We start from the raw sequence: 72,089 nt of genomic DNA on the forward strand, positions 1-72,089 counted from the left end.
TCTGGTTAATTTAAAATCCAAATTATTAATTTAAAAATTTAGGTGGAGAGACAAATTTTGTGTGACTAGGACAGCCACACATGTAATCAGACAGTATAGATACATGTTTGATCTGCTTCAACCTGATCAGGTACATTAATACTGAACCAAATTGAATTTTTTATACAAATTTTTATTGTATTTGTCTTTAATATTTTTCAATATAATATTTTGCGTTTCAGATTATTTGGGAGCCTTACAGAGTTGTTATGTATACTTTGCCCAATTTTTGTACAAGCGATCGAAAAATCTGATGGACGATAAGTTCTCTCATATGTTTTCACATTGATGAGTGGCATCTTCCTAACAGGGTAATGAGACAATTCGAATTTCAGCAGGATGTCCGATCCCCTTGTAATACTGAACCCCTACTGCATGACATCGACTTAAAACTAGAGATTGGTCCGAAAAAGTTGCACATTTGGTAGTGCGATGACACTGTCCTGCAAGATTTATTGGAGTGGGAGTTTCTATTGGGCAGTTTGATAGAGATGTCACTCAAAACTATATCAATATTACAATGAGCTATGTTACTCGTACGGGAGCAGTTGTGGGTCATCTGGTACATAAATATATATTATCTCATTATTTTTAATTTAAATTTATTTCAAATATTGTCTAATTGTTTTATAATTCACAAAGATAGAAGACCTATTCGAGAAGAAGAAGATGAGTTTGATGAGGTTGCTCACAATGTGGAATAATTGTCCCCTATGATACAGACGCATAACCAAACTGATTATGTTAGTCTGATGATGATGATGCCAACATTTGGGTTATGATATTATGATTCAGAGGCTGGTCCATCGTCTTCATACATGCATGGACATGGTCGCGGTCGTGGAGAGCATAATGAATATTTATATTATGAAGCGCTTGCAGAAGTACCAGAGCAACATCAAGAGGAACCAGAGCAACCTCAAGTTCGAAGTCGCCTAGTGGGACACATTAATTTTTTTACTTATTTTTAAATAAATAAAATAGTAGTTGTATTAGTATGAATGTTTTAGTTTACATTTATTATTTTTAAATTATGGAAGGAAACGTGAATGAGATATTATTTTCTATGATATTTTTTTAGAGGTTAAGAAAATGGTGGTTGAAAATAATAACAAAGTGGAGTCGAATATAATAAATAATAAAATTAAAAAAGGGTTAAAATAATAATAAAATAATAAAATGGGAAGAAGTTAAAATGGAAAGAGAGAAAATGAAAAAATAATAAAATGAGAAGAAGTCGAGTATTCAAAAATCGATTTACCTTTTTGAGTTTTGAACACTCCACTTCCTTTGTTGAGTTTTCAAAACTCGACATATTGAATTAAAAAAAAAACTACAATATTTTTCTAAATTCTTTTCAAACAACCATATGTTTCTAAATAATTTTAAGAACAATATTTTTCTAATTTTACTCATTACTTCCACCTCCAAATTTTTTCGGTAATTATCTATTTTTATCAATGGTTTAAAAAACCAAGCCAAAATTTGAAAACTAAAAAAAATAGCTTTTAAAAACTTGTTTTTGTTTTTTAAATTTTGCTAAGAATTCAACCACTGTACTTGATAAAGATGTAAATCATTATAAAAAATAGGAGAAAATTGACTTAATTTTCAAAAATCGAAAATAAAAAATGAAATAGTTACCAAACGAGACCTTATTTGTTGGTTTTACCCTTCCTCCAAGACAACTAACCATTCCTCCTCTTCCAATTGTATAAATATTGAATTAAGACTTCATTTCCTATTTTAAAATTTTCATTTAATTTGTTTTCATCGCCTTTTATATAGATAGACAAACCGTTTAGCTCTTTCTTCCCAAAGAAGTTCGTTGCCAGCTAAAAACACAATATCTTTTTCTTTTGTGCCAAATTGATCGATCCAAGATATTTCTCTTTTTTTCGCCTTTATTTTATTTCAAGATTTAAATTCTTCTATTGCTTTGTAAATTCTTTTTTTTTTTTTTCACATTTCTTTTTAAGACCAGAAGTAAAATTATAATAATTTGTCTTTTACCATTTTAAATTACAATAGTAATATATTATTATGAAATTGTGGTCATAATGAAAATGTATGGCCTATGGGATCAGAAACTCTCTCAAAATAATTGGAGTCTTAAAGCCAGTGTTATTAAAAACATTTGTTGGCTATGAATGATTTTACATTTGTATTTCTTTTAATATCAAGCCCACAATTATAATCATAACAAAATTTTAAATTCCATTTAAATTATTCATAGCAATATATTATTGTAAAAATGCAAACGATATAAAGAATATGCTAATACGTGATCTTAAATCCCACTATATATATTGAGATACATTATTGTTTTCCTTTTAAGAAAAAAAAAATGAGACTCGTTATGATTGAGGAGATCATTTCACATTCCTTGATTGTGAATAAAGTTTTTTTTAAAAAATAAATATTTAATAATATCAATAGTATTGTTTTGCACCTCATTAAAATTAATATTTATTATAGAAACAAATTGTTGAATGAGAAATTTTAACTAATCACACATTGTCACGTCATCACAACGAAAGCTCAAATCCATTGTGTAAATTAAATTGGCTTGGGACGAGTGATTAAAGTCACTCGAGTCCAAAGTTCCATCCAATTTAAGCCCATTGCAAACATTCAGACTAAAAAAGATATTGGGCCCAAGAGCAACCGGGGCCAAGCACATGTATGGCCCATTGAAACTCTATAAATAGTGATCTTACATCTTTATTTAGAGAGAGATTGAAAGAAGTGAAGGTTAAAGCTCTCTCAAGATTTGAAGTTGCAAAGATTGAACTCTAAAAAACTCTTCTCAAGCTCTAAAGATCAGCAAAATATAACTCCAAACTTTGAGGCTCCCAAGATCCAATGACTGGAGCTCCCAAGTTTTGAAGACCAAAGCTTTTAAGCTCTTAAGTGCTGAAGACTGAAACTTCTAAAGTTTCAAAGACTAGAGCACTCAAATTCGAAATAGTTGAAGATCGAAACTATTAAAAGCTTCAAAGATTAGAAGACTTCAACAAATTGATCATACCTTCACAACCTACAAGTTGATGATTCAATCTCCTTAAACGCAAGAAAAAAATTCACAAGTCGATCAACAAGCCAAAGTCGATCCAAGTCGATCAACAAGCCAAAGGCTAATCCAAGCATATCAACAAGTCCGAAGCAGATCCAAGCATATCAACAAACTAGAATTCGATCCAAGCTAATCAACAAGCCAGAGGCCAATCCATGTCGATCAACAAAACCAAAAGGCGATCCAAGCTGATCAACAAGTCAAAGACCAATGCAATTTGATCAACAAGTCCAAGGCCGGTCCAATAAGATCATCAAGCCCAAAGGTTGATTCTTCAAAAAGATCATCAAGCCTAAATGTCGATCCTCTAAGAAAATCATTAAGCCCAAAGGTCAATCCTCCACGAAGATCATCAAGCACAAACACCGATCATCCAAGAATATCAACAAGCCTAAAGATTAAAATTTATTGTTCGAGAGAAAGCATCAAATGATCGAATATTAGAAAATATACTCACTATACTTAAATTAATAAATACAAAGTTCAAATTCCACAAATTAAATTTCTTCGAAAATATCATCCAACGCTCATTAATGTTAATTTGTATATTTAATATAAGTACAAAACTTTGTGAGATAAAATAAGGCCATGTTTACGGAAGGTATATCGAAATAAATGAAAGGTAATTTGGAAAGTAGGACCCATTTTTTATGTTTGCTAGTGTTTATCAGCATTTATATTTGTACTGACAAGTAGACCCCAGTTGAAAATTTGTAATCAAGTAATGTAATCTAAATGATCAGTGTGAGGTGATCAGTTGTATTGCATCCAAAAATTACGTTATATCATTATCGCTACCGTTATGATTATGATTACCATTATTGTTATTATTTTAGAGAAAAACTATGAATATTAGCACAAACTATGAATATTAGCACATTTATTATTACTGTTATCGTTACCATTACGATTTGACTCTCAAAGGTAAAGGTAATCATAATAATAATAGTAAATTTGACAAAATTCTTAATTTTAAGTAGATACAATAAAAAATGATCTAATTACATTTGCGATGGATAATGAAATTTGATTAGATTACACCAATTTTCATTACGTATTGGTAAACATGACCTACAATTAAAGGTTTGTTTAATTTACCCTATATTTTTAGAGCAATATTATTACATGTTTTACTAGTTTAAATATTCTTGCATTGAAAAACTATATATATATATATATATCTTTTTTTCTTTTTTTTCTTTTTTTTTTCGCGTCTAACTTATGATAATTCTATACTTTGAAAATTTACAAACACTTTTCTATTTTTAAAATATTTTCCACATAAACAACTTTGCAAAATATAGAAATGGTAATATTTCATTAATTTTTACCCAAAATAAATCTCTATGCGACGAAGATAAATTAGTAATGTTAATTTATATATTAATATAAGCACAGAAATTAGGTAGAATTTTAAAAAATAAAAACAAATACAAAGATTTGTTTAAATCAACATTTCATTATGATAAATTATAATAAATATTCATACTTGCAACGCATACCAATACTTTCAAGTATCTTAAAAGGTTAAAATTCAATATATATTTTCAATAAATCTTAAAAATAGTCCATGTCATCAATATTGATATTTTCATCCATTCATGTGAATAGCTTTGGTTAGTATTCAAAACCTCAATTGGGGAACTTGCAGAAATAATCTTGAAATTGTCTTTAATCAACCGTCTATTTAATAATTATATACTTTTTATTGGTATTATCCCTTTTGAAAACAAGACTTCCTGACTAACAATTATTCAATATACTTTTGAACCCCATTTTAGAAATAGAATTGGATTTTGAAAACTAAGAAAAAGGTAATTCAATAATACAGATTTATATTTTTTTCACATAAAATAATAATAATAAAATCTTTTACAGAGTGGGAAAAAAAAAAGAGGAGAAAAAAAAAAGAAAGAGGCATGAAATAAACTATTAACCAACACAAGCATTGATTTTGAAAAGAGAACCAAACGAACTCCTCAACTCATGTGCCATTAGCTGTTTAAACACCCGCACACAGCCCAGCATCGTTAGAGTTCCAAGCAACAAGAACAAGGCCAACTTGGTAGCAAACCTGAATCAAAATTTAAAACAAAACCAAAAAAAAAAAAAAAAAAAAAAAAAAAAAAAAAAAAAAAAAAAAAATCAAGTGATACGACTAAGATTGAAAGCTGAGACTTGTGGAAATTAGAGTTTGAGCAAAATCCATGGAAACAAAGAAACTGTTCTTTTAACTTTACACCAATTATAATGTACAAAAGCAAAGCAGCAAAAATTACAGAAAGTAATCGACTTCTATGATACACCACAGGGACACCCACAAAGCTTCTAAGAAATTACATCTCACCGTGAAGGAAAGTTTCATTTCCCATGAAAAAGAAATAATAATAATAATAATAATAAAAATAACAATGGGGGCCATACCAAGGATTCTAAAGAATATATAGAGAAAAGGAAAAAGAACTGTGCGGGACGATTATATATCGCTAACTTCCACCTGCTTGTGGCTCAATATACAAGGGGACGATCAAAACTCACCATCAACTTGTAGCACAAGAGAAAAGAAACTAAATCTAACTCACCGCTAGCAACTTGGTTCTTTGAGAATATCTTGTAAGGCCTATCATTTGTGTTGAAAAATCAGAATTTCATCTGCTATTTTTGTGTTAAAGATCCAATTGGATATTTCTGTATGAGGCAGTAGTGCTATATACAGAGAGCATCAGAAGGACCAGGCTGCAGACGACCCGTAATTCAACAGAGAAATCATCAACTACATCCAAGCAAGAGAACCCCGATCATTGGCAACTTGTGGGCGACCTCTTGTAGGTGTCGGTGGCCTATTAGCATTCAGCTCCTGTTCTCAATAAAAACCAATAGAATTAATACAGACACAACTGGACAATAGAGTAAGAGCCATGGAAAAGTAGAAGTCACCTGCATCCATGTATCCTCCATATGGCGTTCTGGAGACGTCTCTGGTGATGATATTGCTGGTGGTATGGGATGAATGAGTTTTGGAACAACAACAAGATCTCTACCCAAAACTAATATCGCTCCAGCATTATTTGCAGTTCCTGTACAGAACAAGGTGTCTTAAAGATATAACAAGTAGGACGTGTAAGCAGTATAATTAGCACACATACCACAATAATTGGTAGCTGAGAAAAGTGTAATCAGATGTCCCTGAGCAAAACGTTCAAACCCATCCATTACACATTCATGAGCACGTACTATCAACTGAAGATCGTTATTGTTACAGAATTCCATGACACGATCGGGCTGCAGCCAAACAAGACATCCATTAAATAATTTCAAATTCCTAAAAACATCCAAAATTCTATTATTGAAGCAAGGCAATCACCAAACTTCGATTTCCAAACTGAGCACATCAAGGTTGAGACAAAATGAACAGTGCTTAAAGATCACGCCTTTCCATTCAGTAATGCTTCTAAAGCTCTTTGCACACTGCCACACTCCTTCCCAATTTAGCAAATTAATTGATGTACATTACATTACCAGATACCCACACCATCTAATAACCAAATAAATTATGCACCTGACCGCCTTTAAGTGAAGAAGAAAGGAAGTCGAGATAAACTGGACAATTGGCATGATTCCAATAACCAAAATTGAAGTATTTGTATGAGAAGGTTTCAACTTCAAATAAAGTTTTCACAAATCCTTCCCAACTAATTAACTTTTTCATGAAAATACATACAAACATTACCCAGCATTCCTCCCAACCTTAACAAAGAAGAATTGCTTAAAACTGTTCAAATTGAAGTGATAAAAGCCCGGTAATCAAAATTGTTAAGTGGTGATTGACTATTCTTTTAGGTAGAGATTTACTGAGAAATATAAAACTTGGACCTTAATGGATTAATATGCTTCAGTTTTGTATAGAATTCTGCTAATGTTTCAAGAATGTATAATCCTTATTCATCCAAAAAAGAACTTTTAGTCCTAAATGCTCCTTAATCCATTGCCAAAGGCATAATGTTGGAAACTTTGAAAGAAGTCATTTCCTCCAATATCTGAAAAACGCCTTTAGAGATATAGATTAGAAGTGCTTCCTTATTCATAAGCTGTATTTCTGGGAAGATCTATGGATGGTGGATAGCCCTCTCTGTTCTTTGTTTCCCCTCCCATATCTGATATCATTTTTCCTCTTTTAAAAATCATTTTGTTCTTGATTTGGTCAGGGCTCATTTTCCTTTTCCTTTGGGTTTAGTTCTTCTTTGACCAATGGGGAAGCGACTAATGTCACCTCTCTCGTTATTGTTGGGAGAGTTTAACTTTAGACAAGGGAGAAGTGATTTGTGTGTTTGGGATCTCGACCCTTTGGACGGTTTCTCCTATAACTCCATTTTTTTGTTGTTTGTTGGATCCCCCTCCATCTAGTGAGTTTGTCTTCTCCTTCTAGAAGTTTAGATTCCTAAGAAAGTGAGGTTCTTTATTTGGTATGTTTTACACGGATGTGTGAACATGTTAGACCGGCTCTTGAGGGGTGTCCTTCGCTGGTGGGCCTGTTTCGTAGTATTCTTATGTCAGAAGGAAAAAGGAAGGCTTGGATCACATTCTTTGGAGATGTGAGTTTGCGCTTGCTATTTGGAACTTATTTTTCCTGATGCTTGCCTCTTCTAGGAGCACCACATATATGATTGGGAAGTTCCATCTATATCCACTTTTTTGCAAGGGTCGTTTCTTGTGGTTGGTGGGAGTGTGCTATCACGTGGAATCTTTGGGATGAAAGGAACAATAGAACGTCTAGAGGGATGGACATGGAGCATAGCAATATTTGGGAGCTTAATAGGTTTCATGTTTTTTCTTTTTTTTTGTTGAGGGCTTCATTTTTTAAGTTTTTTTGCAATTACACCACAACTACTATCTTGCTTGATTGGTCACCTTTTCTTTAGTGAGGACCCATTTGTTTTTTATAGACTTGGTTTTTTTGTATGCCCTTGTATCAATTCCTCCCCTATGGGGTTGAAAATGTAGTTGCCATTTACACGGAAGAATAAAAGATGCAAATTTGGATTATAATTTTTATCATCCTCTTGCCTAAGTTTTTATCAATTCAAAATCAAATTCAACCTAAAACACGGGGACAAGTTGGCACAAGACAAGCCAAACCAAAGTTTTCTGGGAAGAAGTAATAGAAACATCTTAGGAAAGGAGAGGGAGAACAAGAAGACAACACCGAGAGGAGCATATTGAAGTGAGCAATAACTCCAATATGAGACATTTTTATATCTTAGACTAGAGATGAAACAGTTTTAACTTGTAAGCTAGTCTCAAATATACGCAATTTCTTCTTCAATCATATCTAATTGCAGTGGTGCAGCACTCAGTGTAAGGACAACATGCACAAATCGAGAATGGTGATGACCTAAATTTTAAAAATGAAAAGAACTATTGTCCTTGCCTCTACCTGAAATACTTGCCAGTGTTTGAGAACTAACAAGCATAAAGTACACAAGTTTGGTTTTATTATGGACTATATGAACAACAGAGTTTTTGAATAGAGAGAAATAGAATCTTGTTCCTTCTATCTTTTTTTTTTTTTTCCTTATAAGAGAATAGAGAGCATCTTGGATAGAGTCCCTATCCTATTTGGGATAGAACTGAAAATCCATTTAGAAAAATAAATAGAGGGGAAAAAAGAAAAGAGAGATGAAATATACACCACTCACCCCAAAAGTAACTAAACCAGGACCTCTAGCATTTGGTCGTAATCCTTCGACACTGTCGTTTTCTGTGGGGTCAGACCTAAAGAAAATAGAAGTATGAATACAAAAATACAAGTTACAAACATGGCTATCATGAAAAAGTAGGAGACCATCAAGATGTGCACTAACCACAACAAGTCCATTAGTACTATTGAGCCTGCTTCCATGGTTATAGGACGCTGAAGACTCTCAATCTGCTCCACATGGTTAATCGACCGACCAATACCACCATGCATGCAAATAATCTTTTTTTCAATCAAGGCTGCCAATGGGAGCCAGTTAAACAAACGATTTATCCGATGCCATGTCCAAATTCCATCTCTTTCACCCTGGTCATTGAGTTGTAAAGTTGAGTTGAAATGAACCAACACAAATACAGCAATGAGATGCAACTATTTTATACCATTCGTTCAATACACTCAATCCGAAAGCCAAAAAGGGCATTTATATCTGCTGCTTCATGGTTCCCACGAATCAAATGAACATTATTTGGATACTCAACCTGCAAAATTTGTAAGATAGGTACATTTTCCCATGAAAAAAAAAAATTGAATTAACATTCTAGTAACAATTAAATTACGATAAACACAAATATAGTATTTCAAAAAGAACCTTTAAAGCTAGCAGAAGAGTGATGGTTTCCAGGCTGTGTTGGCCCCGATCAACATAATCTCCCAAGAAAAGATAATCGATGTACCTAATAAGAAGTTATGGAAAATTAGGAAGTATGATAAAGCACAATAAAGAAACGGACTTACTAATGCACTCACTCCAAAATATTTATATTGGAAACGGTTAACCATCCTGCAGGCTAACCTAACAGTTACAACACCATAACAAGAAGCCTCAAATATTCGAGAAAAAACAAATTGTATTAATAAGCAATTAAAGTAGAGAGCCTTTTCATGATTCTTATCAAATGTTGATTACCTAACCACTAGTGAGCCCACCCACAAAAGTGGAGATTGTTATATTCTTTACTCATTTTTTGGCTGAAGTACAAGTCTAATCCCTACCATCAAGTTTGTATCTATTTAGTCCTTGAACTTTAAAAAATGTTTTTAAGTAAAATTTCCATGGCAGGCTTGCTTCGTTTTAGTTTGGAGATTTGTCTCAAGAGGAATAATAGAGTTTTGAGGGAGTGAGAGATGTCATTAGGTTAATACCTTGATTTGAGCCTTTGTGGCTATGCTCTACTGTAATGATCAATTAGGCCTCATCCTTTTGACGGGCTAATCTATCTCATCTCTTGTCCACTGTAACTCTTCCATTATGTTGGGTCTAATTCATTAGGTTATGTCTGCTTCTTCATTCTTTTGGAAGGAAGAGAGTTTCCAAGCTCCTTTTGAGCCACAATAAAGAATTAGGCCAAACATAATAGAAGAGTTTCAGGCTTTCAGCCATTAAGCCTATACCCAAACATAAGGGAAGCGTTTCTTGAAGTATGTGGAAATAGAGTAGAAAAAAACTAAGGCTATTAACCAAAATTCTAAGACCATGAGAGAACTCTGCCCTTGTTACCTGAAATCAACACTGAAATTGTTCAACTCAAACCTAGTTTCCTGCTCCCACTGTAACAAAATACCTTTTATTTGTAACTGTTTCAATGTTAACTGAATAACCTAACTAACTGAAGCACGACAGCACAAACACAACTTGCACAGAGAAAGCAACCTTCTCCTAGAGTGCAGCACGAGGCCAATCTGCCCTTAATCATTATCCCTTATCTCTCACATTTCTGATTTCTCTTTCTTCCAACAAAAAACAGGGGCCAACTAATATCATGGGTTTAAAATGAATATTCTCAGCAATGAAAAGGTGTTTGTGATCCCAAGGAAGTAATCATATTTTATGCTACAAAGTACATGTAAGCCAAAAACTTACGCAATGTCCCCTGCTGTAGAAGGTGCACCATACTCATCAAAAAGGCGCATGAGATCCCCAAACTGACCATGTAGATCGCCAAATATCTTGATTGGAGCCTTGAGCTCTAGAACACTTGGTTCAGATGAAAATATCTTTTCAGCACTCTCACAAAGGTCAGCTATTTCATTACAATCTAAAAAGAATTGTCGGCGAACAGGAGGCTTCCATCCACGAGGTTTTAAGAGATGGGCTATGACCTGATAAATTTTTGGGGAAAAGAGAGAAGAACTACATAAGGGGAAAAAAAGGAAAAAACATTATAAGCAAACAAAACAAAAATTTTCTCCAAGAAATAAGGTGCCATTGAAACCGGCTTTGTTTTGGATGTTAATGCCATCCCATTGTAGTAACTAAAAAATAATCGTAGCTAAGTACCCACAAGAAAATAGACCAGTCAAAAGGAGGAGTCACATCATGTTAAATGTTAGGAAGAGAGAGAGAGGCAATATTGCTGCGCTAGCACCATTCTCAAGTAAAAAGTTAAATGAGAAATATCCCAGAATATTAAAGCAAAATGAGAAACTCTAAGAAAACATATTGCTGCACCAGCATTGTTCTCAAGTACAAAGATAAAACAAAAATATCCCAGAAGATTAAAAAGTACTTCAAAACAAACAGTCAGACACAATACCAAATGAAGTCAGAAATTAACTTTAGGAGGTGACAACTACAGAAGTCAAGCATCATTGTAAGATCATATATCTTCAACTAAGAATTACAATCTACAGCAAAACATAAATTATGAAATTGGCACAATTCCAAAATCAACATTGAGCAGTATGAACAGTAAACCGGCTGAAGCAGAAAAGAGAAATAACTTAAGACCATCCAATACAAGCAACACTTGCTATGCTGAGGATGTAACAATCTACAAAAATATACATCAACCTAACTGCATGGCTATTCAACTTTTATCACTCACAATTCCACCCACTAGATAGGCATAATATTGCAAATTCTTTTCTCTATAGAGCTTAGAGAATATTCTGGATCAAATGTCAGTCAAAACATTGGGAGCATCAAATCTGGTGAGATTTGACCCCCACCCCCCACCATTATCGATAAGAAGATTTTCAATTCCCCTCGGTTTAACTAGTTACGTAATTTTAATATATGAGACACTGTTAATACCTTTTTTGGGACACTGTTAATAGACATCTGTCGATCTAGGAGCTTCCTTGCTGCGGTTGCACTCTCTGGGGTACCATAGCTCACACGACGACCTTCATTTTCAAACTGATCAATTGAAAGTTGCCTAACCATACCACCTAAAGCCCCACTAGTTTCAGCAGCTATAACCACCTGAAACAAATGGGACAAATTATCAGCCATCCAGTTTAATTAAAATTGAGGTTTGGTTACATAGTTATTGAGATCACGTTCAAAAGGGTAACCGAATCAAAGACTCAAAGACTGACAGCTCTATGATGCAATCGAACTCCAGAAGGAGCAATGTGATTCAATGCATCTGAGTCGGGCTTTATTAGGCTTTGTGTCCCACTAGGAGTAGCCTCTGCTCCTCGATCTCTGTCAGGCAGTTCAACTTCCCCATTGTCTTGTTCTTGTCGGGCCTTGGCAGCAGCCAATGTTGCACTTATAGCCTCAGCTTCTGCAGCTGATGCTTCAACCAAATACTCAACACCTTTGTTCGTTCTCCTGAAGAGCGACCAAATGCATTGGTCCAGCATGCAAGAAACAAGTATTTGAAAAAGAAAAAAAAAAAAAAAAACATTCAAATCAGGAAACTTTTGTTTTACCGAGGGCCCTGGAGCAGAGCATTTTCAGTGCTTATATCAGTATACATGTCACCATTTACAGGAGGAGCTACAGGGCTTCCCAGCACTACAGCACCATCAGGAGCTACAACATGAATGGCCTGTCTACTCCTTTCATCATTAAATCCATATTTTCCAGACAGCCGCCCAGACTGGATGCCGGATGCAGCAGCTGCAGCTGCAGCATGTGAAGCTGCAGTTGTTGTTTCAGCAGCCGCTAGATCTTCAGCAACAAGAAGGTCATCAAGCAACACCCCTAAACAATAATAGAACATGTTATTATACTGCAGGCTTGTGAAACAACAGAAAAGTAGCATTGAAAAATCACATCACCCAGAATTTGACATCAGAAACAAATAGAGCTTCCATAACCAATTTGATTAGGCAACAATGTAAGCTACAAAAAGGGGGAGGGGGGGTAAAGCGCTAAAAAGCATGATTTAACTCTTAGTCTATCTACAATGTCGTAACAGCTTGAGCATGCAACCAAAGCCAGCTGAACAAGCACAATCATGACACATATGAAACCTAAGTTCTACAAGCTTGCACTATATGAAAATTGCTTCAAACTGTAATCCACAACATTAACAAACTTGGACTTTCATTGATAAAATCACGAGACTTGGTTAAAAGTTAAAACACACTTCCACTACCTACAAAGTTCAAGTTCTAATAAGTTGTAGAAGAAATGAAGTTATCATTTGCTGCAGTAAACCAACACAGGAAAATTAATAATGGGAATCTCAAAGCCAGAAAATGTAGATACTTTCATTACTTACCACCACGCAAACCACCATAAATAAAGATTAAGTCACCCACAGCAGCAGCTGCATGCCTACAACGCCTTGTTAACTCAACTGCAGCATCCCCACCAGCAGCATCTGCACTGTATCTTCCTGTCCTAGGACTTGTCACAACTGATTTTGTATCACACCAGATGCCTGCTGCGGTATCCAACACTAAAAACAGTAGAAATATGGTAAGCATTTGATTGTGTAAGTTGAGAATAAAACACATAAAAGCCAAAAAGGTACAACCATATTGGCCATATTTCCAATGAGAGTAAAACCATGAAGTATAATTTAACATGTAGCTGGTCTCAAGAATTTTACATAAACTAAGTCATGAGTTTTTTTTCCTTTGGGTAAGAAACCGAGCTTCCATTTAGAAAATAGAAATATGAAGGCACGTACAAAAGCAAACAAAAGACAAGCACAAAAAGAATCCCACAACTAACTAGAAGTGATTCCAATCTAAAACAATAAATCAAGCTGATAATTACAAAATAAAATCTAAAAACCTCCCAAACCTCCTCTCAAAATCTCTCCACCCCTTTAAAAAAATTTGTTGTACCTCCCAGCCATATCCCTCACAAAACTGTAAGAGAAAGGCCTGCCACGGAGTTTTCCCTTACTGTGAAGGGGAGATTAGGGGATATAAGTCAAATTGATGCCGAAAAACTGAAAGTTGCTACATAAGGATATAGATCGTATTGATGTCAAACATCTGCTAGTAAAGTACCAACCAATTTTAAAGATAAGAACTGCTGCTGAAGCTTCAAATGAGTTTATAGCAAAGCATATCAGAAACAACTTTTAAATTGTTGATCTAGTCATACCACAACTTGTTTGTAAAATTCCTTTTTACCCCAACAATGTTTCTCTCCTTAGTGCAGTCTGTTGTACTGTCTATTCCTCTTAAGAAAGGATTATCTTAGATATTCTTTTTTTTTTTAGGATCAAACTTTTGGCTGAAGAGAATATATCAAAAGGAAAAAAACTAAGCAGCAAGTGTAAAGTAGATATCACATTAATTTGGATTTGTTTCAACCGAGTTAAACGCAAAGGTTGCATCCTATGCAAACATACTGAGAGGATGACCTGGTTTTTCCAATTTTTCAATATTATCAACTAATGCCCAAGCTGAAGCTCAAGGCGCAATAAAGCGCAATAATATTTTGGGGCTAAGCGCAATGCGCAAAAAAAAAGCGCAGAATTTTTCTGAGGCGCACTATATATATAAATACTACAGAAGAGAAAGTATAGTTGAAGTGGAAATGAAAAGAAACTCCTAAACCCAAAAAAGTTTTGATTTTTAAGCTTAGTAAATTTTGATTTTTTTAGTTAATAAAGAAGGAACCCCCGTAATTATTACTATTTTTAAAAATAATGAAAAAACCCCAAGACCCAGAAGTTTGAGCCTTGGGGCTTCACAAAAGGCCTTTTCAAGGTGAGACGCCAAACTTGCGCCTTGAGTCTAGGTGCGACTTGATGCACCCGCACGCCCACGAGGGCTTTTTAAACCACTGTGCCCAAAAGCTATAATAAAGGCCTCAAATAAGGCAAGACTTTGTTAACTATCTATCGAACTTGATTGCCACATACGCCATAGTAAAGCTTGGGTTGTTGAGATGCACCCGGGCGCTCGACTAAGGCAAGAGGCAAAGCAAGGCGAGGCCTTAACGCCTTGCAAGTACCCAAGGCGAGTACCTTTAAGAAGGCGCTCGCCTTTTGCACCTTTGATGTTCAAGGCGACCCACGCGCTCACCTTCTTCAATTATTAATTGTTTTCCCTTTTTCTTTTTTAATTTTCTTCTTCAATTTTTTGATTAAGAAGAAGTATCAAAGTCTGTAAAGGTAGATTTAAGGAAAAATCAAAGAAAGGAACAAGAATGGAAGAAAAAGAAGATTGGTCAAAGGCGTAAAAACAGAATTGAAAAGATGCATCTGTCCAATATTGTTCAGCCATTCATCAATTTATCAAAAAAGAAGAAAAGGAAGAAGGGTTGAAATTTAGAAGGGTAGAAGAAGAGCCCATGAAAAGCTCTCTTTTCTTTCATACATTCCTAGACGAATTGAACGGTTGGATACCAACATTAACGTAGTGGCGGGCAAGAATAAACAAATGCTAGATGCATGCTAGCCGAACTACCCGATAGCAATCTGTCCACTCTAATAAAGACTACTCAGAGCACTATATTTTTACCTATTTAAAAAGCATTTCTACTTATATTTCTATTTTTTTTCAATTATCATTTTTCTTCTTCAACACTAATTGAGTTAATTTCTTCCTTTTTTTTTTAACGGAAACGAGCCTCTTTATTATAATGAAATAAAAAAGAGACTAATGCTCAAAGTACAAGAGAATTATACAAGGAGCATGAAGAAAAACCAAATGAGAACTACAAGGTACAACTGAGAGAAAGGATTAGGATGCGCACCCATGCATCTCAACTAGGTTGACACCCCATTAGCGCCCTCATCATGTCCATACAACGGTACAACGTCCAAGTAAAAACAGGAAAAATGATAAAAGCAATAAACCAAAATTAAAACTTAGACAACAAGCCTAAAAAGCGGGGAAGATGAAGGCCTGCCAATTCAAATTTAAGTCTTGTATAGAGAAGTCTTCAAAGTCACTATTTAAAGAGCACCAAGCTGAAGCGTTTCTTTGAGTTGAGTCAAAACGAGCCCTCCAACAAGTTTCATTATCGTGGAAAATTCTCTGATTCCTTTCGAACCAAAGGTCAGCTAGAATGGCCTTGACCATATTGATCCATAGCAATCGTGGCCTCTTTCTGAGGGAGGGACCCAAAAGAAGTTGAAGTACATTACCTCTAAAACTATCTCCAAACACCCCAACGAAATTGAATAATTGGAAAAAAAACCACCAGCAATTTTCTGAATATAGAGAAATTGAGTTAATTTCTTCCTAATCCTAAGTATTAGTTAATTTCTTTCTAATCCTAAGTATTTTCTTATCTATAATAATATTATTTATCATTTCATTAGGTGCACCTCACTTCAATCAAGCAACGCCTTTTTGCCGTCTTAAAGTGCGCCTTGCACTTTGAAAACACAATATTTTTTCGATAAAGATTGGACATGTGACTGAACTTTATAGAGGTCGGCTGATCGTGCGATATGTGATAATAATAGATAGCATGTTCTACAAATCCGCTCCCTTTTGGACCAACGTACAAAGAGTTGGAGATTTTAGGCCAATGACCCTCACCACCGGATTGTACAAAATTCTTGTTAGAGCCCTTTCTGAATGTGGGTCCTTCCATCTATTATTTCAAAAACTTTTTTTTGAAAAGGAAATGATTCATTATATTAAGATAATAGTGAGCTAAAGCCCAAAGTACAAGAGGAATTATACAATGAGCAAAAGCAAAGGCTAAAGGATCAGCAAGCGCACCCGGGCATCTCAACTAGGTTAACACCCCCTTAGCGCCCTCATCACATCCACAAAAAGAGAACTAAAACTAATAATAAGAAGAAGCCAAAAACATGAAACAAATCATCGTGGAGGGTCAACAAATCATTGATGCCTCATTAATTGCAAACGAGCACATAAATGAATGGAAGAGGAAGGAAACGAGGGGCACAGTTGTCAAGTTAGACATTGAGGAAGCTTTCAACATTGTTGACATATTTCCTTGACATGTTTCTTATGATTAAAGGTTTTGGAAGCCTATGGAGGAAGTGGATCATGGAATGCATCTCTACAATGAACTATTCCATAGTCTTTTTTTTTTTTTTTTAATGAAAACAACAAATTTCATTGTGAAAAAATGGGAGAATACAAAGACATACAAAAAACTAAGCCCACAAACAAAGGAACCTCGTTAAAGAAATGTCAACTATATAAGATAGTTCTTATAGAATAGTTATAAAAGGTCTTTGAAATCGAAGCCTAGAGGAAAACATAGAATCTAACAAGGACCACACATCACTAGGATTTCTTTCCACCCTTCAAACACACTAACATTTCGCTCCTCCCAAAGAATCCATAAACTAGGACACCTCGACAAACCACAAAAAACAACCCCACTCATGGAAGGGTTAATGGAGAAGGAACAACTCCTTAATCATAACATGGTGTCCTTATGCCAAGCAAATGTAAAACCAAAGGCCTGAAAGAAGAAACCCCAGACGAAACTTATGAACTCACATCCCCAAAGAATATGGTCCAAGTCTTCCTACGTCTTCCAATCGATAATACAACAAAAAGGACCAACAAGAGAATACAACTTCCTGGCAAGCCGATCCAACGTGTTACAGGAACTATGTAATTCTTGCCAAGTAAAATACCTTACTTTCCTCGAGATCTTGATCCTCCGAAGAACAGAAAAGACAAACTCAAGTACAAGAGAAGGGTTCATCAAACCTCAAGATCCATCCAAAGGATTGGGACTCCACACTCTCCAATCTCTCCCCAACCTAAAGGAGTACCTCCCAAGCAAAGACGAGATAGCTCGCATTTGTCACTTCTCTATTCAATAAAGAATGGAAAAACCCAAACGGAAAAGAACAAAAGCTCCCCACCATTCTAAAAAGTCAAACACCAAGCGATTTCTAAGGGAAGAAAGATGTTAAAGACGAGCAAACAAGGAGCATAGGGGTATCTCCCACCCACTGATCTTTGCAAGAAAGGTAGCATTACTTAAATTTGATGGAGACAAAAATGCAAAACTGAATGGTTCCTTGAAGGGGATGAAAACACTACTATTTATCACAATTTCTCAATGCAAGAAATGTGAGTTTGCTACAAAACAGTGAGATAGAGACAGAAATTATTTCTTTCTGCAAGACACCTTGAATTGATTTCTTTGTACGAGACATTTCTTATAACAAAACTTGGTAGGAGATTCCTTCCACAGCCGATTGAATGGGACCCTATTAGGATTTATCAGCACAGCTCCCTTGAAGCACCTTTCACAGAAAATGAAGTTTCGCTGGCAGTAAAAGCAATGGGCTCCAACAAATCCTCTGGGCCAAATGGATTAGCTGCAGAATTGTTTACAAAGTCTTGAAAAATCCCTAGACCCAACGTAATGAGGGTGTTCCAAGAATTTTTTAACGGAATTATTGATGCAAACATGAATGAAACATATTTTTCTTTACCAAAGAAATTTAATGCTATAAAAGTTGGAGATTACAAGCCTATTGGCCTTACCACTTTTTTGAAAAGGGAACAAGACTCTATTGATGAAATGAAAAGAGACTAATGTAATGCTCAAAAAAGCAAAATAAAGCAATTATGACCAAATAAGTAAAGCAAATGCAATCAAATACAACTCATAACGGAACAATTTGACTCTTTGAACAAAACTCCAAAAACCATTGTATCTGAAACTATGAGAACAAGAAACCATGTGATGGGGACAACTATTAGGAGATAATCCAAGAGAGAGGAAGCCAGCTTCAACTTCGACAAAACTGATAATATAACCAACAATCCATAAAACCAAAGCCAAATGAGGAGATCAAGCCAACTAATGCAATTGGAGAACCACAATGCCTTAAAAACAGACTTCTCTAATTAGATAGAGGCAACCAAGAACTTGGAGAGAGGGGGCAAACAAAAACCAAGAAAACCCATCCTCCAACTTTGACAACTTGGTAACAACCACCCTAAAATCTGAAAAAAGAAGAAAAAAACATTCTTTCTTCAACTATCAGCAATCTATTTAAAGAGAGAAACTTGAAGTAGTTTATGCAAACAAAAGCTCTAAAGAAAAATTCCTTGATATTCTAGTTCTCGGGTCCAACCATATAAGCAAACAGAGAGACAACTTCACTACCAAGATACACTGGCCCATCCAAAGGCTACCCCAATAATCAGGCCACAAAATTCTGAAAAGGAAGGCCTCAAACAAAATTCCAGTCATCACACAAGATTAACATCCCAAGGTCTCAAATATTCCACAAAATACAAATCATACTAGATACTTCAAAAGGCAAACTAAACCGAATAATGCCAAGCTTTACAAAATTACAAACCACAAACTTCGACAATGGAGGAAAGATGGGATGGTATTTCAGAAAGAGATAAAGGATAGAGACATACAGATATGTCCTTTCTCTCTTCATTCTTTTGAAACAAATTTACAAGGGCTTCACTGTAATGTTCATCATAAACTAAAATCTCATCCTCGGGCTACATCAAAAGTATTGAACTCTTCACTACTCACGCTAACAACTAAGTCATCATCTGAATCATGGTGAATTAATGGACTTTCTGGAGAAGAACAAGGAATACCCCAAATAAACTGGGTTTTTGACTTAGGAAAAGAGAAACCTGATAGCTTAAACTTCTGGGAGGGATAAAGAGGCTTCAAAGAATTGTGAACTAACTTTAACGAAGCTAAAGTTGGCACTTGAGCTAGAGTACACCCAAATTCTATCAAATCAGCATTATCTCCTACAATCTCAGTTGAAAGAAAGGAAGCTCCTTTGCAAGAATAAAGCAAAGGAAGAGCTACTATAAGCCTTGTTCAAGTTGCAAACGAATCGATATAAGCCTTAGACCCTTCACCCTCCTTAAAATTTGCTTCCTTAAAAGTGGCTGGATAGGATAACTCTTCAAGTCTTTACAAATCCGAGAATGGTGAAGAGGAAAGGTTGAAGAATTATCAATACATTGAGCATTCTTAATTGAATCTGAAAAGAGGAAGCTTTTCAACTTCTAGTATTCACGAAAGGGTAGATAGAGGAAGATCTCCTCGATCATCACTGATATTCCTTTTCCAGACATATGCAAAGCCAAGAATCTAGAAGAACAAATTCCACACTAAGAGCACAAACTCGTATCGAGAAAAGGATGTGTTCCAGGTCTTCCTTCACCTTCCTACAGAGAATACAACAAAACTGACCCCATAACAATAGCTTCCTCCTCAATAGTCAATCCAAGGTGTTCACACGTTCATGTGAAACTTGCCAAATAAAGAACCTCACTTTCTTATGAATCTAAATCCTCCAAAGGGCAAAGAAAACAGACTCCCTAACTAGAGAAGGTCCAGCAGACAATGAAAAAAGGAGTTACGAGAGACCCTCCAAAGGGCCAAGATTCTAAATGTGCACGTCCCATCTTCCACCCTTAAAGCTAAACTCTCCCACGAACGACAACATAAAAATGGCATCAGTCTCTCACCTATCAGTTAAAAGAGCAACTAAACCCAAAAGAAAAAGGCACCGAGTTCCCCTAACAAGAAGGAAAAAAAAAAAAAAAAAAAGATTTCAAAGGAAGAAAGATGATAAAGACGGGGAACGCAAAACAAAGGGGACTATTCCCTACCACTAATCTACCCAGAAATACGCTTACCCTCTCCAACCACACAACAGACAAACTGGGAAAAGACGGGAGGCAAACTGGGGGGATGTTAGTGTTCAAATTGGCTTTAAATTCAGGCCAATATTCTCAACCCAATGAATTCCACCTACGAGTTTGCATCATTTTTATTTACATATCCCAATCCCTCCCACCATTAAGCATTAGCCCAGCAGCCCATTCCCTAGGCCCACACTAAAAGCAAACCTCCAAACCAAACCAACTAAACCGTTAATTAATCCGTTTGAGGAGGCCATTTATGTTTGACAGTTGAATCAAAGACAAACTGCCAAATATCTAAAGAATACTATATATGCACGTCCTTCCCAAATTCTCAGAGAAAAGTCAGTCTCTGAGTTATGGAAGGAGGGGGAGTGTTGGGATCTTAATCTTTTGGAAGGAATCTCAACAAGGTGAAGATCCTTGAGAGGGCTGCTCTATCCCATTTTTCATCTAATTTCCAGCCTCAACAAACAAAAAATTCATGAAAACAGAAACTTGAGCCATCTGGAATTTTTTCCACCAAATTTCTGCACGAAGACGGAAACAGTGTGTGCTCACAACCAGCCATGAGTCCTTCCAAAACCGTATGGACTGACCATTTCCCTAAGAAGATAAAGTTCTTTTTTGCCAAAGCTTGGTCACAGGGAAATTCAGAAAAATGAAAGGGTCCTAAGTCCTATACCAACTATGGCCTTATCCCCCAGTTGGCGCTCTCCATGCAAGATGGACAGCAAGACCCAAAATCATCCTTTTATCCTCTGGCCTTTTTCAAGCAGATTTTGGAGCCACATCCTCTCTATTTTCATGGTTTATAGTATTACCTATCATCATCCCTTGCTTATTGTCTCATATGGTCATATTCTTGAGGATTGTCCTTTCTAAGGAAGGAAGGAAGAAACTCTTATGGTTGCACTTGCACCTCATCAGAGGTTTTTTTGGGTCTGTCTGGATTGAGCGAAATAGTCATGTCTTCAACAATAAAACAAAGCCTTCTGATATTTTCTTTGATCATGTTATTTTCATTGTGAGTTCTTGGTGTAAATAGTCTAAGCTTCTCTCTTCTTATAGGTTCGATTCTCATTTGTCCAGTTAGATAAATTTTTTGTAACTCCTTTGGAATGGGGTTTCTTTACCCTCTTTAAAAAAACAGTAGTTGACTGGATTTCACCAACACCATTTCGGAGTAAAAATAACAATAATAAAATTGTAACGCCATTTAGAATTTGATTTGGTACTCAACAGTCCTGACATTTCCTTGCATCCATTGCAGCTTGAATACACCACCATAACATCCCAAATTACTTTCAAAATTGAAGACTAGCCCACAAAGAAAAACTTTTCATCAGGTCACTCAACATATGAAAGGGGACTCAAACAGAAGGGAGTCAAGAACACATTTTGATGTAATCATAAATTCATACCTAGTTGGTTAGAGCTTGTGAGTGCATTAACTTTTTCTTTTACTAAATGGACTCAAGAAGCAAAAGCATCTTAGTTGGTCGAGCTTGGTTAGAGCTTTCTTTTTGGTTGTTTGAAAGGAACAAAATCACAGGCTTTTCATGGGCAAGGGGCAGTCATATGATAGACTTTTCGACAATAATACTTAGCTTTTTCTAGGTGTATATTGTCTCCTCATTCAATCTTATAGTTTTGTTCCTCTTTAGTCCAACAGAAGACATCTTTTGTAACTTATTTGACCAAGGCCCTCTTCCCCCTTTTTGCTTGTAATCTTATACATCAATGAAACTTTTTCTTATTTAAAAAGAAAAAAAAAAAAATAGATTCAAACCTAGTTCACAAATTTTTTTTTCTATAACCAAAGGTGTTCAAGCAATCTTGGCCTGACTTCACAATTTACCACCACCCCACCCAGAATAGTTTGACCCAAAAGAACTTGAATCAGTCTCAAATAATACTAAATTAGTGAAATTAGCCAAAACTCAAAAGATACTCAAGATTTAGCGAACCCATGACCTCAAACACATCTATACATATATCTTTGTTCCTTTGATCACCAGCCACCCATGATAATTTAACTCAAAAGAACTTGAATCAACATCCCACATCCCAAGTCCGCATCTGTGAGTTGTGCGACAACAACCAACTTGATTTGAAAGCTTTATTCTTCCAGCTGGTTTAGTGCCTCTTCTGGGTTGCAGACTATTTTAGTTTGGGTTACTTTTAGCGCTCTTCAATTTCTTCCTTTTAGTCCTCTCTTTGTTGCAGCTGTTTTATTTATTGGTCTGTGTTTCAAGCTCCTCCGGGTTCCAGTTTTTGCTTTTATTGATTCTCTTTTTGTTTTTCTTCTCTCCCTTTGGGAGATTGTATCTCCATACAATTTTCTTCCTATTGAAAAGTATGTTTCTTGTTAATATATATATCAATGAAAAAATTGTTTCTTTTTGTAATTATTCACTGGTCAATATCTTACTTCGTTGGAAACCTTTCTTGAGTGGGATTTGTTCCTTTGGGCTTGGGCATGCTTTCATTTTTTCTCAATGAAAGCAATTGTTTCTATCAATATATATATATATATATATAATACAACATCGCAACATAAGTGGGGAAACTACTAAAATACTAAAATCCAGAACCTGCAATACTTGATGAATCTTCCACCATGCGCCCCCCACCAAGTGCCCCTCCAGAAACATGGAGTCGTGCATTTACAAAGACCTGAAAGAATTACAAACGTCTGTCCAGACTTTCCATGGTGTACGGTTATAGAGAGGCCAAAATAAAAATAAATACATAAATAAATAAATAAGAAAAAAGACGAAACAAATCTTACAGCAGCGTGTTGGTATCTAGCAGATGGTGAGACACCAGGAGCAATTGCCCATTCCCAACGGCCATCTCTGTGTTTCGCTAGCCCATAGGCACTTGCCAGTGGCTAAAAAAAATTAGAAATGGACAGCATAAAAAAGTAAAATACTAAATTAACATATATAAAGCAACATACGTAGCGTACTCCAAAATTATAAATATAACACATGGAACACTCATGACAGCATAAAACCTAAGAAAAAATAGTAAACAATTGAATTACTGCAATCCTATGTTGTTGCATCCCACCCTCTTTCTCTTCTCTGTTTGAGTTGGCATATATCAACAAAAATGATATAGAATAAAATGGAATAAATGGACGCTATTTGCACCAGCCACCAAGCTATGTACTTGAGTACAGATACTTTAATTTAGAGAATATCTCCATGCTCAACACGCAAAGAAGATGCTAAGATTTGTTGGATACGCCTCAAACATTGTATACAAGTTGAATATTTTTTTGGACACATGCTGAACACTATTAAGCACAAAAGACGTGTCAGAGACTCATGAACAAGCATGCATGATTTTTTTTTAACAAGAAAATAAATGATATGAAAAGATACAAGAGATTTCAGGAAACAGCATCCTATAATGTTTGACATCAATCTGCAAAAAGATATGGAAGCAGCCATCCACAAATAATAAATACTATAGAAGGATTGACAATTTTTTAACTCACCACACTGTTGGCATCCCTTCCTCCACATAGCAGAAGAAGACCATCGGAGCGGGCACTTGCAGTTGCATACCTAATTAACGTATAAAAACCTAGATTAAGGATAAATCTGGTAACATCCACGGAAAAGCATACAGTGCCAAATGGTAAATAGTAAAAGGAATTTCATAATTTCCAGCAATAAAATTATCAAAATTAAATCCATGGCCCAAGCATAACCTCAAAATAAAAAGTAAAAGAAACGGAAACTTGCACAAGCCAGCCTAAGCTATAAGATAAAGCCTCCAACTACAGATTACATTTTCACCCTCACATATTCTAATTAGACCCAACCATTAATGACCTTAGACTCTATCTCGCACTTATTTTTACATAGTTTCACAGAACCCCATTTGAAATTGTCTAAACCAAACATACCTTATCCAAATCCCAATCTCAACCCCAATTTTTTAATTATTATTATTTATTTTACTAGGTATTTCACCGTCACCAAACTCAACCCTTTTCTTCAAGGCCTTGGTTTTGAAAGATTTGCAAATTTTTCAGAGCTTCATTGTTTCCTTTTCTTTTCTTTATACCAACTCTGATACAACTTGTGTCACAAACAATTATAGGTAGATATGCATACAAGTACAAATGAGATTCTCGTTTTTTATAGAAATAACTTTCATTGAGAAAAAAATGAAAGAATACAAGGGCATACAAAAAATTAAGCCCGCAAAGACCCCACTAAAGAAAGGGATTCCAACTAGGTAAATGTTGTCTAGAGGGCAATTACAAAAGGCTTCGAAACCGAAGCCCAAAGGGAAACATGAAATCCTATCTTTAGTGAGAGACAGAGAAGTTTATTTTAAGTTCAACATGTCGGTGGAAATTGGAAATTTGAACATCTTATCTCTTTGGTCAAAGGATATATGTATTAACCAATTGAGTTAAGCTCAAATTGAGAAATTCATAGTAACTCCTTAGGATTGAGGAATCCTTCCCACTCTTTTGTAAATTTCATACTTCAAAGAACTATTTCTTAACAAAAAGAAAGAGAGAGAGAGAGAGAGAGAGAGAGAAGAGAATGGGGAAACTTACATGCAAGGAGGTGGACCCTCGCCTTCAGGTTCTAACTTGCGCCATTCATAAGGCTTGGCTGCTGTATCCAGCGCCCATACATCAGTCAGCGGCCGTTTTCCTGAGTAGTGCACTCAAATAGTTAAACAAGATCCTTCTAGAACAAAATAACTGATTTTTTAAGGAGGTAACCAAATGAACCAAGTGAATTATGGCATTAGCAGTGGTTATGACATATATGGAAAGAAGATTTTTGGGTGGTTTACTAAGTGAAAAGTGAAAACAGATTGTCCAAGAAACTTTTGGTGGAACATTATAAAGCTTAAAGAAACCTTTGACAGATTGTTTTCAATTAGGGTAGGCAAAGGCAAGAATACACCCTTTTGGAATTATAGAGATATGGGCGGAAAATCTGGCCCTAATATTTACAAAGCTTTTTATAAGATCTGGGAAGAATAATGTTTCAATTTTGTAAGCTTAGCAGGAAGATTCTAAATCATGGAAGTTATCATAACTCATGTGAAGAAATCTCAGAGATTGGGAAATAAGTGAATTTTCTAAGCTTTTACAATGGACTTGAGGGTGTTCAAATAACGAGATAGGAAGATAGAAAGATGTTGGTCTCAAAAGATGCTGTTGGAATAGATACAATTTGCTCAGAAAGGCATAGACACAATTTGCTCAGGAAGGCGTAGACACAATGTTTAAAGCAAACAAGTAAAATGAGAGGAAAGATTAGAACAAATCAAACATTATGCAGGTTCTTGGTATAGTTTTCTTTTTAAGAGTTTAGCAGTTGCCACCCCACAACACTACAAAAAATCAAGCATGCCAAAGGACTCCTGAGGTAATTAATTCTTGTTGACTACATTCATTTAAAATGAAACAAAGTGACTTGCCATCATTGCCGCCAACTACCATGAGGTATCTTTGCCCCACCAAAGCCATTACATGTCCATAACGTGGTCCTGGGCCAGGACCTTGCACAACAACCCTACAGGATTTGGAATTATCTATTATTAACATAAAACATAAAAATCAAACAACAAGCAAGAACATCTCCAAAATTCTAACCTATGCCATCTGGGACGTTGTTGTGTGAGGTCAAGAACATGAAGATCCTCAGAAGATAAACCAGCGGGACCAATTCCACCCTACATTGAAATAAAGGGGCCTAAATAAATTATAATATTGATCATAGAAACTAAAATGTGATTCTGTATGTGTGAGAATTTAAGTGGGATTATTGACAGCAAGATACCTGAATTACTACCATTGTTCCCACAGCAGTTGCTACATGAGCGGCCCTTGGGGTGGGTGGTTCTCCAAGTGGAGTAACCCTAAAAACAAATTTGAGGAAAAAAAAATAACATTGATTAAAGTAATTCGTTGAGAAGTAAAAAGAAAATGAGTTGGTTAGGAAGTAGCATTCTCCAAAGTTTACCTGGTCCATTTATTTGTTAAAACATCGTAACAATGCACATCAGCAGTTGCACCAGCTAATCCTGCTCAATTAGTGACACAAAATTGTCAAGTATAGATGTAAAACAAAATAAAAGAGAAACGCTATTAAAGATTATCACTCTAGAACCGCATAAATCCTTAAGAGTAAATTTACAGACAAAATTAAGGTATCAATTAATGATGACTCTTTGGTTCAGCAATTCAAATCAAATTATAAAAATAATAATAATATAAAAAATAACACAGAAAAAAAACAAACAAAAAAACCCTATCTACAGGTTGATTTTCATGTTCCCTGCACTCAACACAAGCCTCGATCATATGTGTTAACAGGAAAGCCCAAAGGCTGTTCCCGACCCTGTCAGGGGAGATGCCAACCATCTCTCCGAAATTATCTCCATACTAGAACAAAAGTATAAGAGTAAGCGACCTGATTACTTGAAACATTAAATTTCAGAGAGGCTAGTAAGCATGCAGAATAAACGTCATACACATAGGGTAAAAACCTCAATATTATAAACAATAGACAGATGGTGAGACCTGAATAAACATCAATTAATCTGCAAAAAATCGTGATATTTCTGTTGATACCAAAAGCAAAAGGGATTCAAAGCCCAAACTGATTAAGAGCAATATATTATACTGGTCCCAAGCACCTACAAGGAGAGAATAAGAAATCTATCCTACACCTCAGCAAAAGAACCATTACAAATCGTAACAGTTCCTAGCCACACAATCAAAATTGAGTGACTGAGGCAGATGCTCTCATATATTTTGCGTCAAATGTTTCATGGGATCTTCAAATTGAAGATATCATCCACATCGTGCCCCAATGTCAGTTGATAACACTAAATAATCAACACATGGTATAGAACTGGAAAATTGCTCAACCTTTAGTTCAGTATTTATATAAGCAAAAAGCAAAGAAGTAAGTCGATCAAATTGCAAGCAGACGAACATATAGAATGCAAATTGAAAAGAAACCCAAAAGGCTGCGTGCAAAGTCCATGTACAGTTTTCAGATGGTATTACCACCAAGAAATTCCAGCAAAAAAGCAGTAAGCTTCAGGCAGCAACTCAAAAAGGGGGAGGAGCAACCAAAAAGTAAATGAAAAGAGAGACATACGGATGCCAGCATTTCCAGCGGACGTAGGAGTTCCTGCAGCTGCAGAATTGCCCTCGAGAGCAGTGGCACCGCCAAACAAGATAAGCCTCGGCCCTGAGTATCCCGGAGTCCCATCCTCACCAACAGCCGACACCGCAGTCAACGTATGACCGCAGCGCGGCCCTGGGCCATCTTCCTTCTTATCCATTAAAGCATTCACCACCGAGTACGTTGGCGCATGTCTCGGCCCGACAACTGGGATTTGCTGAACCTGCGGCGTAGACGACTGCTGCTGTTGGGATGTGGCAGGCGATTCAATTGGAGATCCATTTCCCCCAGGAGTGTGCTCCCCATCCTGGTCTCCTTCCATTTCCGCAGGCGGCGACGCTGTGCTCTGGTCCTGAGCCAGATCGTGATCGACCTCCGACAACATAGACGAATCGACTTCCATTTCCCTCAACACTTTGATTCAACCCCTACCCGAAGAGATCCGAACTAGAATTCACAACAAAAACCAATCTCCATCGACATTGAAATTCCTAACCAAATCATCCATCCACATAACGTCAACCAACTCCCATCGCCGGAACCCTAGAACTCGAATCCTCTGTTTCAATCAATCCCAAAACGAGCACTGCAATATAAAAACAATCCCCGTAACCCCCTCTACCTCTTCGCCCGTAATTCCCCCCACGTGAGGAAGCTCAAAAGAAAAAAGAAGAAGAATCAAAATTCCGATGACAATCTCAGAGGCCCCCTCAAAGACATACGTACAATACAAAAGTGAGAGAGAGAGAGAGATGAGAAACGAATACGAAGTTTTCTCTCTCCCAATAAAGCCCAAATTCTGTCAAAATTTTACCGGTATCGGAAAAATGTACATAACAAGAAAAACACGTCTTCTATGGACGAATTGGTATGACTTTAGGATAGAATTGAGATTGTAAGAAGGTGAGGAATTACCGTGAGGAGGAGGAAGGAACGGCGGCGGCGGCGGTGGTGATGGCGGCGGCGGAGAGAAGAAGGAGGATGGGAAATGGAGGACCTTGGTCCAAGGCCTTTGTGTTTTTTTCTTTTTCGTTTTCTTTTTTTTTTTTGTTTAAACCGAAAATTTCACCTCCTTCTTCCAAGGTGTTTTTTCGCTTCAAAATCCGCTCGGGTCGGGAGGGACAACTTTGTTTTTTAATTTTTATCTATCTCACGCGCTCTTTATGGCGCGTGTCACGCCCTCCATACTTCTCTTCCTCTTTTTCTTTTTTTTCTTTTTTTTCCTTTTTTTTTTTTCCCAAAGGTTTCTCTTCCTCTTTCTACAATTAAAAATGGATGATAAAAATAGCTTTCACATTTTTCTTTCAAATTCCCCATATTAAATAGTTTTTATTCAAAATTGAAAATTAAAATATATCCATAACTTATAAATTTTCATGGATATTTTTATATTTTCATAAATTCGACATTAAACTATGGTTAAAACAAAACACCCTATAATGTGTTAACTATTTTAAAAAGTGTAAAATATTTATTTATTAATTTAGATATATTTTTAATTTTTGTTATTATAATGTATTTAGAGGTCCTTGACATTTAAGCTTAGATGTTTCCATATTTTATAGTGGAGATTTGAAATTGTCGTAAAGTCATTTCATAAGTTGGTGTTAAATAACTTATGATTCCACCAACTTCATCAATATTCACTTTTGAAGTTTGCAAATTTGTCAATGAACTTCATCTCTTCCTCTATCTCTTTTGCACATTTATTGAGGAACTCAACTAAACAACTCTTCGTCCTAAATATAGACTTTCCAATCAAAGTTCAAAATATAAATGTTGATGTAAATTCGATGTCCCAATTTTATGAGACTATTGATAGATATTGTGGGAAACTTTATGAAAATTGATGGAAATTATTATAATTAATCAATGAAACATTGACTGTGATTGAATTAGACTGTAATTGACCATTTTCGATCATCATTTCTATAAAGTAATGCAACATTTAAAATTATGTTGTAAAATATAGGTGTAAATGTTAATGGGAGAGTAGAAAGTTAAAACAAATAATGGAAAAATAATTACAAATATTGGTAATTAATTATAACATTATAAAATGAACTATATACAAATAAATTAATGTTCGAATGAAGTTAATTTAGGTAAAAGTTCAATGAAAAATATTTAAATGAAGTTAAAAACAAATAAATTTTGGATGATAAAACAAACAAAACTTACATTAATTGAGGTGACATGATATAAAAATTTAATAAAAAAAAAGTTTTGAACGAAGTTAAAAAATGAATACGTGGTTTATTTGAAAATAAAAACTTTTTTATGATAAAAGTCGAACCTATAAACACCACTTCCATTTATTACTTTCTATACTTTTTTTTTACATGTCGGGAGTATTTTTAAAATCAAAGTCAAATTTTGAAAACTAATAAAGGTAGTTTTCAAAAGTTTGTTTTTGTTTTTAAAAATTTAGTTAAATTTTAAATGATTATGTAGGAAATTTGAAAACTATGAATAAGAAATGATAAGAAAACAAACATAATTTCAAAAAACCAACGACAAAATAATTATGACCTAAGTTATTTTTCTTAATCATTTTTTTGAAATTAAGAGGTTCTAATCTCTTAGGTTAAGGTTGAAAATACATCAAAAATAAATATTCCACAATTGATGGTTATAAATTTTGTCGAAGGACTATTATTGTCTTTTATCATTAATTTGTTACCACACATTTAATACGAAAATTCAAATTCACTTCAATAATTTAAAATCTGATATTACTATATGAAGATTTCAATTCATATTTATGCACATATATGTTCTCCCAATAAATAAATAAATGAAATGACAATTATCATTTATCAGATGAGTTATATTAAACATCCAAATGGAATATGTATCAAAGTTTTAAAACTAAAATAAAATTTATACTAAGGGAGACTATTATTAGACAGACTAACTCTATGTTTTCGTAAAAAGCATGTATGAGAAGCAATTATACTTTACATTGTTAAAACCTCGTTTGATAATTATTTTGTTTTTTTTTTTTAAGTTAAGTTTATTTTCTCTCTATTTCTTACGATCATTTGCATATTTTTTAAATATAATAATTAAATTATCAGTCAAGTTCTAAAAATAAAAAACAAAAATAAATTTTTAAAAGCCATTTTTTTAAGTTTTCAGGTAAAAAAATAAATGATAAATGAAGAAATTTTTATAATGTATGTAAGCTTAATTTTTAAAAAATAAAAATCAAAATTCAAATGATTACCAAAAACTACTTGTCAAAAACTATTAATAAGTAAGTGGGCATTTGAGATTGCTTTCGGGAGAAATAGAAGTGATTATAGAAACAATTTGAATGTTTTTTTTTTGTTTGATAAAACATATTTAAATTAAATCTATTAAAATCACTTTTTAAAAAACAAGTTAATTTCACATATATTTTAAAAGTCTTCCTACTAGCTTTTAGAATGTCCTAAAATTGAGTAGAGTTTTTAACGAATATTCCGTTTTCAATTTTATATTTTAAAAAATAAGATTTATTTTGTATATTTATCTATTTCTCACCTAATTAAATCTATTTTCTAATTTCCATGAGTTAAGTACATCAATTTCTTTTTAAAAAAAGTATAATTTTAAACAATTATTTAAAATTTTAGATTACAGAGAAATTAAAAAGTTATTTATAAGTCTATTTTAGTTATTCTATCCAAAATAACATATTTTTGTATTTATTTATCAAACACTATAACCTCATTTTGAAGTTTAAACTGAAATTTATAAAATATTAATTTACTTCATTTACCGGTTCATTTTTTATAAACACAATTGTCAACTATTATTTTAAAATTATAGTAACCCCAAACTAAGCTAAGAGATTTGTACTTTAAATCCTCTTACCTATTATTGTACTAAAAAAGATAATAACTCCACCCATCAACTTTAACAACATTTACTCTACATATCAATAATTTCAACAATTTCACCCTGCAAAAGAAAATTAATATTAAAAGAATAACCTGTTTAAAAATAAAAAATATTTTAAACAAACTGGTTCAAATTATAATCCACAAATGGATCAAATTTAAATTAAAAGATGAGTTAGATAAATTTCAAATTTGTTTGGAACTGAATTTGGGCATAATCAAAATTTTCATTCCAAAAAATTTCACAAGGTCTATCTAAGAAATCCATTTCAAATATAAACCAAAATTTGGATAGTACCTAACATTTACCTTCTATTAAATTAAATGCATATTTGGGAGTGATTTTAAAATCACTATGAAATATATTTTTAATCATGCAAAATCAATTGTAATAATATGAAAATTACATTTAAGAATTTAAATTAAATATTAAATTTGGTGATTAAATGCATGTTTCAAAGTTTGAAATATAACAAAAGTGATTTTAACAGTTTGAAAATCAATTCCAAACCTACACATTTGGATGTGTTCCAAATTTCATCCCAAATATGGAAAAAAAATAGAATATAAGTTCAAGTCATATAGAGTTTATTCTCACGTTAAGAAAAATTGTTACACCCATATATTTAATCTTATATCAAATTTGAATGAGATTGAAAATTAAAAATTACAACCAATATCGTAGGAAAATTTGAAATCAAACTTGTTATTATTGTAAATTTTGATTGAAACATACCTCCGATTATATAATAAAAATAGCAAAAGGAAAGTATCATACAAACTTCAAAAATTCATATTAAAGCCACGTTTATCAATTTATAACGAGAATTGGTGTAATCATAATAGGATTCTATTGATAGATTAATTGTAATGACTCAAAATCACAATGTAATCACTTAAAATTATAAATCTATCACATTTATTGTTATCGTTACCATTTGAGTCTAAACAATAATGGTAACAGTAAAGGTAATCGTAATAGTAAATATGGTATATTCATACTTCTCATACTGTAACAGTATACAAACAATTTTGAAATACAAATAGATTGATCACCCTCTACTTGTCAATCGATTTACATTTTTTTAATTACAGATTGAGTAGTGCGCCCACGCACATACCAATACAAATACGAAAAAATATGATAAACAACAACAAATGTAATTTATTGGGCCCACTTAGATTACAATTTAATCATTACTTGTCTCCTGTGTAAACATGGCTTAAAACTACTCTTCACTCCAAATACAAACTTTCTAATCTCTAACGCACATTATTTACATTCACAAATTAATCGACTTCTGATACTTAATAACTTAACTAAGTGCTCGAAACGCTCCCTTGTAAAACTAATTACAAACATTTCAAATACATATCATAGCATATTTTTGAAAACTGATGGTCGGTAACGTATATTACAGAGATTATGCTGACCATCCTACCATATCTAGGAAAGGCTTTAGCTAAATCATCGTAGTTGCTCCTCGAATCTTCTAATTTATACTTCGTTTGATAACCATTTCATTTTTTGTTTTTGTTTTTTGAAAACTAAGTTTATTTCCTTATCATTTCTTACAACGATTTGCATATTTCTTAAGTACAATGGTTGAATTCTCAGCCAAATTTTAAAAATAAAAACAAGTTCTTAAAAGCCATTTTTTCTTTTTAAAATTTGTCTTGGTTTTAAACAATTGGTAAAAAGTAGATAACAAAAGAACAAATTTGGAGGTAGAAGTAGTGTCTATAAATATAGTTTTGAAAAACAAAAAACAAAAAATCAAATGATTATCAAACGAGACGTTAATTTTCATAGTAAATATACAAATTTTGAGCACATAAAATCCTTTGTGTGTTAGTATATTTTAATTATGGATCCACTCAAATATAGTAATTTATTACATAAGCTTATTGGGTTTAACCCAAACAAACATTTTAAAGTTGTTGATTTATTTATTTTTCTTTAATTGTAAATAAGTTGAAGTAGATATTTATGTAAGGTGCAACTATGGCAATATACATATTCTTTGCAAAAGGAATATACATATGCATGGCAATATTAAGGAAACTTGTTGATCGTTGGTTGACTCAATTATTGAAATCAGTTTTTGTTTTCTTCTTCGTTTCTCCTCTCTCTCTCTGTGACATGCAATATACTTTTTGTGATTCTAGTTTTTAACTTGTGTTTATGCGCATGATTTTTTTTATTTGATCATATATTGAAATAAAATTTGAATCTTACCAATTTTTAATACAATAAAATTTTCAAAGAATTCTAACCATAAATACAATTTTATAATAAATAACAACTTAATTATAAAATTGTTACGAGTGATTTTAGATCGAATGGTATATTCAATATAAAATAAGAATATACGCAACAAAGGTTGGAAAACATAATAAGGTTTGGGCCAAAATTAGTATCCATGGACCATGGGGAGAGAGTTAGTTCGTGTCAAAACCAAAGTTTATGTGCTCGCCCTTGACCAACAAAATAGATAATAGGGCACGTGTTCAAAGCATCGCCCTAGGATCAAAATGGGCCTATGAGGAGATGCCCGACCGTAGCGAAACATAAAATCGAGCACGCCTTTTGGCCCGGTAAGTTATAATTAACTTAAGAGACTTCGCAACCCTAATGGCACAACCTACGTCAATCACGTCTATAAATACAATATATGAGATAACTTGAATCCTACACTCAAACTCACTAACTTCCACACTATTTAACTTTTTATCTTAAGCATCAGAGTGAGTGTAGCAAGTATCATACCGATGTGCAGGTTTTCTCTTTTGTAAGTCACTTTCTTTTCTCCTTCAAACAAATTCTGATATATGAAAGTCAAGTGTATTTCTCCTATCTAAAATTTAGCATCAACAAAAATATATATGGCACGTTTTTAAAATTATAAAATAACTTCAAAACAGCTACATGGGAGGTTGGTATGCATGTTTGAGCTATTTTCTTGAAGTATCTATATTCTTATTTCTAATGCATATTGTATAATCGCTAAACATCATTTACAATATATATAAAAACATTGCTTACTAGCCTTTTATGTATGACTTTGGAAAGAAACCAGGGATGAAGAAAACAATAATTAAGAGAATGATGTTTTTTTTTTTTAAGTAGAGTTTTTCTTTCCCTTAATAGTGTTAGGAGTTGAAGAAGATAAACTACTAATATACCAAAATTTTTAAAATTCATTTGTGAATAAACGTTTTTACAATTGATTTTATGAATGAATTAACCTTTTGTTTAAAAAAAAATCAATATTTTAATGATCTAATTAGTATCTACATCATTCTCATTTGTCACTTTTATCAATTCGTTCGTTTTAAAAATTATTTAACTATCAAAATTAAAAAATTCGAAATTTTAATTTTAATTTATAATAAAGATAAATTATTTTAAATGACAAAACCACTGAAAATATTTTCAAAGCAAAAAAAAAAAACCTTTTCAATGAACTGAAGAAAACTTTTTACTATATATAAATTTGTCATTTTGCTATATATAAAAACAACCTTAAAGTAAAATGATAAATTTTAGAATTAATTTTGTTTAAAAAAATTGATAAATGTTTTATATTAGGCTTTTAATATCTTAACTTTTGACATTCTTAACATTTGTACATTCTATGGATGGGTTTAGTTTATTAGTTTCAATGCACTTTTATAAACATTATTTTTAAAAATGATCTAACCATAAAGATTTTAAAATGTTTAAATTTAAATTGCAGTTAATAAGTAAAGTATTTAGTTTTAGAATTATTTAAATACAGATATGTGAAAGAGTTTAATTAAAAAGAAGTGGAAAGGATTATTTTTTTAGGGAATATAGAAAGGGTCGTATTTAAATGTGGGTGGAAGGTTTTTTTTTTTTATAAAATAATTTAAATACCTATTTATGACATTTTGTGTTGAAAAATGGAAATAGTTTAATTTAAAAATAAAATAAAGTAAAGTAAATATGAAATTTATTTTATTTTATTTTTATTTTTTAAATAATGTGAAACAAATCTATTAATTCCTGTATTTTAAGAATATTTTCTTTATTGCTTCTTGATTTTAAGAAAATAATTTTTATCCTTATCCTTATTTTCGTAAATTGTTTAGTAAAAAATGACACAAGCATTTGTTCGTTGATTAGTCTATATGTATAATATATAAAATATTTAAAATATTTAAAATATTTAAAATAACATATGTAAAGACTAGGTACCGAAAAAAAAAAAAGGATTAAATGAAGATTTAAAAGAAATTAACGATTAAGATGCATGAATAAAAATTTAGATGAATAGAAGTAATTTAAAGACGAAAAGATTAGAAGAAAGATGAAATATTTAATTAGTTATAAAATACTCATTATCTTAGAAAATAAATGCAATCTAGAAATATAGGATTGTTCGGCCCAATTTAAAGTGGATGGAGTGGACTATTATAGCTCACTCCATATTCTAGGTTCCAATTATAGTTTGTGTTTTTGACTATTATAACCTATAATTTATTAATATTTCAAATACTTCTTTGTTACTATATTTATTATTTGTTGTCGTGTTTACTATTCATATTCACCATATCTTATCTCTTTCTCTCTTTATTACATTGTTTATTATTTCATACTTAAACTAAAATAGTCTACATCTCAAACAATATTATTATAATTCATACTAAAATAGTATTTATTCCGATAATTCTATCTTTTTTTTTTTTTTTTTTTTTAATTCTTTAGCTACTAAACTTAAGTTTTTTGATATAAAAATGCTTACATTTAGTCTTTTCATAGAAAAATCAAGCTTAAAATAGTAAATAATTCATAGATAACATTTTTTTTAATCTTAGTTGTGGAAGAAAAGTTGAAGTTAGTAAGAAACTTTTTAATTTTGGTATATTCTTGCCGAAAAATCGTTGAAGCCAAATTGCTGCAGCAAAAGCAAAATTAGTATAGCAGTTGGCCATAACATAAACTAATTTTCCATATTCGATTTTGGTCTTAATTTTAAGATTTTCTCGACCAATCTTGGCAAATTAGGGCAACCCATGAGCCCCATCTTCAGCAGCAACAACTCTATAAAAAGACTCCAAGACTCTCCGAAAGGATCCTCCATTCTTCATCCATCACAAGGAAAAAAATTATGCACTTTTGTTCTTTCATTTTAGTTATTGTTTTTACCTTTTTTTTTCTTTTAAGGAATCGATCTTTATCCACGCATAAATCCGATTACATTTGAAAGTTGGGATTGCCATTTTTTGATTCATCTCGACAAAAGATAGAATCAAGAAAGATACGAGGTTGCACCTTTTATTCTTCAAGCTTTTGATTTCTTTGGTCTTGTTCTTCTTTGTGTTTACTTTAGTTTCAGTTTGATTTATGTATCTCATTCATTTTATCTCAAATTTTCAACAACTTAGTTTACATTTGTCCATTCATTTTATAACAGTTAATTCAATAAATATTAATATTGTAAGTTCAAGTTTCTATTTTTATTTTTGAATTCATCTTTCCCTATCTACTTTTCTTAATATAACTATTTCATATGAAAGTTGGAATTTTAAAGCTAAGTTTAAAATCCAAGACCGATTGAGGTGGGTGTACGGGAATCTCTTTTTAGTGTTTGAATTAATTAATTTTTTTGTACATTATTGCTTAATTCTTCACTGATTTCCAGCACTTTAATGCACTGTTTTGGTTGAAATTTTATCCCTTTTCCTTACAAATAATTCCTAATTATGCACTACAATTTATTTCTTTAAGTTTGACTATCATTGAGTTATTTCTTTACCATATAGTTTTCCATTTAAAATTTATTTATTATCATTTTTCCTTCCTTAATAGTTTTTTTTTTATTATTTTTATCTAGCATTATGGTGTTTTGCTTTTCGAGAATACTCAATCAAATCTTTCTTACTTTTGCCAAATACATTAGCATTTAACGAATGATCAATCTTTTGATGGGTCTCGAAAGGCTTGTAATGAAACGTTATAGCACAATTAGCATTTTTGCGGAAGTCCATCTCACTACGGATTGTTTTCTTACTTTCACCCACAAAGACTATCAAGCTTCTTGCTAGATCACGATCATGGAAATGCAAGCCACCATTGTGGTAGATTCTACCACGAAAATCCAGAAAAGCTGGTAAATAAAATTGATAGCCATCGTAAGCTTTTGCTAGATTGAGCATCGATTTCTCAGTATGAATTTATATAAAGTTTGTACTAAGTTGGTATAACTACATACTATTTAAATACTATTATCCATCAAATAGAAATTTCTAAGTTCAACATCTTGAATATTAATTGAAGTCAGAATATTTGGCATGAGTAAACTGTTTGAAACAAAGGCATTCATATTATCCATAATATGTTTTAACAAATTACTATTGATTAGAAAGGGCTTGCAACGTATTCATAACTCTACATCGTCTTGATTTACATCCAATTTGCATATAAAAATTATTAATGTTATCGAAACTTAACAAACGGAAATGATCATATATATCTCCCCTTAGGGTACTTAAGTAACCCCCAGCTAGATCAGACAGACTTTGAGAGAAATAATTACATGTGTTTTTTTACACCCCCAATCTAATGGTTTACATACCATAGGAAGGTTGAATTTGATCAGAAGTAATGAAACATCAAAGCAACAAACAACATAGAGATTCTTCGGAATGAAATATGAACCATTCCTTTTCATCAGTACATAATTTTGATCTTGCAATTTGATCAATTTCCTATCTAACATGAATGTAATTAAGTTGGATCCGGTAGAATAGATTTCTTACCATTAATTTGATCAGTAGATGAAGCGTTCTGATCATAAAGTACCTTTTCAGATGAAGTAAGGGTCTCAAGAGAGTTGGACAACTAAAATAAAATAAAAGTCACACAACTTTTAAAGTCAAGGAAAACCAGTCTTTTCGAATAACATATCTGGCACATGCTTTAATTGAAAGCATATTTCTATTCATCATTTAAATATGTTTTTTATTCTTCCTTTCTTAAGAGACTCCTAAGTCTCAAGCATCTGGTTACCTTTTTGCTGACTCCCTCGCAGCACTATTTCACTTATTTAATCTTTGAATAAAAGAGATGCGGGTTTTTTGGTGTCACTCTTACTTTTGTTGGGCTAACTCTTCTCTAGGAGCTGACTCGAGAACTCTAATAGCCCTATCTTAGTGAGTGTTGGCTAAGAAGCTCTATTCGACAACAAAATAATACTCCTATTCATTCCTATTCTTTCTCGCTGCTTTTCGATAGTGTAATTTCGTACCTAAGGGAAAGACTCTCTCTTGTGTTATTTCATCATAACCTTAACCTATTATGCTTCTCCCACTTAAATGATTTAGGAATGACTAGCAGTGCAATAGCAAAGGAAGAACAAGACTCTACTTAACTATATGTTTTTATCTATACCAGGTGAAAAGCCAATAGACCAATTCACTTTAGCATACCACTATGGCAGAAAATAGTCTATTTGCCATAGGCGCCTTGTAAACTAGGCACTCTCCAAATGATACAGGATTGAAGCTAGTTTACATTCAGCCTTTGGAATTTCACAATGACTCCCAGACTTTGCAAAAGCATCAGGTCTCCCCATAGTTGGCATAAAAGTCAACTCTTCCTTTCTAGGAAAGGAGTTGACAGACACTTTATTTCAGGAATTCTTCATCTGATTAAGTCAGGTTAAGGGGCTTGACTTGGTTCATCCTCTCTGGTACATCCTAGGACATTAGAATGAGATGTCGGTCGTTCCACTCACGAGTAATAAATCTTTACCACTACTACCTACTAATTTCTCGCCTAATCCCTAAAAAAAGTTGACTGACTAAGGCCACTTCAAAGCTGGACGGAGGATCACTTTTTTTTTTTTTTTTTGAATGAATCTTGCTCTCTTATCTGCTTTTCTTTTGTTGATAATTCATCTGTTGTCGTAGAGGGAAAAACTGGTCTTACAGGGCCTTGAAGGGTCAATGCTTTGGATTCAACTCTTCTTATGGACTTCCCTATCTCAGTTTATGTCTAACTGGGGGTACTCGACCTTTCATCATTCCATTCCTTACCATCTTTCGGTAGTAGCATCCGAGGCAAGAACTGGTAGTCTCCCATGGTCTGGGGGTTCGTCATTTGTTGACGAATTTTTCTTTTGGAAGAGAGATCAAAAAACAAAAAAAATTTCTTATGATAGATAGTTTTTTTCTCTAAAGCTTATGTCGTAGAAGCTGACATAAGGCTATTGCCGTTTTATCTGCATCTTTCTGACCAAGACTCAGAAAGAAGAGGTTTGCTTTGTTTGGGATGAACTCGCAGAGACTCGACCCGGAGACTTCCCTCGTAAAGTGTCATCTTTTATAAGACTCGACTTTCCTTGAGAAGTGGAACTCAAAGCGAACATAAAAAAAAAGTGTTTTAGCTTTTTTGGTTGACTTCTAGCCCTTTCGATAGAGTGGCTATCCGCATGTATCCCAAAGTGACTTCCATTTTTGGTAATGGTATACTCAAGAGAAAAGTTTGGAATTCGACCTCTCTTTATACATTGGGTCATGGACTCCTTTTTAGTTTAGGATCCCTTTTCGACATGAAATTCTTTATTGAGCTTGGTGTGGAATCAAAATCACTACACATTTATTGTTGGTCTGGCTGCTAGTTTAGCAATCCTTCCTAGCCGTCGTCGTCAGTGCAGCTTGCCTATTGAAGACCGAACTCAGTTGCTCTATAAGAGGAAAATGAAAGCAAAATTCGTTCGAATCCTCCCAAAAGTTCAATCTTTTTTTAGCGGTTTCCTCTACATATTCTCTAATTTATTTTTGTATTTTATCATTTTAATTATGAACTAACTTAATTGTGGGGATTTAAATATGTGACTGCCAAAAAAATCTAGAGTAGAAGCCTAATATATAAAAGACTAATTAGAACTTAATTTTTTAGTACTAGGTTTGCTTTTATTGATTTATAGTTTTATTATTGATTTAGATTGATCATCGAAAGATATTATTTGGATGTAAAGCATATTGAGAAAAAAGTGTGCACAAATATCATTGACACATTATTTGATATTTTAGGAAAAACTAAAGATGGATTAGAGATGAGAGAAGATTTGGTTGATTTAAATATTAGATCAAAATAGGCCCCTCAAGTTAAAGATAATCGAATTTTCATACTTCTAACATGTTATACATTTTCACGTGCTCAGAAATTAAGTCTATGTAAAACTCTAATAGAAATTAAGGTGCTTGAAGGATATTCATCAAATATACGAAACTTCATGTCCCTTGCAGACTTAAAACTTTATTATCTCAAATCTCATGATAATCATGTTCTCATGAAACAGTTGCTGCCTATGGCAATTCGTGTAGTTTTACCTAAACATGTGAGATATACTATAATTCGATTATGTTTTTCCTTTCATGTTATATGTCAGAAGGTGATCTATTCTACAAAGTTTCATGAGTTGTTGTTTATTAGAAAAATATTTTCCACCACCATTCTTCACCATTATGGTACACCGTACAGTGCATTTAGTAAGAGAGTGAACTTTGTGGGCTAGTTTACTTAAGATGGATGTATCTATTCGAACGATACATGAAAGTATTAAAAGGCTATGTTAGGAATAGAAACAGATAGAAGGGTGTATTGGTGAGTGTCAAATTGTTGAAGAAGCAGTAGAATTTTGTTCTGAATTTTTATTCGAGATCTAATTGGGTTAAGCTCTAGTCTTAAAGAAAAGTCTGAACAAAATAAGCCATTATCAACTCCTTATATATAACCAGATAAATAACAACTAGATCAAGCTCACCTTTATGTTCTAGAAAACGCAGAGAACGTGTTTCCATTTATAGAGTATGTACACATCCTTCATCTATTAACATTTAACCATGCAATTGCTATACTTATTTAATAAAATAACTTGTATGACATCATTGTAATAGGTAACCCAAGAAATTTTTGTTTACAATCAATGCAATAAAATTTAGAAGTCTAAAGTAGGTGGAAGAGAAACACAATCACACATTCATATGTTGGCCACGTGAGAAAGTAACGTTTCTCGAACATAGATTAGAATGTTTGTATTTAATTATATCTTAAATTGTAGGATAATTACAGGTTACACTTGCACTTGAGGTCCCAAACAATTTCATATCACCTACTTTGAAGTGCTTAGCAAGTGACCTTCAACCAAATGTGTTCACATATGTTGGGTATATAGTGAATGGTTATCGCTATCCCACAAAAGGGTGCAATGGAGTAAGAAATTTTTAAAATATTTGTGTAAGCTTAGTAGCTAAAATGATTTAAGTTTCAAATGTGAAAGACAAAAATTCTATTATCTAAGACATGGTTTTCTATGGAATAATTCAGGAGATATAGGAGTTAGACTATTATAGTTTCAACCATGTTTTATTAAAATGTGATTGGATGGATAACAATAAAGGTATTAAGGTAGATGACCTTGGATTTACATAGTGGATTTCAATTGATTAGGACATATATCTAATTCATTTATCTTGGCAACTCAAGCAACATAAGTGTTTTATGTAAGTGACCCTATGAATCCTAATTAGTCTATTGTACTTACCCCACCTCAACGAGACCACAAAGATGAGTCTAATGATGATGAATTGGGAGACATAGTTCTTGGTTATTACAGGTTATTGAAATCAATGCCTAATATTGATACACTCAACGACATAAGTGAAAACTTTCTTTGTATACTAAAACTAATTGTGACAGTACATGGATTGACAATAGATAGCATTATTAATAAATGTACATGGTTAAATATTTATTACATGTTATCTTTTCAATATGATTGTTATTTTTTCATACTACTAAACATCATATTCTTATTTTGTCTGTGCAGGTTTTCACCATGGCCTCATCTAGTAGTAGTAATGATGATGAATGGACTGTGGTCATTCATGTTAGGAGGGGTGCCATAACCATGCATGGATTAGCTCACATGATGGATGAGGGAAACATAGAGATTATTCAATATAATGAGGAAGGTCGGGCTGTTGGAGAGAGGGCAATAAGGATGCAAAGTTGTATAGGGATTTGTGTATGGAATCAAATCCCCATCACATACTAATAATGGAAGCACATACCACATGATTTGAACGATAAAATCTTTGACTATATCGAGGTAAATGTTTTACACAATTATACATTTATGTTGTTGTATATATATTATTTTGATTTGTTCATAACTTCAATATCATTGCGAGATGTCTTTTGAATTAGATCCACGTTCAAAGCATTCCATATGAGAATCAGTTGGTAAGAAACTTCAAATATTCAAACATAAATTAACTCAAAAGTATGTTATGCTATTCAAGGATGATCCTTCTTGTTTGGTCAATTCACCAAAAAGTATTCCCAAATAGAACTAGCGGATTGGAATGCATTCATTCAATTTGGACTTTCAGATGAATTTGAGGTAACACTCATCTTTGAAGCTTTGATTTGCACAACGTTTTAAATCTTAATCACATGCATGTGAATTATTTTTGTTTCCAGACACTAAGTCATGTGCACAAAGAATGAAGATTGAAAAGAATTATAACCATCACATATCGCATAAAGGGCATGCGAATTTGGTGAAGAGTTGGTAAGTCTTTATTGTTGTAGGACATGATGTTTGATTAAAATTCTTTGCTCAAATAAGGCACATTAATAATTTTTTTATTACAAAAATATATTGAAAAGCCTCTCAATCGTGCAAATTTATGGCTTCATGCAAAAAAAACAAAAAAAAAAAAAAACAAAAAAAACAAAAAACAAAAAACAAGAAAACCAACGATTTTTTTATGAGTTCACAGGCAAAGTTGTGCACAAAATTGTGAGTTTCTTGAACTAAATTAATAGCATATTACGTGGTTATATATATGATATATTTAAACAAAAATATATGACTTCATATGCAATATAATAGGAAGAGTTAGAAAAGGCTCATGAAAGCCAAGATGTTTTAGCTCAAGCATTGGGACATCCGAACATGTTGGTCGAGTGCATAGAGTTGGGGATTTTGTGTCACCCATAACATATTTCAATGTTGTGCGATCAAAGGTAAAGATAGAACAAAACCAACCTTCAAAAACCTCAAAAAAATGAGAACACCCAAGAGTCATTGCCACTCGTTGAACCAAAAGATGAGGGTATTATAAAGAAGAGAAGTTAGAAATTGTATTGTAGCAAAGAGTTGAAAAGGAAGAATTGCTTGAATATGACCAAGAATTCATTTTTCACCTTTAAATGTCCAAGTGTGACAATTATGAAAAAATCGAATTCCTTAGCAGAAGCGTGTGAACGCATGTGCCTTCGGAATTTTTTTTCAAAATTTCATTCATATAATTAATATTTTAATCTTATTCAAATATTTATTTCTCTCATTCAATAAAGTATAATTTTGAATCTTATTCAGAATTAACTTTATATTATAATATCTATATATATTAAATTAATTGCATCTAACAATTAATTCCTTTATTTAATTTGAACAATTAAAATTAATTCAAAATAAATTTATTCTTGTTTTATCTTTAGTGAGCTAGCAAATGGACCTTATGAACCTACGCTCTAATGATACGAGATTAATTAATTAAACTATTTAACTAATTAATCAACATTAATTAATTGCACGTTGAATATACCAATCAATAATAAGTTGACCCTTTACGAATTGCCCATAGTTACAAATTCCAAAACATAACATTTGACTAGACAAAGATCAAAATGCAGAAGCTCGATTCAATTAGTTCCTGACTCATATAATAGCATCCTGTCTATCGCTTTGCATGTCCTTGCCTTACCTGAGAAAAAGAAAAATGAAAAGGGTGAATATTATAAAAATACTTAGTGAGAGACCCCACCATACACAAATGCGTCACACAACCAAACAGATGTGTATGACACAAAGTTTTATAAGACTTATTGAAGGAACCTGTGAAGGCCCTGAGTGAAAACGGGGACATCGTCCCAATTTTATCTTCACATAAAGTAAGTTACAGTACAGTATTATGTAATAAAACATAAATTTACAACATGCCAAAATAAAATAGAATAGTGTTAGAAGGGAGACTTACCCTTGAAGAACGCACAGTCTTCATGAAAATCCTCTTCTCCAAAATGGCTACGAACAAATCACGAACAATCTCCAATGGTCACCATCAATTAGAATCTCCTGTATTCTTTTTAGGGATGAGGATCACAAGAGTGGTGGACTATGTGAATTTTGATAGAGGGAAATGATTGAGAGGAAGAGACGGAGAGAAAATAAAAACTTCTGGGAGATTTTCTTCAACCAATCACACATACACATACATTTTGTGTTGAAGAAAAAATATGTGAAAAATTGCAAGCCTACTCCCAGAGAGCATTTGAGAGACTTGGGGGGAGTTAGTTGAGTTAGTTAAACTAACTCCCTCCATTTTAAATTTCAAATATTTAAAAATATTAAATAAATTAAAACATATTTAAATTTCTTATATATATATATATATATATATATATTATACTATACTATATGTTATATCCAATATAACATATAACCTATAGTTTACATCGTATCAAATACAATATAACATATAGTTTGAATTCTCTCAACAATGCATGAAATTTAATGTAAATCACATATATACTAAATTTAATTATATGAATCCAATTCACATAACTAATATTTGAATCATATTCAAATATTTATTTCCTCTCAAATAAACTTTATATTATAATGAATCAAATACCTTATATTAATTATATCACATATAATTAAATTATATTAATTATATCATATATAATTAATTCCCTACATTAATTTGAACAATTCAAATTAATCCAAAGTTGATTCTCATTTAATCCCTGTTGAGCTACAGAGAGGACCTCATGAAACTGTAGCTTGAAGCTGCAATGTTACTTGAATAATTAATTCAAACTCCTTTAATTAAATTATTCAACATCCATTAACTGTTAGACACTCCACTAAAGACCGACAGTTGCACTCTTCGCACTATAGATATATTTGTTTGTCCATTGGATATAGTTAATAGTGCGATGACCCTTCACAAATTGCTCGTAAGTACAACTAGGCCAAAATTACCGTTTTACCCATGTAGTTACATCTAACTAGTACCATTGATACCATTGATCCTTCTAATGAATAATAAGTCATAGTCCAAATATGACCAAACCCCAAATATGACCAACCCTTCTCAGGTTAGGAGAGGGTGTGACGCCACATTGTTTAAGTCCCAGAATTAGCCCTTTAAGGAGCAATTCATCTACTTACCTCGATATCGGGGAAGAAGTGAATTTCGTCTTGTGTAGTTGTGTTCCTAGCTCCCCAATAGACGAATCCATAAAATGGTAGACTTATCGAGTCGGCGATCTGACCACTCTCACCCATACAAATCAAAGGACCGCCTTCACAGACAGGAAATCACAACTCACTCAGGATTCAGGTAATGTCATCTATGGTCATCCTGGTGAAACGTAAGTCTCAATTATGAACGGTGTTATATAATGAGACTAGTCATTTCGTGGTCCAATCTTATACAAACTCATTTGTATAGAATACCCCGCTCACATGTCTCCACATGAATGATCAGGATCAAATCATTTGTAGCAGTTTACAACAATTGTAACATCTACAAATCGGGTTGTATTCGTAGTGTCACCATGATAATAATGTATTTAGCCTTATCCATCTACTACAGACCATTTAGATTATCACTTAAACATGATCCATCTGTATGATTACACAAATTGGTACACATAACCCACTGCAACTCCCTAGATATGACATGAAGTCACACAAACTTATCAAATAGATTGGTATACGTATCCCATAGCTTGGGGTCGTGTCATGCATATTCGCATCACAGATTCATCACACAAATCATCAATGTGCACAACACGCTTCAAACAAATATCATCCATATATCAAAATCGCAACAAATTAATCTATTGATACTAAGTTGAAATCAGTTATGAGCAATACACAACATGCCATTCTATATTCATTGTTAAGAAATCGCTTACCTTGAATCGACGCAAAACCAACGGAGTGACCGCTTCTTTTTCTATCAAAAAACGGAGTGACCACCTCAACCTTATACAACCCACGTCTCGATTCCTTAATCAAACATAGAGATAAAAAGATCCAAACTCACATCAAGAAACCACTTAAATTCCATCATCAAACTTTAATTCCAACTAACATATTAACCTTAGGATGCTTAGAACAGTCATCCAAGAAATCTCTTGATTTGCACCACCAAAATTCCACCAACTATAACTTGAATCTAGGCATGAACAAGGAATTTAAAGTTAACACAACAAAATTCCAGCAACAATAACAAGATTAATAATAAATTCAGAACCAAAACACTTACCGATTCGTCCCTCAAACATTTTTGAACTGTTGGATAGCAATTGTAACCTTCATCAAACTTCAATCCTAACCTCAAACACCAAGAGTGATTTATTAAGCACTGACCCATACCACAAGATCAAGTGCACACAAAAAAACACCCATAAAATGGTACCAAAATTCACTTTAATAGATGCTGGCTGGAACTTTTGGCAACCAATCGGCAGCGACGGTGCGAGCATTAGCAATTGGATGAGTATAATGAACAACAACGTGAGTGACAGGTGTTACACAAACTGTAGTGAGAGAGAGACGTTTATAAAGAGAGAAAAAACCAGAGAGAGATGGAGAGAGAATGAGAGAGAGAGACCCGACGCTTACCTACAGTGGCCACCGGCGGCGCGCGCGACGATCGACATCGAGCGATGGTCATTGAAGGGTGGTTGATGATGGCAGGTGGCGCCCTCTCTTTGGCGACTGATGTTCCAAGCCCAAAACCTCTTTTCAAGCCTAAATTTTCCTACCAAGATTTTAATCGCCTCCAATTTATCCAAATGGGACAAAACCAAAAATGGGATACACTATATACTTTGGATATTTTAATTTAACCACTCCACATCTAATTTATCAAAATTAAATTTCAACATCCATTCAATTTAATCCAATTAAATCCAAAATTTAGTCTCCAATCAACAATCCCAACTTATTCAATTATCATTGAATTATGTAACCAAAGTAAAATTCGAAGTAATATTTCAATTTACAAAAAAAAATTAATTGGACCGAAAAATCTGGGATATTACAATCTTTTTACCTTAAGAACTTTTGTTCTCGAAAGTTACATTTATAAAACAACTCTTGATGTTTAGTTCTATCCTTGTGTTCCTTCTACTAAAGTTGTTTTTTTCAATCCTCTTATTGCACTCTTACTCAATTATTTAATCCAACCTTTAATACCTTGGATTTTAAGCCAACACACCCAAGTCTCCTTTCCCCACTACCTATTCTGATTAAATACACGAGCAAGGTCAATGACAACTTTTCCTAACAATGACACACAAAACATGTCATGACCTGTAGGCCAAAATCAAGTATTACTCAAAGAAAAATCTTAACTCAATTTTCTTGAACTCAGGTTCTCACTTGAGTGCACTTTGTCAAAATCGAACCCCTTAGAGAACTCTGCTAGCATCTCCTAAGCACGAAGATATGGAACCCTCTATGACTGCAAAAAGAGACAGTGACAAAGCTAACGAATAAGCCGTCGAGGTAATCTGCTCCACAACCTCAATAGGCCAAACGGATTGCAACTTAGCCCACTCTTCTCTTGGAAGCCAGAATGCGCTTATAAGCATCACTCTCAAGATTCTTCAATCATCTGTATCTAAGACTATTTTCATTATAATTTAACCATTAAAAGATTAAATAAGTGTCAACTAACAAGCTTCCCTTACATGTATGAACATTGGAAAAACAAAGTAGAACACACATCTACTCCATACACTCACATGTGTGCACCAGTAAAAAAAAAAAAGAAAAAATTGACCTCGCACCCATCAATTTCAGTCATGATACATATGTGAAGAGAGCAAACTGGTAAACACACATGAACACAAAACAAGTAAAACTGCATGTATACACTAGTACGATATGCCATCGCACCGCATTGATTTCAAGCATAGTACATGTGTGAACAAAGCAAAAATAGTAGGACACATATGTATTCAAAATATAATCACATGTGTGCATCAATAAAGAATTTGCTATCACACCACATGAATTTCAAAATAACACATGTAGGAGCAAAGCATAAAATGAAACATACATGCTGATCAATATATCACACTGTCACATAGTCAGTGTTCAATAAATAATCAAACAAAACCACTAGGTCCTATAGTCGTTACCGTAAGAGTCACTTACCTCAAAATAGACTCCAATAACTAGCCAAAATTATATACACATGAAACCTTGTTTCGCACACACGACCAATGCCCACCTGGCCAACCATCTATTTTGAAGCCAATTGAAACCACTACAAATTAGTTTAAAACTACAAATAGTAAACTTCCACATGCTAAAAACTAATCTACATACCTTACTCAAGTCTGAAATGGTTCAAGACATGCTAAAACCGATAGAACCTTAATCAACTACTTCAAAATTGTCCACAAATAACGTCAAAGGCTAACCAAGGTTTCAAAACAACACTCAAACACTTAAATTCAATCAAAAAAAGGAAATAAAAGCAACAATGGGTCCTTATTGAATCTTACCAAAGAAGCTCTAACTTTGCTAGTTGGTGTTCGAAAGCATTGAAACTTGCAAGCCTAAGCCTTCGGCATAATGGACAATCCAATCTGTGGCCAAACTCTATTATTAAAGGCTGGTTCAAGGAGGATTAATCCACATAAAGGGAAAAGATGATCCCTTACCAAACTTTAAGAAAACACCAAGGCACAAGAACCCATCATATGAGTTTTTTTTATACAATATAAATACTTCATGCTAAGGCTAAAATTTCAAACCATTAACTCAAGTGATGCCTTTTAACCATCACATACTAGAGTCCAAAGTTTTTGAATAGTAATGAGAGTTCCTACACCACAATTCAACGACTTGTAAACCCAAAATTCACTTATTACAAAACCAAACCATACTTGTAAACTTGAAGTCTTGACATAATAATCTTATCTTGCCCTCATTACAACAACGACATAGGAAGAATTCACATAATTTGAGGTATCTTGAAGGATAAATTTTTGCTCCAACCCTTACATTTTTTAAAAAATATGGTCCTCATTTCAATTATTTAGCTTTCTACTCCCATCACATCAACTAAGCTAGATATTATAAGAAGAGTTCTCCAACCATCTTAATCTCATACTTAAGTACCTACTTTGTTGTGATAGAATTCTTTTTTTTTTAGCACCACAAATTTCATGATCCAAAGCAAAATATCACATCAACTCTAGCATGATCTCATATGACCAACTTAACTATCAAACCTTAAATGTGTACACAACATACCATCTCATTGTTGTAACACTAAGTGGTTTTATCAAAACCTAAAGTACTAACACCTAAATATCTTTTTTTTTTCTAGCCAAACTGAACAATTAGCACACCGCTTAGCTAAGTCGCACATGCCATAAGCAATAATAAAAAGTATTAGTCACCTCTAATCATTAACAACTCTTTTTTTCTTCTCAGAATTTAATAAAAAAATAGTAAAATAAAGAGTTTGTAACATTTGGCGTACCTGGCGGTGAAGAGGCTCGCTGTAAGCCATGGGAACAAACTTTAGCTTATGATGTAAGCAAGTCTACAGAACCCCTAAACTTGGACTTTGACACCAACTATAATGACCCGACTTGTTTTTAGAAAACAAACCTGGGTTGTTACTATGCATTTATGGGTTAGAAAACATGCAAAAAGTTGACTAAATTTGAAGTTAAAAACAATAAGGAACACATTCTTGTTATTAAAAAAAGTAAAAATAACATTTTAGTCACTTGAGAACCCTTAAAATTTTAAATTTAAAATAGAATAAAAATTCCAAAACACAACATTTGACTAGACAATGATCATAATGCGGAAGCTTGACTCAATTAGTTCCCAACTTATATAGCAGCATCCTTTCTACTGCCTTGCACATCCTTGCTTTACCTGGAAAAAAAAAAATGAAAAGGGTGAATGTTATAACAATATTCAGTAAGAGACACTATACACAAATGCATCACACAACCAAACAGATGTGTATGGTCTACCATATACAAATGCGTCACATAGTCAAAAAGATGTATATGGTGCTCACAGAAGAAACAAAGTACAAACTTAAGTTTTGAGACATTTGCATCACATAGACTCGTTACATAGACCACCAATGTGCACAACACGCTTCAAATAAATATTACACAGATATCAAAATCGCAATAAATCAATCTATCAACACTAAGCAAAATCAATTATGAGCAATACACAATGTGCCATTTTACATTCATTGTTAAGAAACCCGCTACCTCGAATCGAAACAAAACCAACAGAGTGACCACCTTAACCTTATACAATGCTAACCTTAGTTTAAATGTTTACCCTAAATAAAGTCCAAAAGCTCTTTTCAAGCCCAAATTCTCCTACCAAGATTTAAATCACCTCAAATTTATCTAAATGGGACAAAACAAAAAATGGGAGTCACTATATACCCTGAATATTTTAATTTAACCACTTCATATCTATTTTATCAAAATTCGATTTCAACATCCGTTCAATTTAATCCAACTAAATCCAAAATTTAGTCTCCAATCAACAATCCCAACTTATCGAATTATTATCTGAATTATGTAACCAGATTTCAATTTGCAAAAAAAATTAACTCAACTAAAAAATCTAAGGTGTTACATGACAAATCTGGCCACTCTCACCCATAAAGAGTTGGTGATGGGGCCGGGGCGGGGCAAAACAGGGGGAGGGGGGTCCTCATCCTCGACCCCGTGGGGGGGGGGGAATTCATTAATGGCGGGGATTCCCCATCGGGGAAATGGGGTCCTCGCGGGAGCCCATTCCCCATTTCCCCTATTAATCCCCGCGTGGATTTCCTTGTTAATTTCCCGTAGGGATTTCCCTATTCATTCCTCAAGGAGATTCCTTTATCAATTCCCTGCGGGGATTCTCCTATTAACATTTTTTTTAATTCGAGTCACTTCGTTTAAAATTGCACTAGTCCACACAAAATAAACAAAATTTAATAGACTTATCCATAAAATAAACACAATTTAAAAGCTCACAAATCCATTTAATAAGTTTACAACTTATATTAAATAAAGTTTGAATAAAAGTTGGAACTAAAATAAAGTCAAATGTCTTATACAATTACAAATACAACAACCACAATCATAATTTGCTCGTCTTTCTCTCTTCACCGATGATTTTACATTCAAAATATTCTCCTTTCTCGACATCATCCCATCCTTAGTTGTAAGTATTATTTATATATTTAAAATATAATTAACAAATAATGTCACAAAAAATAAGTAGACAACAAGCTTTAAAAAGTGTCATAAAAAAAATAATGTTAATCCTTGAGCATACCTGAGTCATCACTCCATCTTCATCTTCTAAAACAGTTACTAAATGTTTAACCAAAATTTTCCCATGCTAGTACCTTATGTTGTTACATATTTATAATAAAAAAAATATATTTATTAATATACTAAGTGTTAAAGATAGGTAAAATAACATAAACAAACTAACATACCTGTCAAGACTCCAGTTACAATCCAATTTTGAGTGCACATCAAAACCTCTATTGTCCTCGAATGAAGTTTGTTACGATGTGGGCTTACAATTCTACCACATGTACTAAAAGCAAACTTTGATGACTTTGATGCAACACTAGATAACAGGATAGCTAATATGTCTCTAGCAATTTCTTGTAAAATGGGATACTTGACCCATTCCATTTCCACCAACTTAGCATGTCAAAATCAGATGATCAGGGTAAGATAGGTTCATCTAAATATGCATCAAACTATTGCTTCTGATTCATCTTATTGAAATTCGATACAAACAAGTCATAATCATTAAAATCTTCAAATTCTATAATCTTTGATGTTCCATCTAAATTTTTAGAGCGAGAATCATCACATTCACTTTCATGCTTCGACTGATATTCTTTTTCCAAATCTGAAGAAAATATTTTAGTCCTTTCCACCTCAAGAAAAAAAAAGTATCTCCATAAATTCTAGGGAAGTAAGACTCAATCAACTTCAATTTGTAACATGGATCTAAAACTGCAGCTATGACCATTACCCCATGAATTTTCTTCCCATACTTATCAAACTTTGAAATCATATTTGAAGCCATGTGTCTTATCTCTTGAAAACTAGAATTCGTCAACTCAGAAATAGCCAATTTTAGTTTACAAACTTTTGGGAAAAAAAGATTAGCAGTAGGATATTTAGATCCAGAAAATATTTTAGTCATGAAATATTTTCAGTTTCTCACATATCTCTTTTGCCAATACCCAATCTTAATCCAAAGGCAAACACTTGTACTTTGGTTCTTGTTGTTTTAATTGATAAAAACTAACTTTGTACTTTAATGCAGTGGCTATCATAAAATAACTAGAATTCCACCTAGTACAAAAATCAAGACTCAACATCCTACCATCATAAACATTTAATTGATGAACAGTTTCTTCAAATTTCTCTCTTTCTCTCTCTCTTTTTTTTTTTTTTTTTTTTTTTTGTGTGTGTGTATGCACCCAAAAACCCACACTACTACGAGCTCTTTCATCCTATTTCCTGCCAATCCGTCTTTCACAATTAAATTCAGAATGTGAACACAATACCGCATATGAAATAAACCCCATCCAAGATTAAGGTTCCAGACAGATTATCGACAAACATATTAATCATGGAGTCATTTGTACTACAATTATTTACAGTTATAGATGAAAATTTTCAATCAATGTTCCAATCTAACAGACATTCCATTATTTCTTCATGAAGCATCTTAGAAGTGTGTGAAGAAGGGACTTATATAAACCTGATTACTTTGTTTTGCAAAACCCAACTATCATCAACAAAATGTGCAGTGACAGTCATATAACCCTTTGTTTGGTGGTTGGAAGTCTACATGTCCCTTGTAAGGACAATTTTTCCATTGATCTCATTCAACAATGTCATAGTTTTCAATTTCTCAATCTCCTAAATTTTCAAGATCTCCTTATTTATTGTGTTTCTTGACACCATCTTAAATAACGGTTGGACGACATTACAAAATTCCCTAAAACCTTCATGCTCAACTATTGAGAGAGGATATTCATGTTTGATTATCATCCTAGCTAATTTTTTTTTTTTTTTTTTTTTTTGCAGCTTTTTGATTGAAGTTATATAAACCCAATGTATTGTTCTTCTCTCTATTAGGATTCAATAGGGATTGTCGTATATCCCTTTGTCCTTTATAGAGACATATCTTGATATGGCCATGCAAATGTTTGGTTCCATTTTTACTTTCACTCCCTAATTTTCGTTTGCAATAATTACAAATTGCTTATTCCATTTATTTTTTGCTTTTGAAAATGGTTTCAAACAAACAATGTCAATCTCCTCTTTAAATATCCCTTCTCAGTGTCCTCACTAAGAATAACACAATCATGAACATTCAAATTATCGTCTTTGAGGAGCATGGAGTTAATTTTGGTGTTGAATTTGGGCTTGGGCTTGGAATTGGACTTGAAATAAAACTTGGAGAATCTTTATTCGTAGAAGGTGATGAAGACATTGTGTTTTCGAACCTAACAAGTTATACAAAATAAAGCAAAGATAAGCTTGTGCATAATACCTAATTTTAGTATTGTTTTCTCGGACCTAATTTTAAAGTCTATCTATATTCGGACCTAATTTTAAAGTCTATCTATATTTGAAGATATAATTCTAGTTTTTTAAAATATAAGCTTGTGAATAATACCTAATTTTAGTATTATTCTTTTGGACTTAATTTTTAAAATCTATCTATATTCGAACCTAATTTTAAAGTCTATCTATATTCACCAAAAACTCTTAAATTTTTAGATTTTTTTTTTGGTTTTAGTATTCAATTTTATAGAATTAACAAACTTACATTGGTTTAATTCTTAACAACCACCACCAATGTAACAAACTTAAAAATACAGTAAAGCACAATAATAATTTCAAATTTTAAATAAATTCCAAATTATTAACTGAAAGAACGGTGGAGTTCCATTGTGGAAGCAAGGATCGTCCAATTTTCATTTTTTCACATAATGAAGAATTTTAAAGAATCAAAATATAATTATGCATTAAGACAAATTAATTTTATAGTATGTTTGAGAAGGGAAAAAGTAGAATCAGGGTTAGAGAAGACTTACCCTTGAAGAAACCAATTTCTTCATGATATCCCCTCTCCAAAAACGATCAATCATGAATGATAATCCAAGAAGGGCACCACCACAAGTAAGACCTCCGTATTCTCTGTAGGGGCTGAGAATCATAGGGGGTGTGGACTCTGTGATTTTGGAAGATGAAGAGAGATTGAAAGGAGAAGAGAAGACTTTGGGAAATTAACGAGAGATCGTAGAAAAACACAGAATGTTAGTATTGATGATTCTTTGACTTAAAGAATCATCCCATCTCAATTGAAAACGAAAATATCTTTTTAGGACGAAATCAAGCTCCGCTTCCGTGTTTTTGTTGTATTCCTTTTTATTTATACGTTTTTTCACATCTGCTCCCGCAGAATCGTCTTGAAGATATTTTTTGTGGTTTGAGAGAAGTCAAGATCCTCTTCGGCCACAAATTCCTTTTCTCCGTTATTTCCATTTTCGAATTCAAGAGTTTTTTCCTTCGCTGATATAAAAAGAGATCATTTTTTTCTTTCCAATGAGTTTTTTATTTTGACTAAAAATTTCTCTCTCACAATTCTTCTGTGAAGAAGAATATCTCAAAAAAAAAAAAAAAAAAAAGCTTCCCCACTCTCCCGATCAACCAATAGAGAATTAAGGAGAAAGAAATTATTTTCCTCCCTTAAAATTTAAAATTAAAATTAAAATAAATCAATTTTAATTTAAATGAATAATATATATATATATATATAAATCCAATTCATATAATTAATATTTGAATCATATTCAAATATTTATTTCCTCTCAAATAAACTTTATATTATGTATCAAATACATTATATTAATTATATAATATATAATTAATTTAAATTAATTATGTCACATATAATTAATTCCCTTATTTAATTTGAAAAATTCAAATTAAACCAAAATTGATTTTCATAAATACCTGTTGCAGAGGGGACCTTATGAACCTGTAGATTGAAACTCCAAAGGTACTTGAATAATTAATTAAATTCCTATAATTAAATTATTCAACATCTATTAACTGGCAGTCACTCCACTAAAGACCGATAACTGCACTCTTCGTATTACAAATATATTTCTGTGTCCATTGGATATACCTAGTCAACAATGCAATGACCCTTCACAAATTGCTCGTAAGTACAACTTGACCAAAATTACCATTTTTCCTCTGTAGTTACATCTAACTTCTTAATTACTACTGATCTCTCTAATGAACAATAAGTCATAGTTCAACTATGACCAAACCTCTTTTGAGCCAAGAGACGGTATGGCCACATTGTTCAAGCCCTGGAATCAGCCTTTAAGGGAGCAATCCGTCTTATGTAGTTGTGTTCCCAAATCCCAGAAGAATCCCCAAAATGGTAGGCTTATTGAGTCAGCGGTTTGGCCACTCTCATCCATACAAATCAAAAGACTGCCTTCATAGATAGAAGTTCACAACCCACTCAGGATTCAAGTCATATCACCTATGGTCATCCTGGTGAAATGTAAGGCTCTGTTATTAACGATGTTATATAATAAGATTAGTCATTTCATGGTCTATTCTTATACAAACTCCTTTGTATAGAATACCTCTACTCACATGTCTCCGCATGAACGATCAGGATCAGATCATTTGTAGCACTGTACAACAATTGTAACATCTACAAAGCGAGTCGTATTCATAGTGTCACCAGGATAAGGTATCCAACCTTATCCATCTACCACAGACCATTTAGGTTATCACTTAAACATGATCCACCCGTATGTCTCTACATACATGTTTAAGCTAAGGATGATAACCTTGGATGTTAGTTTATTGTTTTGTGGGTTAATGCTACTAAATGTCGAATAAAACATCTCATATTTTATTAAATAATTATTTGTACATTATGATTACAAACTACATGACCCACGAGATTTAAGGTATCAACCCCAACATTAACAACAAATAATTTTAACATTTAACAAACAAGACTTGAGTTTAACAAAAAATTTAACAAACATTAATTTCAACATGTTAACAAAAAAAAATCTATTAAAAAGAACAGAGTTTGTAACTTATAGTGATAGAAACTTTAATTACAGCTTGTTCTAGTCTTGAACGGCAAACGTGAAGAAGCGACGACAGCTTGAACAACAAATGGACAGACTCTAAACGGTAGCTTGAATGGCAGAGTGAAGAAGTGACTGAAGGAGACAGAAACTTGTCTCTGAACATCGAATGAGAAGACATACAGACTTTGTTTGACATGAACGGCTCAGAACCGGCGCTCACTAATAATTGAAGAATGGAAAGAATGGGCTGCTCGACAGTCAGTGGATGACGCTTGCTGATTGCTGAAGAAGACGAACAGATCTGAGAAGTGAAAGGAGGCTGCCAACTGCCAAATAACAATAAAAAATGAAAAGTGTTAGTTTAGGGTTTTTAGGTTTGGGCTTGGGAGTAGGGCTTGGACTTTGGGCTTTTGGGTATAAGTATTATTTGGGAGTTGGACTGCCATACCTATATTATATTATATATTATATGTATCTAAATATATATTTAAAAAAAATAAAAATATTTAATCAAGGTCGGGATCAAGGCGGGGATACCATCCCCTTCCCTGCCCTGTCCTCGGATGGGGACTCAAATAAATTTTCTAATTTAACCCCATCCCCCGATCAAACCGAGGATTCTCTGACCTAACGAGAACCTGACCTGCAGATTTTTTTGCCAACCTTACACCCATACAGATCAAAGGACTACCCTCATAGATAGGAGTTCATAACTCACTTAAGATAAAGGTCAAGTCACCTATGGTCATACTATGAAATGTTAATCTCTTCAATCAACTGTGTTATAAATAGAGATTAATCATTTCGCGGTCCGATCTTATACAAACTCTTTGTATAGGATACCTCCATTCGCATGTCTCCACATGAACAATTAGTATCACAACTTTTGTAACAATTACAAAGTAGCTCGTATCCGTAGTATTACCAGGATAAGGCACCTAATCTTATCCATATACTACAGACCATTTAGGTTATTATTTAAACATGATCCACCTGTATGTCAACCACATACATGTTTAAGTTACATAAAATAACCTTGGATCTTTCTGTAATGAATTATTGCATATATAAAATAATCAACCATTATTTCAAATAATATATAACTACGAGGCTTTAGGGCATACATTCCAACAATCTCCTACTTGCACTAAAGCATGTGAGACACAAGTCGATGAGACATGTATTCTAGGGCATACTCTATACCTGGCATGCTCTCCAACTTGTCCTAGTGCACTAGAGACATGTCTTGTAGTCTTAGACATTCTAGGAGGTCCTCTCACATTTTAGCCTAGAGAATCTTTTTATATAGTTCAAACTGTTATGTCAACAAAAATCATCTGGTCACCATTGAAATGTTTCTCTCACTCTATTTTATTCCTTAAACTTGGTGTTTACTACTATCATCAAACTTAGCCATTGCACCACACTATCTCATAAAGTGGATAGACTAATACATATCTGAAACAACTTCCAAATATTTAAATATATACATGATTATGAAATTATTGCTTCATAAGCAAAATACTGCCCTGTAGTCCAGTACACACTACTTAGGATAAAACATGGATTTCTCTAAATCTTGTATGAGACAGTGTATCTCGTAAAAAAATCAAATCTTTAACCTTATACACTAACGTCTCATTAATTATAAGTTTTAATTTTCAAAGTCAATGGTCGTACCATCGATTTAACCGATTTAACTAACCAATTGTATATTAAATGTTAATTAAGCCTAATTTAAGAATTACATCCCTTAACCTTTGAGATGTCTTAGGAAACTTTTCCTTTAGACATACCAACTTCATTGTAGAATGGTACACTACCATTCCATCTGAAGCTATTGCATCGAACATTAAACAACTTTGCAAATGTAAGATGCATGAAACAAACTTAACATCATGTCCTTATAATCTCCATGTGGACATTTAATATAAAAAAATCATTTCATATCAACTATTTGAAATTGGTTAACTAGTCAAACTTTCATAGTGATTTTTATTTCATCCATAATGTATAAATATCAATATAAAATAGATAAATACCCACTTTTAATATTCTTGTATGTACAAGAATATTGTAATAGTTTAAAGTCATAGGGTATGATACTATCTCAAACCCTTATTCTCAAATATCCTAATTGTGAAATTCATTTCTCAAATGAACTTCACAATTTTGCAAACCTTTTGCAATTCAATCTCTAAAAATTTTCTTGATTTGTGTAGACGCATTGAACTTCTTTCCATAAAAGGATTAATTCATTTTTACATATCTCATATGCAACAATGAATCAAATAATGCATAAAGATTCTATTATAGAAACTAGTTAGAAAATTGACTTACAGTCCATTTTCATCCACCAGTTCTAGTGCTGGTTTTCACCTTACGCCAAGAGACTTACTTTAAAGATCTTTGTCTTCAAATTCTATACTCCCAGATCTCCTTTTTGTAGATCGATTCATATTCTGTGGATTTTACCCCATCAACGAAAATCTACAAAAATTGACTAAGATTAAGTACACAACTTTATCTCAAATTTTATGATTTTGACATAATTTCTTTTTGTTAACCTCCTTCAATTTTTGTAATCCATTATGGAAACTTTGACTTTCAATAAGCCGTAGCAGAGATAGAGTCATCTCATAACCCTGGCACTACTTTATAGGTTTATAAGTTTTCATCTCGTCATCTAATATGATGACGTAGACTTCAAGTAAGCCTTTATGAAGGTTAAGTTATTGAATAACTCTCTCACTATGATGAAGACTTATCTGGTTAATAATTAGAAATTGACTTTCAAATGAAAATAATGGTTAACAACACTTGTTAACTATGAAATGGTTTTACTTGGAACTAGTTAATCAACATAACTTAACCTTTTACAGGCCTGCAACCTTTCACTTTGACTTTTCAATAATTCTAGTATTTGTCACACAAACATATTATTTCATTTTGGACTATCCAAAAGGTCATTTTATAAACTCCTTAAGGACTACCTACACTTAGGTATACTTTTGAACATTATTTCCTCCAAAAATATTTGAGAAATTTTTTTGGATCAACTACAATCTCTAATGCACGTCCTTAGTGATTCTGGCATTAGTGTAACTTTCAAAAGATTAGGACCATGTTTAACAAAGTACTTAAAATGGACTAAGTTTAACAAGGCCACATTTTCCTTGTTGCGACACAATTTCATCCATGCCTAATTCTTGAGGTTGAGATTCTTATCTTATCTCTATCAATTAGGCATAGTATAATAAATTTCATGTCCTAATCATTATGACATGATCATAATATCACAATACCCTTTCCTAAATGACTTAAACTTTAGTTTAATTTCTTTTGAACATTTCAAAGAAAATAAGACTTAAGTTGCATTAAATTAAGATACGTTCATTCATAAGTACTCATCAATTATATTAATGACATAGATGTTAGACTTACTCTTTCAGTCACTAGACTACCTAGATCAAACTGCATAAGCCCAAAGAATTTTTTGGCTAGGTAGCCTTATTAAATAAGGTTCAGTGACACTCTTGCATAAAAGATAAAATTTTTTATAGGTAATAATAATTTAACTCTAACTTTTAGAGAATCACCCGTAACTGTCATTTAAATGCCAAAGACAAGTATTCCTTTAGGAGAAACAAATTTGTCTTTCTTTCGAGATTCATTAATCCTTATACTTTCTCAATTTAGTTAAATGTGTCAACTTTTAACACACAGAAAAATATATTTATTTAAAGTTGAACATATTTTCAAACTACCTTTGAAAACATGCCTTATCACTAAAACCATTCATACTCTATGAATTATTTAGTAATAGAGTTTGGAGAAATTAATTTTCTCTTATGGTGAGAAAATCACCATATTCAACATAAATAAACGACATGTTTCCCATTACTTTAAGATGAGCTTTCCATTGTCCACTAGTAGAACTATTCTACTTAATTGAGTATTTGCCAAGAAACACAATTTAATTGTAGTGAAGAAAAATTCTAATAGTGAATCCTTATTCAGTTATCATGGTGTGAATCTTTATTTCCTACAAAAAACTTAGTGAATCAAATTTACTTTATTCTTATTTTTCTTTCTTTTTAGAGTATTTCTAAAAATCCTCATTGTGCCACATCCCAAGCTAATTTAGAAACATCTTCCTCGTTGGCTTTAGTCACAAAATACTTTCTTGGATTAAGATAATACTTAATATTGGAGGTCATTTAGCTTTCTATGACTCCAACATACAATATGTTTTTGTCATAACTTTATCTTCTTATCCAGACACATCATATGTTATCTAGATGATAGAAGTAAGCTATCACTTCATCTATTATTCATGAAAACTTCATGAATTGGCACATTTAAAAATACACTGCCATTAAGTGTTGATGACATTTTTTCGAGTAACATATTTATCAAACTTTTTGACTTATATTGATAATTAAAAAATAACAAACCTTAGAGAAAATGACATGACCTTGAACTATATAAATCATGTTATTTGACTATATGCAATCTATTATCCATTCTAATTCAACACAAAAATAAAAAATGAACCCAATAGATTTAATATAAATCTTATTCATATTAATCTAAAATTTCTATTACTATGATACTCCTATGATTTAGAATAAAATCCACCTTAGGACAGTCGGTTACTCCTCATTGGATTGAGATATTCTCAACCAAATATTACACCAAAATAACTCTTATATTTCTATAATATTTAGTGTTGGGAGGAAAATTTAATTTGTTTGCATTAATGGATATGCATTGATGGTCATGCGTTGATCATGCGTTAATCTGTTGAATATGCAATATGCGTTAATCGTGTATGCGATGACCATGCGTTCCTGTCATAAGTTTTTTTGCTCTTTCACCAAGTATAACGAGATCACAAGTTTCTCGGGATGATCCAAGGTCGAACACGGGGACTTGCAACTAAGAGATGATTGTAAAGTAATGCGTTTGAGTTGGAGAATAAAAATAAAAAGAAAGAAGTTGATTACTATGCGCTACTCCTACTCCTAGCTAAACAGACTGAACAATTGAAGTTTGACTATGAGAATCGATAGAAATGCGACAACTGTTAACGCGTAATAAGATGCATGGAGAAGTAGAGTTGTGGAGGAGATATCATAAAGTCCTTAAGTTTGGTCACAAGGGTAATCCTAGCTCGCCAAACTAATGCTTCGCACACCTCTCGGTGGTCAGCCACATGCTTATATCTCGATAACGCATAGTTGCGCTGAACATAAGGTTATTCCTATCTCTAGGAACACTGCTTACTTTGCTTAGTGAATTTCACTACTTACCCTCGTGGGCAGTTGGTTATAGCTACTCCGCTCATAGACAAGCATTGCGACAACCTCACACTAAGCAAACAGGATCGACTCACTATACTTGAGCAATGCACACCTCTCGGTGGTTTGTTACATGCGTCATATCTTTATGTCGCATGATTGAGTATGCGATAATTCTTGCAATCTACACTTAACTCATTGCGGTGAAAGGAAAAGATGATAAAGTAGAAGAAGATGATGAAAATGATGTCGAAGGAATTAAAGAGATGCATTGATTACAAAATGTATTAATGTCCTAAGCCAAAATGTAATACAATACAGAGGTGAGAAGAAAGATAAATGGCTAGATGTAAGCGATCTCTTGTTTCTATCAGATGTGTGTCAAGGCTGTCAGTAGAGCAATGGATGGGTGGTGGAGTAATCCCTCTCGAGATCTATTTCTGGCAAAGCTCCGATCGTCAATCAGAGGAATTGTGGAAGTGAAGAACTTTCAAAGACTTTCTAGCTCATGCTTTCGTCTGTGATCATAGGAATCTGCCCAAGGCAGAAGTCCCGAATGCTTGAATTTGGACTCCAAGGCTCTATTTATAGAGCTTAAACGTCGACAGCTTTGATAATCCCGCTCTAAATCACTGCCATTACTGATGCGGTAGGTGAGAATATCATCATGATCTTATCTCTTTGATACTCTCGAGGTATGCGTTCATGATTGTTTCTTCTGAAGTATCAACACATTCCACCCACTTTTCGATAATTCTTCTATCACGACTATCACTCTGTAGTTGCGGCATTTCATGCAACCAACATTTCTCCATTAAGATCAACACATACGATCAACTTTGCGATGGTTTGGGATCAATGCATGCAATCGACTCTTGTGACAACTACAAAATAGACATTTTGACACAAGATAACGCATGATATAGGGTTAGCAGGGATTTTATTGCTAATCAACACAAGTTCATTATTCCATATGAGTCCTTAGCAATATTAACGCATGCTCTGCCTATCAACCCTCATAATTCTAAGTAAAAAGCTGCAATAGCTTGTATTTCTACAAGCTATCATTTAGTTACCATAATTTTGGTCAGAATTTCATTAACCACCTTAATGTTCTGATGTTTGTATTATAATAGTTACAAGACCAGAAAATTTCATCAGTGTAGTTTCTCTTCCTCTTCATATTCCCCATGAAAATTAATATTTTAGCAAGAGTTGACAAATATCTCTATGTGTGAAAAAATAATCGGTCTTTTGTGTTGAAATTTGGATCCACGTCCACCCCAATCTTGTGCATTATATGTCTTTGTTACAATTTTGGCTAATGAGTTTCCTTGATTTATGTATTAGAATATACTATTTTAGAGTTGGGTCGTAATAATAGAGCTACTAATGTCAGCAAGGAATACCCTATCACGAAGGCGAAAAGAAAGATTAGAAATCTTGTTGATGAAAAGCACTACTCTCCTATAATGATTCATCTTGCATTTGTTTCTGTTGCGAAATCGATAATTAAAGAACACAAAAAAGGGAACGTAGAGTGGGGAAGATCGACACACAGATATACGCGGTTCATTAACAGTGTGTTAGCTACGTCCACGGGCAGAGAGAGAACAATAATATTTCGAGAGAATGTTTTCAGAATTACATCAAGAACGGCGCCTCTAGGTTAGAGAGTTTATATATCGCACTGCTCTAAACCCTAGGGTAAAAAATGTAAATAACTGCAAATAAATAAATATGCTTAATACAAAAATCTGAAGGGTTTCGGGGCGTTGCCCCCGAACCCCCACCAGGGCGCGCCGCCCTTGGACCCCGGCTCGTTGACCGAGCAGTGAGACCCCCGTACTAGGTTGTTCGAAGTGCCAGCAAACACATTCAAGGTATTTCAACAAATCTCCACCTTGACTTGAATTCTCTCCCAGATAACAGATGTACCAAATGCAACATAAATCAATATCGCTAGACGTACCTAGACTTCTCCTTCATGCCTTAAAGTGTCTCACAAAGAGGATCACTAACAATTCAAAATATTCAACAAGTCCAAACAATGTTGGAACATGCCTTGTGGAACTGGTTTGGCGAACATATCATCAGGGTTATCAGCAGTACAAATTTTCATCACTTTAACTCTCTGCTCACCTCTTAAGAAGTGATATCTTACATCTATGTGCTTAGTTCTCTCATGATGAACTCGATCCTTGGCTAGACATATTGCACTCAAACTATCATAATATACAATAGCTTGGTCATGATGCAAACCAAGATCACCAACTAACCCCCTAAGCCATATTCCCTCTTTAGCAGCTTCTGTCAAGGCCACGTACTCTGCTTCAGTAGTAGACAAAGTAATAGTAGGCTGTAAGGTTGCCTTCCAGCTAACAACAAAACTACCCAGAGTGAACACATAGCCAGTCATAGACCTCCTACTGTCAACATCTCCAGCATAGTCAGAATTAGAATAACCAGTCACCAAACACTCTGTGCAATTCCCATAAACAAGACCAACATCAGATGTACCTCTAAGGTAACAAAAAATCCTCTTAACGGCTTGCCAATGCTCCTTCCCAGGTTGACCCATGTACCTGCTGACAACACTAACAACATGGGCAAGATTAGGCCTAGTACAGATCATAGCATACATCAAACTTCCCATTGCACTAGCATAAGGAACTCGAGACATGTACTCCTTCTCAGCTTCAGACTGTAGTGAAAACTCAGATGACAAACGATCATTTACAGCACTAGAAGTATCTATAGGCTTAGCTGATGACATACCAAACCTGGACAATATTTTCTGAATATATCCTTTCTGTGACAAGAAGAGCTTACTCTTACCTCTGTCCCTACAAATCTCCATACACAGAATTTTCTGAGCAGCACCCAAATCCTTTATATCAAACTCAGCACTGAGAAGATTCTTCAATTTCAGAATATTAGACTTGGACTTTGCAGCTATGAGCATATCATCTACATATAAAAGTAGATAAATCATCGAACCATCATCAGCTTTGTTGTGATATACACAACAATCATACGAACTCCTGTTATAGCCAAGTTCAATCATATAGTTGTCAAAACGTATGTACCACTGCCGTGGAGACTGCTTTAACCCATACAAAGATTTCTTCAACTTACAAACATAATCTTCTTTACCTGGACACTGGAACCCATCTGGTTGGGTCATATAAATCTCTTCCTCCAACTCTTCATGTAAGAAAGCTGTCTTCACATCTAGTTGTTCAAGTTTCAAATTCTGATGTGCTACTATAGCTAGTAACACCCTGATAAAAGTATGTCTGACTACTAGTGAGAAGATCTCATTATAATCAACTCATTCCCTTTGTGTGAATCCTTTAGCAACAACTCGAGCTTTATATTTAATGCCCTCTGAAGGTGATATTCCCTCATTTTTCTTGAAGACCCATTTACAAGCGACAATTTTTCTCTCCTTAGGTCATTTAACTAATTCTCAAGTCTGATTTTTGTCAAGAGATACCATCTCATCCCCCATAGCAGCAAGCCATTTAGCAGACTCACCATATGACACAGCTTCTCTATAGGTGGATGGCTCATGAGGATCCACCTCTTCAGCAACCTGCAATGCAAAAGTAACCATATCTTCAAAACCATACCTCACAGGAGGTCCAACACCAACTCTTCTAATTCTATCACGAGCTATACTCGGTTGATCTACTCGTGATCTAGAATTCTCAGGTAAATCAACTTCTGACGTTCTAGGCACATTAATTTCTGGTTGCACATCAATTTCTGTAGTAATGTGTTGATCTTCTCCACCTTGATGTTGTAATTCATTCACAGCTGAAGTGAATTGCGTCTCCACCTGTTTATCAACACTACTACTTTCTCCCACATCAGTAGACGTCACAAAAGGCTTTACAGTTGAATTAAGCATGGAATTTTCATCAAATATCACAGTCCTACTAAGTATGACTCTATTCTCAGAAGGTGACCATACTCTATATTCCTTAACTCCATCCCCAAAACCCACAAATATACCCTTTTTAGCTCTCGGTTCTAATTTACCCTCATTAACATGATAGTAGACAGTATAACCAAAAACTTTTAATAAAGAATAATCTGTAGGCTTACCAAACCACACCTCGTATGGTGTTTTACAATCAATAGCTGTGTGAGGTCCACGATTGCTCAGATAACATGATGTATTTACTGCTTCTGCCCAAAACCTTCTAGTCAACCCTGCATTAGAGAGCATGCATCTTGCTCTCTCTAACAACGTCTGATTCATACGTTCTGCAACCCCATTTTGCTGTGGAGTATTCCTAACAGTATGATGGCGAACAATCACCTCAGCTTTACAGAACACATTAAATTCAGATCCACAGAATTCCAGACCATTATCAGTTCGCAGCCTTTTGATCTTCTTCCCAGTTTGATTTTCAATCAATATCCTCCACTACTTGAAATTCTTGAAGGCTTCACTTTTATGTTTCATCATAAAAACCCAAGTCATTCTTGAGTAATCATCAATTATAGACAAAAAATACCTACTACCTCTAATAGATTCAACTTTGGAAGGTCTCCAACAGTATGAATGAATATAATCAAGTGTCCCTTTTGTACGATGAACACCTCTTGGAAACTTGCTGCGATGAAGCTTCCCAAATACACAATGTTCACAAAATTCAAAATTATGCACCTTATGCCCACAAAGAAGATCTCTTTTTGACAGAATTTGCATCCCTTTTTCACTCATATGACCAAGTCTCATATGCCATAACTTAATCATATCATCCTTGTGAACGACCGACGGTGCAACAGCAACATAACCTGTTATTGTGGAACCTAATAGAAAATACAGTGTTCCACGCTTTATGCCTTTCAAAACTACCTCAGAACCCTTATAGACATACATTGCTCCACTTTTACCTTCAAAACTGTAACCCTTGCTATCGAGTACACTAAAGGATATCAAATTCTTCTTCATTAGTGGAATATGCCTAACCTCTTTTAAAGTGTAGAAGGCACCATTATGTGTTCGTATCTTGACTGAGCCGATTCCAACAATCTTGCACACAGCACCGTTAGCCATGCTAACATTTCCTCCATCTATTTGCTGATAGGTTGAGAACCACTCTCTATTTGGGCACATATGATAAGATGCCCCAGAATCAAGAACCCACACATCATCAGAATGTGACTGTTCATTCACAACTAAAGTTAGGTCTGCTTCAGAATCGATCTCGACTTCTTCAGAATCAATCTCAACTTGTGCAACAGAGGCATATGCTTCCCTTTTGTCACTCTTTTCCTTATTTTCCTGATTCTTTTTTATCTTATTTCTTTACAGTAGTTACAAATATCATCTGATCTAGAACCCTTTGACTTCGAAGATATTTTATTTTGGTTCGACTTCTGCTTACCAGAATTCCTATATCCCTTGCTTCCTGTAGCAGCTAACCCAGATGCCTGATTTCCTGTAACTGAACTTCCTGCATTCTGACGGTCCTTTCTCATAAGCAACGTGGACTTTGTATCTTCTAAGGTCAGAGTTTTTTTCCCTCCAAAATACGAGTCAACGAAAGTCTCATAAGACGGAGGCAAAGATGTCAACAAAATTAGGGCAGCATCCTCATCATCAACCTTAACCTCTACATTATACATATCTAATAAAATTTTATTTAATTGATCAAGATGGTCTCGTAGAGACGTACCTTTCTGCATACGTAGATGATACAAACATTTCTTCATAAATAACTTCTTGGTTAAAGATTTCGTCATGCAAAGACTCTCCAACTTCAACCAAAGACCGCAACAGTTTCTTCATCTGCGACCTTGATGATGACGTCATCAACCAAGCATAGCATGATCATAGAATGAGCCTTCTCCTCAAGAGTCTGCCACTCTTCGTCATCTACGACAGTCTTCTTTGACTTACCCATCAACGACGCCCACAGCCCTTGCTGCTTTAGCAGGGATCGCATCTTGATCTGCCATAAACCAAAACTATTTCTCTCAGTAAATTTGTCGATCTTTACATTCACGCCAGACATCTTCGATTGTCACACAAATGCGGAATTTCGAAAAAAAACCCTAACAAGGCTCTGATACCAATTTGTTGCAAAATCGATAAATAAAGAACACAAAAAAGGGAACGTAGAGTAGGAAAGATCGACACACAGATATACGTGGTTCACTAACAGTGTGTTAGCTACGTCCACGGGCAGAGGGAGAACAATATTATTTCGAGAGAATGTTTTCAAAATTACATCAAGAACGATGCCTCTAGGTTAGAGAGTTTATATATCGCATTACTCTAAATCTTAGGGTCAAAATTGTAAATAACTGCAAATAAATAAATATGTTGAATACAAAAATTTGAATAGGTTTTGGGGGCGTTGCCCCTGAACCCCCAGTAGGGCGCGCCGCCCCTGGACCCCAGCTCGCTGACCGGGCAGCGAGGCCCATGTACTAGGTTGTTCGAAGCGCCAGCAAACAAATTCAAGGCATTTCAATAGTTTCTCTACTTCGATAATGATTATTGATTATGATTTTTTTATTATATCATGGCGATGATTTACTGTGGATTTGTAATTTCAGATGGTATTCTACCGGAATGTTTGACGTTAAGACTAAATTGGGAGGTCCATTAAGCACAATGAAGAATGCAACAGAACTTGCTCACGAGGCTAACAAAGGCATTGACATCGTTGTTAATCTTTTGGAACCAAGTAAGGAATAAATGTCGATCCTTTCATATAGTGACTTCTACTAGTTACGATATTAAGAATACGATCATTATTTTTGCACATTTCGTAAATGATAATTGTGAAAATTTGAAATCTACGTATTGAATGAATTGTGTAATGTTTGATTCTTCTTTTAATATGTATTTTTGTTGTACGATAGCTAACTAGAGTTGTTACTATTGAAGTTACTGGTGGATCCGAGATTCTGTTCCATCCTAGCCAAGAGGTAGTTTAAATTAAGTCTCTTTCTATGTTTGTTTTGTCTTTATTTTGGTTGTTCATATAAGTTTTAGTAAATTTGTGCTCAAATTACTACGTAGTTGGTTTAAATATTATAATATTCTAGAAATTTTGGTAGTTCTGTTGAGAGAAGATTGTTGTTTGAATGTTGTGTTAGTAGTGCATTTCTTTGAACAAGTGTCAAAATTAAAAAAAAAAAATTGGTTTTGTTGTATAGTGATGTCATGCTGCCGAAATTTTTCTAAGCATAAGAGTTATTAAAGTTAGTTACAAGTTAAAATATGGTAATGTTCCCTAGGTTCTTTATGTTCTTGCTTCTAAATTTCATTGCAATTGACCCAGTTGGAGGGTGAGTTTCATAGTTGACTTCTTAACTTGAGTGAATCTTCTTCACTGTGTACAACCCTTGCATAAAATATGCAGAAGATTTCTTCTATTAAAAAATTGATGGTTTTACTTTCAATTGCTTGCTTCAATTATTGTGAAATTTTTGCAATTAGGTAAAGGAAAAGATAAACGACTTCCTTGTTGCAATCATAGGTATTTTGTAGTTAGAAGTGCTGATTTATTAGTTAGCTTATGGGATATCTCTCAAATGCATTGTGTGCGAACATTTACAAAACTCGAGTAAGTTTTACTTATACAGTGATTTTGTTTTCTTCCTTCCTCGATTCATGTTTTGTTAATCGGAACACACTGAGCTTTGTAGCTTAAATCTACAACCAATCCTTTTAATTTCATGCATAGAAGGTTTTACTTTAAAGATACTTCACAAAGTGTTTTCTTCATTTTCTTGTTGCAGGTATTCTAAGGATCTTTGGGTTTGAAAGTGCATGAGAAATGGATCAACTATGAAACATAACTTTGATGCATTTTCCAATTCTTTATTACGTTCTTTCCTTTCTGGAAAAGGTCTTGAACTCAATTTTGTTAGTGGTTGTTATGATTGTTTGGACAAATTGATACATCAACCTGTGGACGTGTTATATTTCCTTTGTTATCTAGTTTTATTTCCTTATTCTATTAAGTTAGTTAATTTTTGTGTTTGTTGAAATCATAATATATAAAAGAAATTAAGATTTTATTTTGTATAGGTATAGATAGGAGAAACATTATTGTTTTAAAAAAATATTATTAATTTGAACGTGCTTAAGAAAAAAATATATATGTATTTTTTTGTTAATGTCGGTTTTTAACTTTTTGATCGACATTAAAAATGGATTGGACATTTAAAAAATGAGGCATTAAAAAAATATCGATAATTATTGAAAAAAATGGATAAAAAATCGACATAGAAGATGGTGTACAATGTCGGTTTTCAACTGACATTGAAGATGGTGTACAATATCGGTTTTCAATGGACATTGAAGAATATTGGCATTGAAATTTCTGTCAGCTGTATTGTCGATTTAAAACCAACATTAAAGACAACTGACATTAAAGACCTTTTACAACACGATCTTCATTGTCCGTTTTGAACCGACATTGTATCCCTATAATAGCAATTTTAAACCGACATTAAAATCCAATTTTGTAATAGTGAGAAGTCTTCTTTCATTTTAGGGGTCTAGAAATTGAAAGCTCTAGAGAACTTCGAGAGAATTCAATTGAAATTCTTTGAAGACGCAAAATATTCTTCCAAAATTTCAAAATTTAGAACATTTGCGTGCTTCATATCCCGAGTGAAGTGTATGTATTCAAGAGAGAGAATCATAGGATCAAGTATTAAAGATCTAACCACATATGCATAAGTCTACATAAACCTAAGTTGGACTCCACCAATTTCTACACAAACCTCAGACAAACATTTTCTTTTTTTGAGGATATACAAAATGTTTTTCATATATATCATCCAAAAAAACCATTTTATAATTTCACCTTATTATACTTTTGTTGGGGTATATGTCCTAAAGTCTTGTAGTCTTATTTTAGTTAAATCAATGGTTGATTAATTTTGTATTATTTGTGCAATAATCCATTAATCTAAGATCTAAGGTTATCTAATGTAACTTAAACATGTATGTGGAGACATGTAGGTGAATCATGTTTAAGTAATAACCTAAATGGTTTGTAGTATATGGATAAGTTTGGGTGCCTTATCCTAATAACACTACTGATACAACTCGCTTTGTAGTTTTTACAATTGTTTTAAAGTACTACAAATGATTTGATCCTGATCATTCTTGTGGAGACATGTGAGGCGGGTATTTTATACAAAAGAGTTTGTATAAAGACTGGACCATGAAATGTTAAGTCTATCTTTATAACGTCGTTGCTAGAAGAGACTTACATTTCACTAGGATGACCATAAGTGACTCGACCTTAATCCTGAGTGACTTGTAAACTCTTGTCTATGAGGGTGATCCTTTAATTTGTATGGGTGAGATGGCTAGATTTGCTGACTCAATAAGTCAAACATTTTAGGGATTCGTCTGATTAGGGAGTTGGGAACGCAACTACATAAGAAGGAATTCACTCATTCCCTATAGTTAGGGTAAGAAGATAAATTGCTCTCTTAAGGGATGATTCCAGGGCTTGAACAATGAGGCGCCTCACCTTCTCCTAGCCCGAGAGGGGTTCGGTCATAGTTGAACTATGACTAATTGTTCATTAGAGGAATAAGTGGTACTTAAGAAGTTAGATATAACTGCAGGGGTAAAACGGTAATTTGATCCAGTTGTACTTACAAGTAATTTGTGAATGGTCTACGCACTGTTGATTGGTTATATCCAAAGGACACAAATATATATCTATAGTGCGAAGAGTTCAGCTATTGGTCTTT

At 33.6% G+C, this 72,089-nt stretch overlaps 1 protein-coding gene, 2 long non-coding RNA genes and 1 pseudogene across 4 annotated transcripts; all 4 read right to left on the bottom strand.

Moving 5' to 3' along the window:
* Positions 1-5,323: 5,323 nt before the first annotated feature.
* On the bottom strand, positions 5,324-28,955 carry LOC120072278 (serine/threonine-protein phosphatase BSL3-like). Its single transcript, XM_039024721.2, has 22 exons — positions 28,766-28,955; positions 27,824-28,436; positions 26,678-26,738; positions 26,495-26,573; positions 26,308-26,387; positions 26,133-26,227; positions 25,255-25,354; positions 24,175-24,244; positions 23,458-23,559; positions 23,261-23,342; positions 13,328-13,507; positions 12,531-12,804; positions 12,192-12,429; positions 11,905-12,075; positions 10,732-10,970; positions 9,460-9,544; positions 9,251-9,349; positions 8,977-9,176; positions 8,812-8,887; positions 6,262-6,397; positions 6,053-6,192; positions 5,324-5,972 (listed from the first exon to the last, which is right to left on the bottom strand). The coding sequence occupies exons 2-22, from the start codon at positions 28,251-28,253 to the stop codon at positions 5,889-5,891; spliced, it is 3,021 nt and encodes a 1,006-aa protein (XP_038880649.1). The 5' UTR covers positions 28,254-28,436; positions 28,766-28,955; the 3' UTR covers positions 5,324-5,888.
* LOC120072279 (uncharacterized) lies at positions 22,870-23,229 on the bottom strand. Its single transcript, XR_005480403.2, has 2 exons — positions 23,098-23,229; positions 22,870-23,012 (listed from the first exon to the last, which is right to left on the bottom strand). It is a non-coding gene; the product is annotated as an uncharacterized LOC120072279 (long non-coding RNA).
* LOC120072390 (U6atac minor spliceosomal RNA) lies at positions 26,957-27,095 on the bottom strand (annotated as a pseudogene).
* Positions 28,956-44,328: 15,373 nt separating the features above from the next.
* On the bottom strand, positions 44,329-47,245 carry LOC120070792 (uncharacterized). 2 transcript variants are annotated; one of them, XR_016527931.1, is made up of 5 exons: positions 47,125-47,245; positions 46,959-47,034; positions 46,772-46,865; positions 44,821-44,918; positions 44,329-44,547 (listed from the first exon to the last, which is right to left on the bottom strand). It is a non-coding gene; the product is annotated as an uncharacterized LOC120070792 (long non-coding RNA). The 2 variants fall into 2 exon arrangements; XR_005480024.2 differs by having other exon boundaries at positions 44,821-44,925.
* Positions 47,246-72,089: the final 24,844 nt, after the last annotated feature.

The sequence above is a fragment of the Benincasa hispida genome, chromosome 2 (genome assembly GCF_027475165.1).
Source record: "Benincasa hispida cultivar pf3 chromosome 2, pf3_genome.v1.1, whole genome shotgun sequence".
Classification (NCBI taxonomy): Eukaryota; Viridiplantae; Streptophyta; class Magnoliopsida; order Cucurbitales; family Cucurbitaceae; genus Benincasa; species Benincasa hispida.

Coding starts and splice junctions, on each gene's coding strand:
- LOC120072278 (XM_039024721.2), bottom strand. CDS start 28,253: ATGGAAGTCGATTCGTCTATGTTGTCGGAGGTCGATCACGATCTGGCT. Junction 12,076..12,191: donor TTCGATTGCATCATAGAGCT/GTCAGTCTTTGA, acceptor CATTTGTTTCAG/GTGGTTATAGCTGCTGAAAC. Junction 5,973..6,052: donor TGGAGGATACATGGATGCAG/GTGACTTCTACT, acceptor TATTGAGAACAG/GAGCTGAATGCTAATAGGCC.